Source organism: Ascaphus truei, chromosome 3 (assembly GCF_040206685.1).
Source record: "Ascaphus truei isolate aAscTru1 chromosome 3, aAscTru1.hap1, whole genome shotgun sequence".
In the NCBI taxonomy this organism is placed as follows: Eukaryota; Metazoa; Chordata; class Amphibia; order Anura; family Ascaphidae; genus Ascaphus; species Ascaphus truei.
In genome coordinates this window covers 400,277,482-400,349,570 of record NC_134485.1, presented here as the reverse complement: position 1 = coordinate 400,349,570, position 72,089 = coordinate 400,277,482, and positions in this window count along the sequence as shown.

Genomic DNA, 72,089 nt, shown 5'->3' with positions numbered 1-72,089 from the left:
GCATCGGCTGCCAGTGTCGCCTCCATTTTTAAAGCGTCCACGTCATGTGACATGCGACATTTAAATAATGGAGATAACAGCACCCCATTTTTGGGCTGTAACTCGGGGAGCATGGGGTCCCCAAGTCTGAAATCAATGTGTTCATCTCAGGAGACCCACTGCTCCCGCACAGGTCTGCCAACAGAAATCATGGGGCCCGGGACAAATGAAAGGAGCAGGGCCCCCCCTGAACCCATAGCGCCCCCCCCGAACCCGTAGCACCCCCCCCCAATCCATAGCACCCCCCCTGAACCCATAGTGCCCCCCCCAAACCCATAGTGCCCCCTACCTGAACCCATAGCGCACCTACCACGAAAAAATATTTTTTAGCGTGCAACTTTTACTAAACTGTTTTCTTATTGTGATACAGAATAAAAAATTACAATGCAACCTGTTTATTTTTATATTTTCAAAAAAAGACAGGTGACTGCCTGTCTGGGTGGGTGAGTGACTGGGTGAGTGAGTGACTGGGTGGGCGAGTGGGTGAGAGAGGGAGTGAGTGTGAGAGTGAGAGAGTGTGAGAGAGTGAGAGAGTGAGTGAGTGTGAGAGAGTGAGAGAGTGAGTGAGTGAGAGCGTGAGTGAGTGTGAGAGTGAGAGAGTGAGTGACTGGGTGGGTGAGAGAGTGAGTGACTGGGTCATTGAGAGAGGGAGTGACTGGGTGGGTGAGAGAGGGAGTGACTGGGTGGGTGAGAGAGTGACTGGGTTGGTGACTGAGTGACTGGGTGGGTGACTGAGTGACTGGGTGGGTGACTGAGTGACTGGGTAAGTGACTGAGTGACTGGGTGGGTGACTGAGTGACTGGGGGGTGACTGAGTGACTGGGTGGGTGAATGAGTGAATGGGTGGGTGACTGAGTGACTATGACTGGGAGGGTGACTGAGTGATTTTGACGGGTGGGTGACAGTGACAGGGTGGTGGGTGACAGTGACAGGGTGGTGGGTGTCAGGGTGGTGGGTGACAGTGTCTGGGTGGCGGGTGACAGTGTCTGGGTGATGGGTGACAATGACTGGTTGGTGGGTGACAGTAATGGACATCCAGGGTTTGAAGGGAGCGATGGTTCAGGAACACCCCAAAAAAAGAAATAGACAATAATAGTGCAGTAAATTCACACACTTGTGGAACAAATGGAATCTTGGCTCAATTGGATTGCCTACTTACAACAGGTAAGTGAAGAATCAGCATAAACGGGGAACATGATAGATGGAAACTCAGGAGGGCTCTCACTCAAGATGGTGTTCATAGATGACAGCAAGGAGAGACCATGGTGTGGACCAATAAACGGATTTATATTATTTAAAAATCATAAGAAATGTACTCACAATGTGTACATCGATAACAGGCACATAAGGTTTTAGTGAACAATATACTGTGCGCAACAACTCAACCTGTAATCTTATCGGTGATAAAGTGTAATACACTAAACCCTTCTAATTGGTAACCCAACTAGTGAAACCACAAAAACCACAGTGTGAGAAAAGTAAGTAAATTTTTACATAACCGTGCAATGGGTGTATATGGCGTCTGCTGCTATAATGCGGGGGGTGGCTCAACACCCCCCAACAACTACGGAAATGGAAACAAAAAAAACAGCACACAATGCAAATAGTGAAGTAGGCAAGTGACAAATATATATTAAAATAAGGGTAAATAATCTGCGTACATCAAAGTAGTGGGTTATAAGCATTGAGTGTGTAATATACACAAATTACCACTCGGCGACTGCTGGTACAGGAGTCAAATGTTGATTTCTCTCAGCGGGCATCTGAAACAGCAACTGTGATGCAAGCCTTTCTCAGAAGTACCACTTCAAACATTCACAGTCTCTATAAGGGACTCTTCTGCGGCCAGCTGCAACTGTCCAGGCCTGATGAACTGCAGCTCACAAGTGCACCCGATGACTTCACCCAGAGAATCCCCAGGTCAGTCGGCAAGGACCGGAACGGCTCGCAAATCCCCTCTGTGAACTTCGATCACACACGGAGGTGAGTCAGCTGACTATGTTTAAACCTCCCACATGCCACGCTGCCGCTCCGTAGCGGGACACTGCGTGATGACGTCACCGTGTCAGTAACATGAAATAGGGCCGCGAATGTGTCCAACAGTCTATGAGGTGCCCGACAATGCACTCGCATAAATATATATGGAATAAATCAATAGCAGTGCTGGTTATTATAGCAATAGGCACATAAACCAATAACATCCTACGCGTTTCGTAGTAATAACTACTTCTTCAGGGATTATTATTGACATTTCCCAGAGGCACTTTATAGCTCTAAAACACTGCCCATTGGTTAGCCAATTTAGTAACCGGCCAATCAATCATCCGGGCGGTGCTATAGTCAAAGTAACTGGGGAAATGCGGACACAGAATAAAACAACAACTTTATTAACAATGTAAATAGAATACATCCTAACAATAAAACCTATGGTAATAAATGAATAAAAAAGAGACATATATAAATATAAAATCTGCAATAAAAGAAACACAGAATTAACACAAATAAAATCGACATAACCTCATAAGAACAGACAAAGAATGAAGAGGATATACGTGCTGGTAATAAGGAGAGGGCCTTATGAAATTAATAAAGTGCCCAGATATCAACATCCTCATTTAACCCTTTTGGGGGCATAGTATCTAATTTATGTATCCAGTACGTTTCTTTTGAAGATAGTGTTTTTACTCTATCCCCACCTCTCCTGTTAATAGGAATATGTTGAATCCCCTTAAAGGTTAGACTAGAAGGATCTTTATTATGGTGAGTCAAGAAGTGTCTAGACACACTATGTTTGTCAAAGCCATTTCTAATATTTCTGACGTGTTCCTGTATTTGAACCTTAAGGCTACGTTTGGTCCTGCCTACATATTGATAACCACACGCACATTCCAATAGGTAAACAATATAGGTAGACGTACATAAAATAAAGTCATCAATGGAAAAAATCTCATTAGTACTTTTCGAATAAAAATTGATTTTATCTGGGTGTTGATATTTACAAATTGAGCATTTGCCACAGATATAATTACCTTTTGGTTTAGAACCCAACCAACGTCTCTGAGATATTGTATCAGAAACTTGATACACGTCACTGGGTGCTAATAGATTTTTTAGGTTTCTCGTTGTTCTATAGATAAATCGTGGTTTCGTGCTCAAATGAGACCCCAAAATGGGATCATTACACAAGATACCCCAGTGTTTAATAAAACCTTTTTCTATATCCCTATGCACAGAATTGAAATATGTAATAAAAGCCACATTTACACTGGCGACACACTTTATTCGAGCTCGGCTAGTCCCACGAATTCGGGTATTCCCGGGTGTATTGAGGTTTGTGACTGTTTTCTGCCCGAGTGCATTGAGGTATTTTCCAAGCAGGGATTGAAGCATTTTATTCCTGCTGGCTGCAATACTGCACAGTATATATATATATACTGCATTACAATTCATGAATTTATGCCATCTGGTAGACACGCGAAGCATTGCAGCCTATTAAATCCTAATCATTATCATTTAACAGATCAGCCGCCCGTCAGCCAGGCATGAACCCAGGCTGGGAAGGCAAACGCAACGGGGCTTGTCAGAGGTGCGGAGCGGCGCATTCCAGGTATCTGCCAGGTACATACTGGGTATTTGCTCGAATAAAGTGTGTCGGTGCAGTAAAGTGTTATTGTCTGCAGACTGCCTTTTATTTCTCCTGTTCCTGGATCCACTCTGGATTAGCATATCCCTACGATCCATATCGTGTACTCTCTTAATCTCCTTTTCAAGCAATTATTTGGGGTACCCTCTCTCCCTGAATCTAAGCAACAGTTTATTGGCCTGCTCATTAAATACCTCTATACTACTGCAGTTACGTCTGAGTCTAACAAATTGCCCTCCTGGTATGTTGTTTTTCCATGTATTTTTATGGTTACTATTGGCCATCAGCAGATTGTTGGTATCAACCTCCTTAAAGAAGGTCTCGGTCTCTATAGTACCATCCGCTTGAGCTATAAGTCTCAGATCTAAAAAGTCTATCTGAGCAGCATCAACCTTGTGAGTAAACACAAGGTTGTAGTCATTTACATTAAGATGGGCTATAAATGCATTAGTGACTCATGGTCGCCGTCCCACACACACAGGATGTCGTCTATATAACGTCTCCATATTACGACATTCCTGTGGAAGGGTTGGTCAGGTTTAATAACATGCGACTCCCACTCACCCACGTACAGGTTTGCGAAACTGGGGGCAAACCTAGTCCCCATAGCAGTTCCGCAAACCTGCAGGTAGAAAGTGGATAGAAACATAAAATAATTGTGTCTCAATATGAAACCAATAGATGTCAAGATAAATTCCCTATTTAATGGGTGCAACTGGAGATCTGATTCCAAAAATAAATTAACAGCATCCAACCCCTTCTGATGGGATATGTGTGTATACAGGGCTTTAATATCGCATGTGATCCATAAATAGGAACTTTTACATTTAAACCCATTAAATAAGTTCAAAACTGCAGTTGAATCTTTTAGATAAGAGGGTAATTTGCCAACATAGGGTTGGAGAAATAAATCCCCATATTGGCTCAGGTTAGCTGTCATGGATTGTATGCCCGATACTATTGGGCGCCCGGGCGGGTCGACCAGGGCCTTATGCATCTTAGGCAGATGATAGAATATTGGGATCCTAGGGAATTCAGTAAACAGGAACGCAAATTCTGATGCAATAATAATAGATAAAGAAACTGCATTATCTAACAATACCTTAAGTTTTTTTTAGTATTCCCCTGTGGGATCTTTAGACAATTTGGCATAGAAAGATATATCATTTAGGAGTCTTAAGGCTTCTTTTTCGTAGTCACATCTATTTTGTACTACTACGCCCCCACCTTTATCTGCCTGTCTAATAATAAGGCTTTTGTTTTCTTTCAAAAATTTTAGTGCTAGGGACTCGCTTGCACTCAAGTTATGTTTAATATCTCCTGTTTTAAAATTACGTGATAAAATATTAAAATCATTGATGACCATATTAAAAAAAGTGTCTATGTGATGACCCTTGGAATGTGCAGGATAGAACTTCGACTGTGGTTTAAATAGTGAGTGCTGAATATCCAGCTCTGTTCCAGAATTAGTATCAGGACCCATTAAGGCTGCCTCGTCAGAAGTACGATCCCTGTCTTGTTTGAGAAAATGTCTCTTCAGGGTAATATTACGGGTAAACTTAGGAAGATCTTTGAAAAGCTGGAAGGAGTTTGGTCCACAAGTTTTGGAGAAACTCAAAGCCCTTCCAAGAATGTTCAATTGATCCTTTGTTAAAATAGTAGAGGAGAGATTAAAAACCCCTTTATTTACTAGGGAGTTCATTCCCAAGAGTATTCTCTTCTTTTGTGCTCTGGCCCCTCCTCTTGTTCCTCGTCTGAGGTTACTCTTTTTTTCCTTTTCTCCTGGGGGGTGTTCTGTACATCTTTCACTGTTTTTCCTTTCTTCTCTAGTCTTGTTCTTATTAAATCTAAAAAAGAGGGTGAAGCTGGTCTAGACTCGGGCCTAACTGGACATTTGGGTGAGTAACTGGGAGAGTTTCTAGGAGAGTATCTAGGTGTTCGTGAATGGGATTCTTTATTCCCATACTCATACGTTTTATAAGGGACCTGTGGTCTTGAACCATACCTGAAACCTTCAATATAGTTTTTCCCTTTGTAATTAGGATTACGGTACCCATTCTCATGATAAGAGCGAGATTGATGCCTTCCAGACTGCTCATTTCTACGAGTTTTACTATCTCTCCTTTGTTCATATATATGATGATCTTGTTGCCTATTCTTTGAATGGGCAGATCCCCCTCTTCCTTTTTTGTGGGGACATACTCATTTCCTACTACTCTATCTCTATCTACTCTACTCTACTCTATCCTTTCTTGCCCAGTCCCTTTGTCTGCCATGCTGATAGTCTAATTTGTCCCTTAAAAACTTGCTGTGTTTCGTTTTTAAAAGTTCGTCTTCTTCATACTCTAATTTAACCTTAAGATCATGTTCAATCTCTGAACAATCAGTGTCAATTACTAATGGTTGAAGTGCCTTTATTGCTTTGAGAATCTCTTTCTCAAGTTCTTTAATTTCCTGATTTCTCTCATAGATGATCAACCTCATCAAATCCATGGAGCACTCATCTTGTATTCTATTCCACTCTTGCATAAATTTCAAGTTATCTTTACCGAAGGTAGGGCTTTTTGAGAATCTAAGTCCTCTTGGTATCCTTCCTACATCTATATAGCTCTGTAGGGTTTTGGTCTCAAGCCAGTGTTTACCTTCGGTAAGTAATAACTTTTCAAGTATTTTAAATTGATCTTTAACGGATAATTCCGTCACTTCATTAAGCTGACCATGTAACACCTCATCTGAGAACAGGAGTTTGAAATGTTCCTCCCTTTTCTCCCTACAGTTAACCAAGCTCCACACCATGGTGTAATTAAGGTTTTACTTGAGGCAGTAGATTAACGCCGGGAGAGGTGGTAGTCTGGCCGTTCACTCCAAAGTTCCCTCAGTCAGATCGCGGTGGACCGCGTCTGACGTCACTTCCGTCAGGGACCGACAGCTTCCGGTTGGACGGAGGGAAAGGCAGGTAACGAAACGGCACGGCAGGCTCTTCACCTTCAACTTCAAGTCTGGAGCAACTGCATGCGGTGTTGAAAGCTCTATGCATTTTGCTGAACTGGCGTCAGCTTCCTCAGGAGCATAATGACACCTTTAGTGGGTACACTACTTAAATAGTATGTTATTTAATTATTTAATTGTTTAATTAGGTAACAAATTACTCACAGGTTCTCTCATAAAGGAGAACATAACACTGTGATCCAAATAAATGACGGCGCAGTAAAAACGTTATAAAAAAAAATATAACTAAAAATAACTAGAACTAGACAATAAACTCAGGAGAGAGATGTGTAAACAGAGTACATCAGCAAGTGGAGACAAGAGGGAGAGAGAGAGAAGGTGTTAATTAATCATTCACAATATAATGAGAGGCTAATAAGAGTTTTAGACAAACTCAGTGAGGGAGACACATTGATTTAGCCATATTAAGTGATCCCATTAAGAATATATAGGAGGAGAATACAGATAGAGGTAAACTCGGAGAAATCCATAAACAATTGTGGATAAACAGCAAATGGATCTCAAGGCTAATTAAGGAATGGTGCTAATTCGAAATCCGTGTTGAGTCCATTTGGTATAAGAGTATTTAGTCTATGGATCCAATACATCTCGCGTTTACTTAAATCTATATCCCTACTTCGGCCTCTCCATTGTTGGATTACATTTTCAATGGTAGTAAATACTAAGCCTTTGGGGTTAGAATTATGAAAGAGTGCAAAATGTTTGGGGGCGCTATGCGTCATTACGCCTCGTCTAATATTACTCAAATGCTTAATATTACGTTTTTTATTGCTCATTTTGTTTTACCCACGTGTTGTAGCCCACAGGGGCATTCTAATACATAAATGACATATTCAGTGTAGCAATTCATATATTGTTTAATCTTAAAGTGTTCGTTTCGATTATTGGATCTAAAATTCTTTTTATCTGGTTGCTTATACTCACAAGCCTTGCAAGTTGAGCAACCAAAGAATCCTTCAAGTTTTTGAAAACACCCTTTCTCTTTAGTATCTATTTTTTAAGTGCACTTGGAGCGATAATATTTTTCAAATTTTTTGCTTTTTTGAAAATTATTTTAGGATTCTCTGGAATTTCATTTTTCAATATAGGGTCATTACGTAGGATGTGCCAATGTTTACGAATTATTTTGCCAATATTACTTGCTTCTTTATTAAAGGTTGTCAAAAACGCAGTGTCAAAGTTGTTATTAGAATTATTATGTCTAATATTAGATTTAATTAGATCTTTTCTGTCTAAAGCATTTGCTTTCTCAAATGCTATATCCAAGACTTCTTCTCTGTGTTTTTTCTGGATGAATCGTGATTTAAGTGTCTCACATTGTTGTCCAAAGACTTCGTCATCAGTACAATTTCTACGCATTCTTCTATACTGGTTGTACGGGACATTGTCCATCCATAAATGGTGATGACAGCTAGGACGTAGAATATAGTTATTACTATCTACGTCTTTAGAGAAAGATCTAGTTTTAAGGTTTCCGTCTTGGACATAAATATTGAGATCCAGGAAATTTAATGAAAACTTACTAGTTGTTAAAGTGAATTTCAAATTGTAAGTGTTAGTATTCATATTTTTTAGAAATAATTCAAGATTAAGTTGATTGCCCTGCCAAATTAAAATGATGTCATCAATGTAGCGCCGCCATAGGACAAGGTTCGCCCCCAGAACACCATTATGCCAGATGTTACTCTTCTCCCAAAAACCCATGAAGAGGTTGGCAACCTCTTTTGACCCTATATGGAAAAATAAAATTCCAGAGAATCCTAAAATAATTTTCAAAAAAGCAAAAAATTTGAAAAATATTATCGCTCCAAGTGCACTTAAAAAAATAGATACTAAAGAGAAAGGGTGATTTAAAAAACTTGAAGGATTCTTTGGTTGCTCAACTTGCAAGGCTTGTGAATATAAGCAACCAGATAAAAATAATTTTAGATCCAATAATCGAAATGAAAACTTTAAGATTAAACAATATATGAATTGCTACACTGAATATGTCATTTATGTATTAGAATGCCCCTGTGGGCTACAATACGTGGGTAAAACAAAAAGAGCAAGAAAAAAAACGTATTATTGAGCATTTGAGTAATATTAGACGAGGCGTAATGACGCATAGCGTCTCCAAACATTTTGCACTCTTTCATAATTCTAACCCCAAAGGTTGAGTATTTACTACCATTGAAAATGTAATCCAACACTGGAGAGGCCGAAGTAGGGATATAGATTTAAGTAAACGCGAGATGTATTGGATCCATAGACTAAATACTCATACCAAATGGACTCAACGTGGATTTCGAATTAGCACCATTCCTTAATTAGCCTTGAGATCCATTTGCTGTTTATCCACAATTGTTTATGGATTTTCTCCGAGTTTACCTCTATCTGTATTCTCCTCCTATATATTCTTAATGGGTTCACTTAATATGGCTAAATCAATGTGTCTCCATCACTGAGTTTGTCTAAAACTCTTATTAGCCTCTCATTATATTGTGAATGATTAATTAACACCTTCTCTCTCTCTCCCTTTTGTCCCCACTTGCTGATGTACTCTGTTTACACTTCTCTCTCCTGAGTTTATTGTCTAGTTCCAGTTATTTTTAGTTATATGTTTTTTAATAACGTTTTTACTGCGCCGTCATTTATTTGGATCACAGTGTTATGTTCTCCTTTATGAGAGAACCTGTGAGTAATTTGATACCTAATTAAACAATTAAATAATTAAATAACATACTATTTAAGTAGTGTACCCACTAAGGGTGTCATTATGCTCCTGAGGAAGCTGACGCCAGTTCAGCGAAACGCGTAGAGCTTTCAACACCGCATGCAGTTGCTCCAGACTTGAAGTTGAAGGTGAAGCGCCTGCCGTGCCGTTCCGTTATCTGCCTCTCCCTCCGTCCAACCGGAAGCTGTCGGTCCCTGACGGACGTGACGTCAGACTCTGTCCACCGCGATCTGACTGAGGGAACTTTGGAGTGAACGGCCAGACTACCATCTCTACTGCCTCAAGTAAAACCTTATGTGCCTGTTATCGATGTACACATTGTGAGTACATTTCTTATAATTTTTAAATAATATAAATCAGTTTATTGGTCCACACCATAGTCTCTCCTTGTTGTGTTCTATGAACACCATCTTGAGTGAGAGCCCTCCTGAGTTTCTATCTATCATGTTCCCCGTTTATGCGGATTCTTCACTTACCTGTTGTAAGTAGGCAATCCAATTGAGCCAAGATTCCATTTGTTCCACAAGTGTGTGAATTTGCTTCACCATTATTGTCTATTTCTTTTTTTGGGGTGTTCATGAACCAACGCTCCCTTCAAACCCTGATGTCCATTACTGTTTATAACGGAATTTGTACATATTCCCTGTGAAGTTTGAGAATATTTCTATTACACCTTAAAATTTACTATATATTTTTATCACCTATTTATCACTATCACTGTTGTTCAGCGCCGTTCTAAATCACTTGGGTTTACTAGACTGGTGGGTGACAATGACAGGGTGGTGGGTGACAGTGTCTGGGTGATGGGTGACAGTGTCTGGGTGGTGGGTGACAGTGACCGGGTGGTGGGTGACAGTGTCTGGGTGACAGTGTCTGGGTGGTGGGTGACAGTGACCGGGTGGTGGGTGACAGTGACAGGGTGGTGGTTGAGAGTGACAGGGTGGTCAGTGACAGGGTGGTGAGTGATAGTGACAGGGTGGTGAGTGACAGGGGGTGAGTGACAGTGTCTGGGTGGGTTACAGTGTCTGGGTGGTGGGTGCAAGTGACTGGGTTGTGGGGACAGTGACTTGTTGGTGGGTGACAGTGACAGGTGGTGGGTGACTGTGACAGGGTGGTGGGTGAAAGTTACAGGGTGGTGGGTGACAATATCTGGGTGGTGGGTGACAGTGTCTGGGTGGTGGGTGACAGTGTCTGGGTGGTGGGTGACAGTGACCGGATGTTGGGTGGCAGTGACAGGCTGGTGGATGAGATTGACAGTGACAGGGTGGTGAGTGCCAGTGACAGGGGTGTGAGTGACAGTGTCTGGGTGGTGGGTGACAGTGTCTGGGTGGTGGGTGACAGTGTCTGGGTGGTGGGTGACAGTGACTGGGTGGTGGGTGACAGTGACTGGGTGGTGGGTGACAGTGAGAGGGTGGTGGGTGACAGTGTCTGGGTGTGGGTGACATTGACAGAGTGGGTGACAGTGACGTGGGTGACAGTGACAGGGTGGTGGGTGAGTGACACGGTGGTGGGTGACAGTGTCTGGGTGGTGGGTGACAGTGTCTGGGTGGTGGGTGACAGTCACTGGGTGGTGGGTGACAGTGACTGGGTGGTAGGTGACACTGACAGTGACTGGGTTGAGTGACTGGGTGGGGTGGGTTGAGTGGGTGACTTACCCTGACTGGGGGGGTGCTGCTTCAATCTTCCTTGCTGCTTCCCCCCTGCCCCAGATGTCCCCTTGGCAGCTGACCTGGGTGGGAGGTGGGCATGGGGGGAGGGCGCGGGAGTTGGGCTCGGGGAATGCACAGGAGGGAGGCGCACAGGAGGTGGGGTGGGGGGCGCATGGGAGGTGGGCTCGGGGGGCGCACGGGAGGTGGGCAGCTGGGGGGGACGCGAGATGCCCGGCGGCAGCTGCAGCAGCTTATGTGACTGCTTTGGGTTGGTGCGCAGTAAGGAAGCTCTGGGGGCGGGGCGCTAGGCTGGCAGGCGGCTGCAGAATCCCCCGCGGCTGCTGCATGGGACAAGAGGCGCATGCGGAGGGTGAAGGGTTGGTGAGGGGGAGAGCGGGCTCGGCCAGGCCCACAGGCAGGGCCAGAAAGCAGCAGGCAGGACACCCTGCGGGACCTAGGCTCTGCGCATGCGCAATCGCCGCCACATTTTTTACTTTTTTTTTTTTTAAATATATCGACCAGGGCCACACAGGCGGCCAGGCCCCCCTGACTCATGGGGCCCGGGACGCCCATGCCTTTTGTCCCCCCTGTTGGCGGCCCTGCTCCCGCACACTAGTAATAAAAATTATATCAATGCAGCTTCATTGCAATAGCGGATATCCGCTACGGTAATTTTTTTTTTTATTGTTATTGTGTTTTGATATTAGTATAGATGAGCAGAGTGTCTCCTGAGCTGAACCATATTGGTTTCAGCCTCAGGGACACCCTTCTTCATGAGATACAGACCCTGTTATGAGGTGCCGGTATCCCCTTGCAGGATTTAAATCCCACAGTCACGTGACACGGGAGCGTTAAAAACACAGGGGATACCGCAGATACAGGAGAAACTGTACCCTGTATCTTATGAAGTAGGGGGTTCCAGAGTCTGAAACCAATAGGGTTCAGCTCAGGAGACCCCGTACAAATGTACACTATTATTAAAATGTATATGTATACTGTACAATTGGCTGTAAGAGCCATGCATGGAGACGCAGTGTCTCAATGCAGATCTTACAGGTGGCTTTTATCAATCAGGTATTGCGCTTTACATGTTCCCTGCCGGTTGTGTGGTGTTCCACTGAGACTGTATGTCGGCGCATGCGCAGACATCCACGTAGGCGTGCTCATGCTCCCTCATTACTGTGTTGGGCGCTGGGACTGTCAGTGGTGCAGTGTAGGTAAGGGAGGATGCTTCACATACTTTTTATTAACTTGGACACCAGTTAGTTGGACGTGCTGGACGTGTGACACCAGAGGGCACATACATGCGCATACGGTGTGCGCATGCACGCCATGATGTCACTTCGTGTTTGGCACGAAAATACAGCTGTGCTTCATAGTTTAAAAGTGCTTAGGGATGATGACACCTTAATAGTTGATAAAGTACTTACCATACGAAATGCGTAGTAGAGCTGCGTATCTAATATTTTTTAACCATGTTCTAATAAAGTAAGTTTTTTTCTGGAGCCTTTCTCCTGGTTGTGCACTGCTTTTTTCAACACTTTGCCCCAGTAACTGGGCAGAATTAAATGTTGCAAAGCCCTCATCCTGTCATGTGATCCCAGCATCTGCCAAACATGGACCTGAAAGCTGCAACATAATAGATACAAGAGGGGATGTGAACTCACATGCACAGCATTGTGACTGTTTATCCCTAGCACTGCCTGCTGTTACTGGGACTAACATGCCAGGTCTAGGGTAAAGAATATAGCAGGGTGCTACATAACTATAAGTAAAACTATATATTCTACAAAGGCAAATTATTCTATCTTTGTAGTACTGTAGCTTGTAAAGGGTTTATGTGGAGGATGATGTGAGCATCATCTTGAGCTTGTCTATAAAGTTCCAATTGTCACCATAATTCTGTTTTAATAGAAAGCTATTTGCAGTTTCAGCAAGTATGGTAGGAGTCAATGTGCAAAATGACAACACAAACCATAATATCCTCGTTTTGGGCACAGCATCACATCTTTGTTTACTGACATTATTTACGTGCCTGAGCCACTTTTATTCAACTTCTTGGACATAAAAAAGAAATAAAAGCATCACATTGGATAATAAATTGTATTTGTTATCCTCAGAAGTTAGACATACTATAAACACAACACTCCTTTTTTAGCAGGAAGATTAAACAGTAATGTTTACATAACTTGACTGATTGATTCCCTTCAATGTCCTAATGAAATAGCAATATACAGTAAATAGCTGCAAGTTGATGGAATTCATGGATCTGATGATACTATTTAAGACACACAATTTTGCATAAAAGGTGTCTAAAAAAACAGTTACTGTATATAGCCGAGTCCCCTATCCTGCTCCGGTGCAGGGAGCTGGCAAGTTGCGTTGCGGGACCCTGTGCGAACAGATGGAACAGCGGTCATCCCGAAGCTTGATGCATGACCAGTGGCAATCAGTGCGGTGGCCATCTTTAATTGCCTGTAAGTGTTTTGCAGGACTACAATCCCCAGCATGCTTTGAGGGTGGCATCTTGGAATGGCTACGCATAGTGTACTCAGGGACTACATGTCCCAGAATCCTCGGGGGAAGGGAAATCAGGTGGGCTGTCCCAGCCAATGGGATTGAAGCAGCCTGAAAGGACAGGATATCCTCTTGTACAAGGATCCAGTATGGTGATTTCTGATGGAGAAGCCAAGGGAGAAGGTATGGTCCAGGGTGCAGTGTCTCCTGGACTAGGCCTAGGCCTTTCCCTGAGGCCCCAGCTAGGCCCTGAGCCACCCCAGCGGAGTGTTGCAGGGAAGGCCACAGATAGGGACTTCCCCTTTAGTATAGGGGTAGTGCTGAGGCATCAGTGACCGGACAGCCACGCGTTACACTGCGGCCTAGGACCAGACCACAGAACCCTGAGACATTCAGGTGAGACCATCCTGCTGGAGCTCACCTCATGAGGAGGCTCAGGACCCTAAGGAGTGAGGGGATTGGTGTCGGAGGCCCTGCTGTGTGGGACCTGACTGTTTCTTGCTCCACCAGCTGCACCTGGGTACAGGAGTGCCCAGGAAGGTATACACGTGCACCAATGGTTCACACAGGGTTAGCGCTACCTCACATTTGGGTGGGACTTGCTGGGATAGGACACCAGGGGTAATGGTGCCACAGTACCCTCAGTACTTCGGTGACCACCATTGATGTTAATGCATTGTATTGATGTGATTATTGTTATTGTTTGTTATACTGTACTAGAGTAAAGTAGCTATATTATACCAGGTTGTATAGTAATTATTATGTCATATGAGGAGTCATCCCACTTACGCTGGGATCCTCATAGGTGGAGGCACTGTACCTCGAGCTATAGTACCACATGCTCCCCAGAAGATGAGGCTTTGGCCTCCTGTGAGCCTCACAGGTAACAGCAGCATGCGTAATTGCCCGCAGTTTCCCATAGCATAGGGAAAGGGGGTTACATTTATAAAATTGAAGCCTGTGATTTCTTTCAAAATCAAATTGAATAATAATCATTGCACACAGCTTTTGATTTTTATCTAAAACCCTGCAATTACTCTAAGTAGGGAACAACATTACAATTAGTAACAAAGGGCTACAATTCAGCACATATTATAAACCATGTATTATACATTACTTTGTAGAACCATTCAGATAATCAATCTACAGTATAGTATGTCGCTCACAAACAAAAACTGTGAACTAATATTTTTTGTAAAAGAAATAGTGTTTTTGTGCAAGCATGTAAACATCTAAGGTATTATCTTGAACATAGTACAGTAAATAGTACAGTGTGTTTGTCTTCAAGAAAACTGTCATAGGAACTGGGACATAGCATTTTTCTAAAATTGATAAGTAGGATAAATATAATGTTTTGGCACCTGTGACAAGAAGTTTAATAAAGATGTCAAGATGCTGCAGCAGCTGCAGATTTTGGCCAAGCGACAAATCAAGGCTTAAATATTGAGTTATATTGAGTTATGTGAAAAGTTCACTCTAACTACCTAAAGAGGGTAATACAGCATGCTCCATGCCAAGACATTGTGTCAATATTCATAAGGTGGGATTATCATTCAGTTTGTTATCATTAAATGACTGGGTGATTTTGTCCAATGTCAAGTGCTTACCTGCGGTGGGGTCCGGCGGGGTCCGGAGATCTGCGTCTTCTCCCCTGCAAATTGTACTCTTTTCCCTGCATTTTATGAACAAATGACCACACAGCGTCAAATAACGCTGCGTTGCCATGGCAATGGGATGCTAAATGACCACACTGCGCCACGTTGTGTGACTTTTTTGATGTTGTAACATCACTGCGTTATGTTGCCATGGCAATGACACTGCGCAGCCTTTTTGTTTCAGGACCTGCAGGGGAAAGAGTACAATTTGCAGGGGAGAAGACTGAGAACGCAGCACCACGCCGCCGGACCATGCCACCGGACCCCGAGTCAGGAGTGGGGGGGTATGAGGGGTGAATGGGTTTTCCCCTAGTTTGTCGAGCCCTTTATATATATATAGTCTTTATATATATATATAAAGAGAGTAGCACTAAACCAATATATGTAATGTGCAAAAGGGTGAAATAAAATTAAAATAGTAATATTTAAACACAAAGGATGCTAATTCATTTGTGGTATATGAATTATAATGTGTAGTGTAGAAAGTGATAACTAGTGAAAATAACCACTGTTTTGGTAGAAAGTACCAAACAGTGTTAATATTGGGTGAATTGTTCAAACCTGTCCCAAAGGAAAAACGTGAATGAAAGTTAATGTATACCCTGTTCATTTATGTAACTGTATTTGTAACCATATATTATTTGTCTTAACTCTGTGCCCAGGACATACTTGAAAACGAGAGGTAACTCTCAATGTATTACTTCCTGGTAATATATTTTATAAATAAATAATTGGTCCCAAAACAGATCCTGTTGATAATTGGAGTTGTGCTGCAGCTTCAAAAAGTTAAGCGAAATCACAGAAAGTAACCTAAAAAGTGAAAGAAAAGAGAAGTGCAAGCTGTGTAGTGTAACTTGGTTAGAAAACAAGTTTAATAAAATAGCCAGGTGCAAGGACCTGCACTCACAAAGGGAGCTAGAACACTAACATATCAGAGAAAATAAACCTATACTGCAACAGACGTACCGCCGTGAAACGGATAGAGATTGGCACCGGCACAACAAGTGGAAGGTCAGTGTCCACTGGAAACACACCAAAGGTAGTCCAGAAAGTGGTAGATGGTCTGTGTACACAGTCCACAAGAGATGCAAAGCTGCTGTTTCTCGACGTTTGGAGCCGGGAAATCCTGCCTCTCACAACAATCTCTACTCCACATCAGCTGGTGTACTGACACCTGTGCAAGTCCCTACGCATTTCATCATGTGCGTGACTTTATCAGGGAAATGACGGAATAATCCATGGTATGTGTTTAAATACCCAATGTTGCTAAGCAACATAATGCACAGACTAGGCAATCAACTGCTACAGATGGAAACATGCAAGTGCAAATCAATTAACATATTAGTAAAAAGTATACAATGTTATACTTGTCTGCATACTACCATTATAAGGACATACAGATGCAGCGGCCGTTATTGGAACAATTCACGCGTTGTATACGTCGGAATACCCATGTCATGGCGCGTGATTTCTTCCAACCGTACCGCCTTTAGACGCGAGTGCAGGCGAGTGCAGAAAACGGCATTTTAGTGTTCTGGTTTTTAAACACCTGACATTGACACAGTAGCACAGTACTGTACACATTACAATTCATTCATTTCATTGCATTTCATTGCACACAAAGAAACAGAATCCATGGAATTCAAACAAAGCAACTACGATAAACACGTGTGCCTAGGGCGATTGGCCACGTTAATGCCGTGTGGAATACAGCAGAGCACACGAAAACGGCTCTGTGATTTGTTCGAATAATGGCCACTGCATCTATATACAATGTAAATAGATGTATACTGTACTTGTTTCTGAAAAAAAAAAAAAAAATCAGAAACATTTTAAATACACAAAATATAAAATGTTTTAAATATTAAACAATAACATTAATTAGAATGAGAGACTTGGGAACATATATTTAATAATCCAATAATATAAACTAAAACATGTGCATAATGATTTACACATGTATATTGAAAAGCAAGTGAACTATTATGATATATTACAAGAAGGGTAAACACCTATAATTAATTGTGTAGTTAGAGAAATGAGCCTTGGGAGCAGAACTAACACAGAAGAAGGAAAAAGAAAATCTTTTTCAAAAACCTATACCAGAATGCTAGGGTCAATGTGATCATTTAGGCCAGATGGTGACACACTACCCATGTTATAAATCCAAAATGATTCACGGATACAGACGGATTTGAACCTACCCCCTCCTAGTTTGGAGGGGATAGATTATAGTCCTATGATGTTAAGACTGGAAGAGTCACCAGAATGAAGACTGGCAGTGTCACCAGATACAGATGCAGCAACGAGTATCCGAACACTTGCCTTTGAAAATCTGGGGCAATCTCCCAGTAATGCTGCAACATTTCTGTGACATTTCTGCAAACAGACTAATGGCCCATCGTATTAACAGCGGGGGTCCCTGGCAGTCTCATTCAGTTTGAATGGGACTGTCAGGGACCCTTGCTTTGTTAATCCGATGGGCCATTCGTCTGTCTGCAGAAATGTCACAGAAATGTTGCAGCATTACTAGGGTATTGCCCCAGATTTTCCCAGGCAAGTGTTCGGATACTCGTGGCTGCATCAGTAGTTATACATGTGCATGAACATATAACATAACCTTTATAGTAGCACTGATTTAAATACAGAAGCATTAAATACTTACACCATTATGGATGCAAATTTCCCCCGAGAGGACTGCTGTGATTAATAATGGGGGGCACCTAACGAATCGTAAGCCACCCTCATTGGAAGACGTCTTAATTTCTGACCCCAACGAACTTCTTGCTCAAGCGTATCAGATTCCTTAGCAACTTCTTCGTCGTTAGAGGGGCTTCCAGCAGCTTGACGCCCTGGCCCTCTCACAGAGCTTAATTCTCTTTCTAAACAGTCTTTTTAGGTGTAAAACTAATACTCCTAGGATTAAGAGGCCTGTTTACTGTACCGGAAATTGAAGTAGTAGGAGTGTTGGACCTAGGATTTGACTCCTCTTCCGGTGCTACCCACCAGTCCTCATTATCAAAAGGCATACTCCTCTTTCCTCGGAGGCTGGACTTTTATCAGATGAGCTGGCCTGATTTTCCTTGGGGTCTTCATTCCCACTAATGGCTTATTTTGGAGAAGATCATCCACTTGTGGGATAGGTAGTAAATGATTTCTATGCTAGACTTTATTCCGGCCTCCTGAATCCTTTATTCGGTAAACGAGAATCCCAGGTAGCTGGATATCCATCTCGAAAAGGCTATCTCTCCATCAGCCATTTTGTGTTTTCCTGGCACTCCCCGATTTCTCAGAAGGACCTTGTCTCCAGGGTGAAGCTCCCGATAGCGTACCTTGCGGTCGTATTGTCTTTTATTATTTTTATTCAGCTTAGCAGTGGTCCCTTCTGCTAACTGATATGCTCTTTGGAGATTGTTTTTTAGTCTTTTAATGTATTAGTAGTGTGCCACATTGGGCACTCCATCAGTAGAGATTCCCAGATGGATGTCCACCGGTAGGTAGCCTTGCTCCTCTGCCGAACATCATGAAATATGGGGAGAAACCAGTGGACTCATGCCGGGTGCAGTTGTAGGCATGCACCAGGTGTTCTACATTCTTGCTCCAACTGACCTTCTCTGTGTCTTGTAAGGTTCCCAACATATGTACTGACTGATCCGTGTGGTTGATTTGAAGTGCTGGTTGTTTAAAGTGTGTGCAGTTAGAATCAGAAGCAGTTGTTTAAAGTGCTGGTTGTTTTAAAAGTGTGCAGTTAGAACCAGAAGCAGTTGTTTAAAGTGCTGGTTGTTTAAAGTGTGTGCAGTTAAACCAGAAGCAGTTGTTTAAAGTGCTGGTTGTTTAAAGTGTGTGCAGTTAGAACCAGAAGCAGTTTGAACAAGGAAGCGGTTAAACAGGGTATAGTATATTGAAGTACAGTTTACTGTTAGTACTTCTAAACTTCATAGTTGCTAGAATGAGCAGGATTAAAATGCCACTCAATGCACATCTTGCCACATGTATGTGCACTTGGAGCAGCTGTTCCAAGGAGCATACCGCTGTGAGAGGTGTGAGCGGGTGGTCTCTTTAGAATCAGAGATTGCAGATCTGAAGAGGCAACTTGCAATATTGAGGGACATTGGCAATCTTGAAAGGGAATTAGAGCTCACTGAGCAGGCCCTTGCTTCGACTAGTGGTGCAGATGGTGGCACTGTTAGTGAGGAGCAGGTAGGTAGCTTGGTTGCCATTAGTGAGGAGCAGGTAGGTAGCTTGATTGCCATTAGTGAGGAGCAGGTAGGTAGCTGGGTGACAGTTAGAAGGGGAAGCAGGGGCAATAGGGAGAGGCAGGTCGTTTCTGAGCTGACACATCCCAATAGATTTTCCATGTTGAGTGAAGATATTGGGAATGTCGGGGCAGAAATGTCAAGGCTGGGGGAGACTAATTACTCTAGCAGCCAGGGGAATAGTTCCTCCACCACAATGGGGACTCAGGATGCTCATATACAAAGAAAGATTGTGGTGGTAGGGGACTCCATTATTAGGAAGCTAGATTGGGCAATCTGTTGCCGTGACCTCATGAACCGAACAGTTTGTTGTCTCCCGGGTGCTCGGGTTCGGCACATTGCGGATCGGGTAGACAGATTGTTGTGGGGGGGGGCTGGGATTGACCCGGCGGTCTTGGTACACGTTGGCACCAATGACAAAGTTAGAGAAAGATGGAGGGTCCTAAAAAATGATTACAGGGATCTAGGCCAAAAGCTTAAGGCAAGGACCTCCAAGGTAGTATTTTCTGAAATACTACCAGTGCCATGCGCTACCGCAGGGAGACAGTCAGAGATCAGGGAGGTTAATGCATGGCTAAGTAAGTGGTGCAGGAAGGAGGGATTTGGGTTTTTAGAGCACTGGGACTCCTTTTCTGAGAGGTACCATCTATATTCTAGGGGCGGATTGCACCTCAATGAAGAGGGATCTTCTGTGCTAGGGGGGAGAATGCTAAAAAGGTTGGAGGAGATTTTAAACTAGGATGGAGGGGGGAGGGGAATGAAACAGATAATAAACTAAATGGAATAGAGGAGGATACAAGGTGGTATGGATTAGAATGGGGGCAAGTGCGAGTTTGACAAGCAGTGAGACACCCATAGTAAATACAGATAATACTAGAAAACTTCTAAAGACTAAACCAAGTGGGCGCAGAAAGGAAGGAGCAGATAAGAAAATAGTACAGGCTGAAAAAAAACTTAAATGCATGCTTTCTAATGCAAGAAGCCTGACAGATAAAATGGGGGAGCTTGAATTAATAGCTGCAAGGGAGCAGTATGATATCATAGGCATTACTGAAACATGGTGGGATGAAACTCATGACTGGACCATTAATTTAGAGGGTTATTCCCTTTTTCGGAAGGATCAAACAAATAGAAAGGGAGGTAGAGTATGTTTATATGTTAAACCGGATCTAAAACCTATTATAAGGGATGATGTTTATGAAGGGAATTATGAAAATGTAGAGATTTTGTGGATAGAAATTAGCAGTGGAGGTAAAAGTATTAAGAAAATGTTTGTGGGAATATGCTATAAACCACCAAATATCTGTGAGATTGAGGAAGCTAAAATACTTTTGCAAATGGAAAAGGCATCAAAACTGGGTCATGTTTGCATAATGGGGGATTATAATTATCCAGACATAGACTGGGGCAATGAGATAAGCGTTACAACAAAAGGAAACAGTTTTTTGGGGGTGCTTAAAGACAATTATATGACCCAAATTATTGAGGAACCAACCAGGAGAGGGGCAATACTGGATTTGTTCATATCAAACAATGTAGAAGTAATAACAAATATTCAAGTCCTGGAACATTTGGGTAACAGTGATCATAACATGGTCTCATTTGAAATAAATTATCAAAAAATAGATTTCTTTGGTTCAACAAAGACCTTAAACTTTAGTAAGGCAGATTTTAATAAACTGAGGTCTAATCTAGTAGTAATACAATGGGATGATGTTTTTGCAGGTGAAAATGTAGAAGATAAATGGTCAGTCTTTAAAACATTGTTAGAAAAGCACACTTATCAGTGTATACCCTTGGGTAATAAGTATAAAAGAAATAAGTCTAAACCAATGTGGCTAAATAAACAGGTAGGGGAGGAAATGGACAAGAAGAGGAAGGCGTTTAGATTCTTTAAGTCAGAAGGGACGAGGCATCGTATCAGAATTATAAGGAATGTAACAAAAATTGCAAAAGAGCAATAAAATTAGCAAAAATGGATAATGAAAAAAGGATTGCAATAGAAAGTAAGGTCAACCCTAAAAAGTTCTTTAAGTACCTTAATAACAAAAAAATGAGAAAAGAAAATATAGGACCCTTTCAGTGTGAGATGGGTAGGCAGATTATTGGAGATAAGGAAAAAGCTGAGGTATTAAACAAATTATTTGCCTCTATGTTTACCAGGGAAGAATCAAGTTCAATAGTAGTGCCGCAGGAGGATGCCACAACCTCCATATTAATGAACAATTGGTTAACTGAGGAAGAAGTTCATAAGCGACTTGAAAAAATTAAATTAAATAAGGCACCTGACCGCGATGGCATACATCCAAGAGTTCTCAAGGGGTTAAGCTCAGTAATAGCCAAACCATTATATTTAATATTCAAGGACTCCATTTCCACAGGCTCAGTACCACAAGATTGGCGTGAAGCAGACGTGGTGCCTATATTTAAAAAGGGAGCTAGATCACAACCGGGAAATTACAGATCTGTAAGCATGACTTCAATAGTGGGGAAACTACTTGAAGGTTTAATACGGGATAACATTCAGGAATACTTAATGGAAATTTTTTTTATTAGTAATAGTCAGCATGGATGTATGAAGGATAGATCTTGCTAAACTAACCTTATTTGTTTCTTTGAGGAGGAAAGAAGGAATTTAGACCAGGGTAATGCAGTTGATGTGGTCTACTTAGATTTTGCAAAGGCTTTTGATACGGTTTCACACAAGAGGTTGGTGTACAAAGTAAAGAAAATTGGACTCAGTAATAATATATGCACCTGGATTGAAAACTGGTTGAAGGACAGACAACAGAGGGTTGTCATAAATGGAACTTTTTCAGGTTGGGCTAAAGTCGTGAGTGGAGTACCTCAGGGATCGGTACTGGGACCCCTGCTTTTTAACTTGTTTATTAATGACCTTGAGGTTGGGATCGAGAGCAAAGTCTCTATCTTTGCTGAAGATACTAAATTGTGTAAGGTAATAGAATCAGAGCAGGATGTAAATTCTCTTCAGAAAGACTTGGAGAGACTGGAAACTTGGGCAGGTAAATGGCATATGAGGTTTAATACAGATAAATGTAAGGTTATGCATTTGGGATGCAAGAATAAAAAGGCAACTTACAAATTAAATGGAGATATATTGGGGGAATCCTTGATGGAGAAGGATTTAAGAGTGCTTGTAGACTGCAGGCTTAGCAATAGTGCTCAATGTCATGCAGTAGCTGCAAGAGCAAACAAGATCTTATCTTGCATAAAACGAGAATGGGTGGAAGGGAAGTAAACATAATTATGCCCCTTTACAAAGCACTAGTAAGACCACACCTTGAATATGGAGTACAATTTTGGGCACCAATCCTAAGAAAAGACATTATGGAACTAGAGAGAGTGCAGAGAAGAGCCACCAAATTAATAAAGGGGATGGACAATCTAACTTATGAGGAGAGGCTAGCTAAATTAGATTTATTTACATAAGAAAAGAGGCGTCAAGAGGGGATATGATAACTATATACAAATATATTCGGGGAAAATACAAGGAGCTTTCAAAAGAACTATTCATCCCACGGGCAGTACTAAGGACTTGGGGCCATCCCTTAAGGTTTGAGGAAAGGAAATTTCACCAGCAACAAAGGAAAGGGTTCTTTACAGTAAGGGCAGTTAAAATGTGGAATTCATTACCCATGGAGACTGTGCTGGCAGATACAATAGATTTGTTCAAAAAAAGGTTGGACAACTTTTTAGATGTGAAAGGTATACAGGGATATAACAAATAAGTATACATGGGAAGGATGTTGATCCAGGGATTATTCCGATTGCCAATTCTTGGAGTCAGGAAGGAATAAATTTTTCCCCTTAATGGGTTTTTTGTTTGCCTTCCTATGGATCAATAAGTAAGTATATATATAGGATAAAGTATCTGTTGTCTAAATTTAGCATAGGTTGAACTTGATGGACCTATGTCTTTTTTCAACCTCATCTACTATGTAACTATGTAACTATATCGTGCAGAGTCCAATTGAACTGTTCGGGCAAGGCATCACCTTCAGAGTGGAAGGGGTCGTCTGAGATTTCTTGATCTGTAGCAACTTCAATGGCTCCTTGAGTCTGCTCTCAAAGTCGCGGCCCTGGTCAGAGCGCATCGGGTTAGGCAATCCATAGTGAAAAAAGTACTTTTCCCACAACACTTTAGCCACCATTCTAGCCATCTGATCTTCAGTGGGGAAAGCCTGCGCATACTGGGTATAGTCGTCAGTTACCACTGGCACGTACCTGAAACCTCTGGAATCTGGCTTTTTATACAGAAACTCCATACACACTAAGTCCACAGGACAATAACTTTTCAGATGGCCCATTGGGGCTGCTCGTGTAGGTAGTGTTTTTCTCTGAATCCACCTAAAGCATCTTTGGCAAAGTTGCTCCTCAGACTCTCTCATTTTCGGGCAATACAATCTGTCCCTTAGGAGCCCAAACAATTTGTCCATGCCCAAGTGTCCATGCTCATCATGCACTGACCACAACACCATATATTGCAGTTTTCTTGGGAGCACAAGCTGTCTCCTATCCAGATGGTTATGATAGGGGACCACACAGTATAGCAAACCATTGTCCAATTGGAATTTGTCCCATTCCTTCATGAGAAGGGCAACTGTATTCCTCAGAGCACACTTAATTAAGACGGTGTTCTTCTTTTGTACTGCCCAGCACAGAGGGTCAAACACTGGGTCAGCCATCGGAGCTTCAATGATAACCTTCCATCTTATTTTGGATCCTTCCACCATTGACAGGGCCTCAGGGTAGCAATATGCAGCAGGAGTATAATGGATTGGCATCCCAGAGAATTCACCACTCGGAGTTCAGAGAAGGCTACTTTCCCTTCCAGTATGGCCACTATAGAACACATGGCATGAATTCCAGGGCCCGGTATTTCTTCCCATTCTTCGTCTTCAGATACTGGGCTCAATCCGGGCCTTCTGGACAGAGCGTCGTCCCATTGTTCTTGGGACCAGGCTTGTTTCTTTAAGGTAAAACTGTAGTTGGACAAGGCGGCCAACCACCTGTGGCCGGTGGCATCCAATTTGGTGGAGGTCAGAATGTATGTAAGTGGATTATTGTCCTTCCTTACTTCAAAAGATACCCCGTAGAAGTAGTCATGTAGCTTATCCACAATGGCCCACTTCAGTGCCAGAAACTCTAATTTATGGACTGGGAAGTTCTTCTCACTCATAGTTACATAGTTACATAGTAGATGAGGTTGAAAAAAGACTTCTGTCCATCAAGTTCAACCTATGCTAAATTAAGACAACAGATACATTATCATATATCTATACTTATTGATCCAGAGGAAGTAGATGAGGTTGAAAAAAGACTTCCGTCCATCAAGTTCAACTTATGCTAAATTTAGACAACAGATACTTTATTATATATCTATACTTATTGATCTAGAGGAAGGCAAACAAAAAACCCACGAGTCACATCATCCAATGATATCTCATAAGAGGAAAAATAAATTCCTTCCTGACTCCAAGAATTGGCAATCGGATTAATCCCTGGATCAACATCCCATAATTATTTGGTTTATCCCTGTATACCTTTCCTATCTAAAAAGATGTCCAACCTGTTTTTGAACAAATTTATTGTATCTGCCATCACGGGGCATCATGCAGTAAGCAGCGGAAAAATGCATTACCCAGTTTAGCAATTAGCCAAGTTTTTGTCGTGTTAAACTGGCTGTATGCTGTAAGGTGCCAATCCCTGGCGAATGAATGCGCCACCACCATTTGATGAAATGGCGTGTAACCGGTGGCGGGATGGCTGCCTGGCAAGAAACTGCCGAGAAGCCGTCCCCTGCCGAGTTGTGTGTGCAGCAGAGAGAGATCCGCTGCTCTCTCGGCGCAAACATCAGAACATTCAAAATTATTTTTTAAACCATTGTTATTCATAGTGTACATGTGCAGGGGTTCTCCGGAGCTGAACCGCATTGGTTTCAGGTCCGGGGACCCCCTGCTTCCCGAGATACAGACCCCTTTATGAGGTGCCGGTATCCCTCTGCATTTAAAGGTCCCGATCATGTGACCGTGGAATGTAAACAAAGCAGAGGGATACCGGCACCCCATAAAGGGGCCTGTATCTCGGGAAGCAGGGGGTCCCCGGACCTAAAACCAAAGCGGCTCAGCTCCAGAGACCCTCTGCACATCTACACTATGAGTAAAACACACATATCAATAAAGACTCGTTCCTTACCTTAGAGGGTATATGCTATGGTAGCGAAGCAGCATGAATATTTATTTAATAATACTGTACAGTGAGCAGGGGTCCCTCGAGCTGAACCGCATCACTTTGTGGACCAGGGACCCCTGCTTCCCGAGTTGCAGGCCCCGGTATGTGTGATCAGATGGGCAGTGTCGCCGCCATGTTTATAGCGTCCCATACGCTACGTGCCCGCAATAAACATGGCGTCCACACTGTAACCGATGCCCCAAACCGGGGCCTGTAACTCGGGAAGCAGGGGGTCTCTCAGCCACAAATCAATGTGGTTCAGCTCGGGGACCCCCTGCTCACAAACAATATTATTAAAATACATTAATGCTGTTTCATTACCATAGCGGATAGCCGCTAAAGCAATGAAGGGGTTAACGCATACAAGCATGTTTATTGGGGACAAATGTCCCCAATAAACATAGCAGCAATACACAACATACAATACAGTAATGGGCAACATTTCTATTATCCACAAATGGATAATAGTGCAGTTGTCCATTTAAAATACATACAGAACAATAAAGACATTAAATACATATAGCACTCACCCATGTGCGGCTGCCACGATGAAGGTCATCCTCATCTTCATCCTGCCCATGCCCCATCCGCTTCTGCAAAACAGACACAAGAATAAAAACAACCAATGTAATGTCCCCTAACCCCTTAATCACCATAGCGGTTATTAACTGCTACAGTTATTAAGGGGTTAACCCACCATCACCCACATACCCTCCCCCACTAACCCCCCCCCCCCACCCCCTGAGGTCTAACCACCCTCACCCACTACCCACAGGGGAGTCCTACCACATACCCTTGGGGCCAAAACCCCCGTCCCCCCAGCAGATACAGTACAATAATGTGCCAAATAACTATTATCCACATAGGGATAATACATTATTTGGCCATTATTAAACACATTAAATACCGTAGTAAAATAAAGAAAATTCTACTAACCTCATCAATAAGAAGGCCCCGTCGCCAGCATCATCCTTGTGGTCCGTTGCCAAAATAATAAATTGCCAATACATTTCAATGACATTCACATACCAATGAACCCCTTAATCACCTTATCGGGTACTAACCTCAAAGGTAATTAAGGGGTGAAGCCATCCTGCAATGGCAACACCACTTATGCATAACATCCTCAATGAATTAAAAAGCAATTTCCTAAACAAATCTCATGTAATCATTCAATCTAAAGCCTCAAATGCCACTTAAAACATTGCATTTACAGTGTATACATGTAGCATAAAATGTAAGTTACATGTACACGCTGCAAATCAATGTTAACAATACAATAATACAACTAAAATAGCATGACATCACAAGAAGTATACTATGTAATCCAATAAAGTCACCATCAAAGAATTAACAGCCATGAATTACATCCCTAAACAATTAAAATACCATCCATACCAATTACACAATTAACTATAGCTATCGTTACAGAGAACAAGTTCACATCATACAAAATAGGACACCAACAATTACAATATACTAAAGCAACCCTTACCATAAACTACACTACAGCATAGAAGCCCAAAAATTATATCTCTCTAATTATAAAATACATTTAGCACACATCTATGCATAGCAGCATAGCCACAATCATACAAATACTGCAAACAAAGCTTTTACAACACTATCATTTCTTACCCTGTATGTATATATCTCTCTAGACATACATACATACATACATACATACATACATACATACATACATACATACAGTGGCAAGAAATAAAATGCATAAAAAAAAATAAAAACATGAAAAAGCAAAAAAAAACACAGTTACAGTAGAGGCAACGTTTATTCTAACATTTGCCGTAAACTAGCCGGGTTACATTCTGGGTATGTGCTGGGTAAGTGCTGGGTATGTTCTGGGCTAGTTTGAGGCACGTTTAAGGCATTTCTGCATTGACTAACGACCCATAGGATTAACACAGCAGGGATCCCTGGCAGTCCAATTCAGTTTGAATGGGACTGCCAGGGACCCCCGCTGTTAATCTGATAGGCCATTAATTAAAGCAGAAATGCTGGGGCTAGTTTAAGGAAAGTTTAAGGCATGTATTCAGAATGTACCTGGGTGTTTCCTGGGTTTTTTGGGGAATTGCCACTGGTTTTTGTTCGAATAAGAGTTGCCTCTACTGTACATTAAATACATTTCTTTATTAAACTTACCATTACTTGACCCCACAGACTCCCGTTGATCAGCTTACTCACGAACCAATCCACGAACAGGAACCCATAAAATAATAAACCATAAAATAATAAACATTAAAATAATAAAACACGGCAATCCAGGGGTCTTCTAGTTGTAATCCATCTTCATCTGTATTCTTCAACCTTCTTCCGGGTCTTCTCCCCGTCTGCTGCCACGCCCTGGTCTTCTTTCTTCTCCGGAGGTCCTTCCTCCTCGGCGTCTTGCTTCAAAATGAGACGACATAGGCTTTTAAAGGCCTATGACGTCACATTTTTGTCATATGGTTCCCACTGCCCTGATTGGGCCGTGAAAACCATGTGTTTTGGCCGATGCAAAAAAAAATGATGACGTCACTTAAAGGCAATGAAAGCACAGCCAATCAGAATGGCTTTGCTTCAATTGCCTTTAAGATGACGTCATGAAAAGAAACATGGCCGCCCTCACATGGTACGGCAGCCAATCAGAGCGTGGGAACTCCATCCCAACTCTGATTGGCTCTAGTAGACCATGTGACAGAGGCTTGGGGAAGAACGGATATGACATCATTGAAAGCCTGTCACATGGTACTAGAACCAATCAGAGTAGGGATAGACTTCCCACGCTCTGATTGGCTGCCGTACCATGTGAGGCCGGCCATGTTTCGTTTAATGACGTCATCTTAAAGGCAATAGAAGCAAAGTCATTGTGATTGGCTGTGCTTCCATTGCCTTTAAGTGACGTCATCATTTTTTTTTATCGGCCAAAACACATGGTTTTCACGGCCCAATCAGGGCCGTGGGAACCATATGACGAAAATGTGACGTCATAGGCCTTTAAAAGCCTATGTCGTCTCATTTTGAAGCCAGCCGCCGAGGAGGAAGGACCTCCGGAGAAGAAAGAAGACCAGGGCGTGGCAGCAGACGGGGAGAAGACCTCGGAAGAAGGTAGAAGAATACAGATGAAGATGGATTACAACTAGAAGACCCCTGGATTGCCGTGTTTTATTATTTTAATGTTTATTATTTTATGGTTTATTATTTTATGGGTTCCTGTTCGTGGATTGGTTCGTGAGTAAGCTGATCAACGGGAGTCGGTGTGGTCAAGTAATGGTAAGTTTAATAAAGAAATGTATTTAATGTAACTGTTTTTTTTTTGCTTTTTCATGTGTTTATTATTTTTTATGCATATCATTTCCTGCCACTGTATGTATGTATGTATGTCTAGAGAGATATATACATACAGGGTAAGAAATGATAGTGTTGTAAAAGCTTTGTTTGCAGTATTGTAAATGATTGTGGCTATGCTGCTATGCATAGATGTGTGCTAAATGTATTTTATAATTAGAGAGATGTAATTTTTGGGCTTCTACGCTGTACTGTAGTTTATGGTGTGGGTTGCTTTAGTATATTGTAATTGTTGGTGTCCTATTTTGTATGATGTGAACTTGTTCTCTGTAACGATAGCTATAGTTAATTGTGTAATTGGTATGGATGGTATTTTAATTGTTTAGGGATGTAATTCATGGCTGGTAATTCTGTGATGGTGACTTTATTGGATCATAGTACACTTCTTGTGATGTCATGCTATTTTAGTTGGATTATTGTTAACATTGATTTGCAGCGTGTACATGTAACTTACATTTTATGCTACATGTATACACTGTAAATGCAATGTTTTAAGTGGCAATTGAGGCTTTAGATTGAATGATTACATGAGATTTGTTTAGGAAATTGCTTGTTAATTCATTGAGGATGGCTTCACCCCTTAATTACCTGTGAGGTTAGTACCCGATAAGGTGATTAAGGGGTTCATTGGTATGTGAATGTCATTGATATGTATTGGCTATTTATTATTTTGGCAACGGACCACAAGGATGATGCTGATGACGGGGCCTTCTTATTGATGAGGTTAGTAGACTTTTCTTTATTTTACTACGGTATTTAATGTGTTTAATAATGGCCAAATAATGTATTATCCCTATGTGGATAATAGTTATTTGGCACATTATTGTACTGTATGTGCTGGGGGACGGGGGTTTTGGCCCCAAGGGTATGTGGTAGGACTCCCCTGTGGGTATTGGGTGAGGGTGTTTAGACCTCAGGGGGTGGGGGGGTTAGTGGGGAGGGTATGTGAGTGATGGTGGGTTAACCCCTTAATGACTGTAGCGTTAATAACCGCTATGGTGATTAAGGGGTAAGGGGACATTACATTGGATGTTTTTATTCTTGTGTCTGTTTTGCAGAAGCGGATGGGGCATTAGCAGGATGAAGATGAGGATGGCCTTCATCGTGGCAGCCGCACATGTGTGAGAGCTATATGTATTTAATGTCTTTATTGTTCTGTATGTATTTTAAATGGACACATGCACTATTATCCATTTGTAGATAATTGTCATTGTGCCCATTACTGTATTGTATGTTAGGGGGGTATAGGTGTTGTTGGGGTCATATATATATATATATATATATATATATATATATATATATATAAATATATATATATATATTATTTATATATATATATATATATATATATTTATTTAGTTACTGTGGGGCTGGTGTGTGTTTTCTTTTTTATTGTGGGTAGCGGGGGTGGGTGAAGGGGGTATTATCCCCAACGGTGGTTTGTTTAGGGCTTGCGGGTGGGTAGCGGGAGGCCTTAACCCCTTCATGACCGTAGCGGTATGAATCGCGACGGTCGTGAAGGGGTTAAGTGCACCCGCAACCCCCTCGCAAGCCCTAAACAAACAACAAGAGCCAAAGACCCCCTTAACCCACCACCGCTACCCACAATAAACCTGGCACGGCTCTTTAACCCCTTCATTACCTTAGCGGTTAACCGCTAATATAATGAAGTAGGCTTTAAATGCATTTTTCCTGCCTCGGATGCATGCCGGGGGGGTCCGGTGCTGGTATTAATGGTATCAGCTCCGGAGACCCCCGGCATCAATCCCAGCCAGGAAAAAGGCCAGAAATTTTTCTAAGTGCCGATCCGCCACTCATCCGCTGCCTCTGAGCAGCAACTTGCCATCTTTTTCTTGCGTGGCTGATCCGCCAGCAAAACACCATTCTAGAGTGGCGAATAGCTCCGCTTAGCTACTCACCTCTACTAGAATACAGCGTGGCGGAATTTTTTTCATTTATAGGCGGAAAGTGCCTTCTCGCCTCGCCACCGGGTGGAAAAAAAAACCCGACAGCTTTTTTTTTAATCTCGCCACTTTCTCGCCCCTTACTGAATACGGATAGGCTTTTTTGGCGGGAAAGTGGCGAGAATTGCCTTTCCGCCGCTTACTGCATAATGCCCACAGTCTCCATGGGTAATGAATTCCACATTTTAACTGCCCTTACTGTAAAGAACCCTTTCCTTTGTTGCTGGTGAAATCTCCTTTCCTCAAACCTTAAGGGATGCCCCCGAGTACTTTGTACTGCCCTTGGGATGAATAGTTCTTTTGAAAGCTCCTTGTATTTTTCACGGTAACTTGTGATAGGATATAATATACACCAAATAACTGGGTTGAACTGAACACGACTTAGATATAATAAAGAGAATTTATTCCTTAAAGAAGGTGAACACACAGGATAGTACAAATAACAGACAAGAAATACACTTACTTAGGGATTGGAATGATGAAGTAATCAGAAAAACAGGATAAGCAATTCAACAGCAATCAGGCATCAAGTAGTTGGTAAAATTAAGACAAAGAGTATAGGGCTGATACCAGATTATATGTAATTCCAGTCCTATACCTATCATTGAGTGCAGGCCATTGGAGAACAATCACCTGCACCCAATCTCTATCGTGGGAACATTGATAACCCATGCCCCCCAGCTAGTTGGCACATGCGTACTTCTGGCCCTGGGGGTCTCATTTCTTTAGCCCCACACAAGTCAGGGCGCAGGCCTGCCTACAGACCTGGATGTGGTGAGGAATCCTTTTGTCTGTAGGTGTGAATTACAGCACTTACAGACCACTGAAGCCCTGCATTTCTCCGCCCTAATGTATACAGCTAGGGTGGCTGAGCCTTTGATCAGGGGGTCTGTTGTAGACAATTGGTCACCCCCCTGAGCAGTTACATTAACCATATTCAGAAACCTTCACGGGCTTCGAAATCCAATACAGTTTTTAATATTAAGACATATTAAAATAATCCGTTCGGCTGGGCCGAGCGGGCCGCAACTTGCCAGTCCCTCATGCCGGAGGTGACTCTCCATGGTGGCCAAGTTTCAGCTAGCTGCGACCCTCCTAGCCAGAGATACACAAATACAATTTAAAACCCTTATTACTTTAATGCAGGATTCTCCGCTCTAAAAATGAATCTCTGCTTTTCACTCTTTCCCATTGAAATCAACGGGCCCCGCCGCTATAGGCTTCCAATGGAGCAACTCCGCCGTTGAAGTCAATGGGCTCCGCCGCTATAGTCTTTCAATGGGGCAACTCCGCCATTGAAGTCTATAGGGCTCCTCCGCCATAGTCTTTCAATGGAGTAACGCCGCCATTGAAGTCTATGGGGAAAATCACAATTCTTTACATTGGCCCATACTCCGTCTGGTTGGTCGGAGAAGGCTGGAAATGGCCACGCAGTCATGCCGGAACAGTGATTACATGTGACCCAAATCCCAGCCCTCTGGTCTTCTCAGAACCGGAGATATGGGCTTCCGCATTTTAAGCTTTCGGACTTAGCCGTTTTCTCGCGCTGCTCTTCCCTCCGCCATTGGAGTCAATGGCGTGACCTTCCTGGCGAGCGCACCCCTTTACGGGGGTCCTTAATCCTCGGACCCGGTGGTGGTCGAGTGTGGGGGTTCCTAGGATCTAGGGGCATAAAGAATTTTATTTCTGGGTGCCCTAGTACCTAAGTTTCCCACGCCAATTGTAGTTGATCTTGAACTAGTGTGATAAAAGCTCTTTTTCAGACATTGTATCCGCTTCTGCGGTTTGCGGTTTGGATGACTGCCAACCCGTTCCTGGAGGTCGGTGTCGAGGAATCCCCATTGAAATCAATGGCTCCATTGACTTACAATGGGGAACCGCTGCTCCTCCTCTCGGACGCCACCTGCTGGTCTTCGATGGAAACGGGCCCAAACCGCCGGATTCGCCATAGGTTTCAATGGAGCTGCAATGGCGACCTATGGGAAACTGCAAAATGGAGCCTGAAAAGGCGGGAACATGGAACAAAGGGCTATAATCACTTCCTAACTATTAACCCTTCTCCTCCCGAACGGATCCCAGTGTGTGTGTGGTGCAGACACTGAAATGGTGACAATACATTATAAAAGGGGAATACACATTTGGATGTTGCAGCAAGGTAAAAACCACATTCCTGGACCGCAGTCTAGTTAACCCCTTGCCTCCCTGGTGAGGTCAGGGGGTGGCCATATGGGGTGCAACCCCTTTAATACCGGGCCAATACCCCTCTCCCTCTACAGTATTGTACCCAAATATATTTGTATATAGTTATCATATCCCCTCTTAGATGCCTCTTTTCTAATGTAAATAAATCTAATTTAGCTAGCCTCTCCTCATAAGTTAGATTGTCCATCCCCTTTATTAATTTGGTGGCTCTTCTCTGCACTCTCTCTAGTTCCATAATGTCTTTTCTTAGGATTGGTGCCCAAAATTGTACTCCATATTCAAGGTGTGGTCTTACTAATGCTTTGTAAAGGGGCATCCATTGCCCGTTTGATGCAAGATAAAATCTTGTTTGCCTTTGTTGCTACTGCATGACTTTGGGCACTATTGCTAAGCCTGCTGTATTCAAGCACTCCTAAATCCTTCTCCATCAAGGATTCCCCCAATTTATCCCCATTTAATTTGTAATTCGCCTTTTTATTCTTGCATCCCAAATGCATAACCTTACATTTATCTGTATTAAACCTCACCTGCCATTTACCTGCCCACGTTTCCAGTCTCTCCAAGTCCATCTGAAGAGAAATTACATCCTGCTCTGATTCTATTACCTTACACAATTTAGTATCATCAGCAAAGATGGAGACTTTGCTCTCTATGCCAACCTCAAGGTCATAAATAAACATGTTAAAAAGCAGGGGTCTCAGTACTCAGGGTCAGGCTGCGACTCACATACTGTAGGCAACAGGCCGAAGCCCTGTAGGATATTTCTGGTGAAGTACCGCTCCCAGTCCATCTAAAAACAATGTATTTCCCTCCTTATGGTGTGATATAATTATTATTTTTACGCATTTAAACTATGATAAGACATATACAGAATTTGTTGTCATATACTGTACAGTATGTCGGCATTGCTTCGTTTTAGCTCCTACTGGCAGAAAATTCCAAACCAAAAAAATAATAACCCGATTTTTAAAATAAAGGAAAATTGGTAAACTGCAAACAATATAATATTACATAGAGAGAAAAGAAAACAAAGATAGGGGACATATATCTAAATAGAAGGAACAAAGTAATCAAATACAGTAACCCCTTTGCTTGCAATATTGTAACTGCTTGTGGATGAATTGGATTAGCTTTCTTTACAGAACATCTGCCTTTTTTTACAAGCATTCTAAGACTCATTTTATACATTTATAGTGCACGAGTTTGCTGCTGAATAAGCAGTATATGTGCCAATCAAACTAACAATATTAAACATTTTGCTGCATAAGTTATATTTTTGATTCCAGCAGGGTTATAGTTTACGGAAATAGTCACAAAGTATAGGAATAGATTGCCTTATCACAGTTTTTGTAAAGTCAAAAACCACTAATTTGCAAGCCTTTTCTTATCTCTATAACATCATACATGGTGACACAATTCAATTGAATATACTGAATAGAACTTGATGGGCAGGGTAATTAAAAATCTATGTTTTAAGTACCACTGCCTACAGTATGGCATATATAACATTTGGAGTTTAGGGAATGTAGTAACACAAGTAATTTCCAAGATTCTAATTGTGCTAAACATTGCGTGTACTCAAGTACTGTAAGTAACAACTCTATCATTTGTGCTTAGCACAAGTATATACAGTACACTAATTGTTGAGATAACCACAAAACAACTGAGAAGGAGTAACTCCTCTTCATCTAAATAAGTTGACTATTGCCTCCTATTTTTACAATTTAAACACACACAATAATTCTAAATGCTAGAGAGGAAGAGTAACAACTGTGACAATAAACCCAAGCCTCAGTTTATAATGGAAAAAAAAGAAATTAAAAAATATTATTGCAAACACTGAAAATGTCCTTGGTCAGATACATTTTAACAGCACTCTTGCCATTCAAAGGGCTAAAAATAAGTATCATAAGCAGTATTTAAATCCATTTGCACTTAGGTCTGGATACATCATACTCTGTTACGTTAAAGTGGAGTTAATATAACATTTGGTAAAAAAAATTACCGCAATATTTAGATGATTCATCAACATTGCAGTAATAATTTACTGGGTGCGATTGTCACACCGTTAAAAATGTTTTAATTGCCGCATCGCCTTGTGGCCTTTTAAAAGCATAATCAAATACATTAAATAAAATAGGCGTTAGAATAAATAATAACATAATCAAAACTAAGCCATTAAATCTATTGAATATCACTGTGGCTTGTTAGGCCTTCAATTGGGGCCTAAATAGCCACATTGGCAATCAATTAAAACCAAAATTAAATGTATTACTTACCCCTGCCAGAATGAAAGCCATCCTCCTCGTCCTCAGGAGCATCTGGAGATACATCCAATAAAGGGCTGATGACTCACCATAAAAAAAAAACAATCCCAGCCCCAAAGCCTGTAAAAAATAACAAAGAAGAAAAGAATGGCTGCAAATAGGGATATTATACCACAAAACGGAATGAAAAGAATTTTATTTAATCATCCATGCAGGAACAGAAAACACAACATTTTAGGGGGGGGACCCCACCTTTCATCAGGTGGTATAGTACCATAAAATAAAATATGGTTAATTCCTTTTTTTTTTAACTTAAATTTTATTGGAAATCAATACAGTATACATATATGACATGACATTACATTTTCTGGGGTAAAAATAAATTCAGGGGGGACACCTGAGAAGGGAGAGGGGAGGGGAGGGCCTGGTAACTTTCTTGTGTTCGTTCGATCCAACCTTTATTTCCTCGGCACAGTCATGGTCTCCCTTATTCCAAAAAGATCTTCAAATAGGGTAATTTATTAGCCAATCTTATCTTGCACATCAGAGGAGAACGCATCTAGATCTATCATAGCAGAATTGTGGTCATATTCACCCCCGGAATGTCTGATTCAGCTAACCATGGCTGCCAAACATTCTGAAATGTAGTTCCGGTATCATTAAACAGGCTTGTTAGTTACTCCATTTCACAAACAAATCAAATTCTATTTCAAATCTCGTTGCTATTGCAAAGTGGGCAACCATGTTACTTTCGGATCTGGAAAGACCCTGCACTGGTTTATTTAGAAGGCATAACCAAGGATCCATAGGTATATCGAGGCCCAATATCCTCTGTAGCCAATTCTTAAATTCCCCCCAAAGAGATGCAACTGGAGGACAAGACAACAGCATATGTAAAAAATCTCCCCTTTCTCTGCAATTTTTTGGACACATTGGAGAATATCCCAGGATACATTTGGAAAGCTTAACAAGGGTGAGATACCACCTCATCATAACTTTGTGTTCTCCTTTTAAGGTTGTACAATATATATATATATACAATATACAGTGGTGACCACCTTTAGTCTAAATCGGCTAGATCCGCGATTTTCAGATTATCCCGGTTATGTGCGGTTTTGTGTCGTTTTCGCCCGGAGTGAACTGCGTTATTTTCGCGCTCGTGATATTAGTGTTTTATTCTTGCTGTCTGCAATACTGCAATGCCGTGTAAAAACTCAGGGGGGCATTTGCGAGCTGTTGTCTTGGAAGTCTAATACCTTCGCGGTTCAACCTACGTCAGTACACAGTCTGTGTGTGCGCGCGCAGTAATTGTAAATTTGCATATTTAAAGTATACATGCATTTGCAGTGCTGTGCTGCTGTACGGTATGTCTCATTTGAAAATTGTTGAAATGCATAGGCGTGTGCAGTACTGTAACAGTGTCACATTTCGTCATACAGTATACAGTGCTCTCCACCCGCTCAGGATAATTAACTGCACTGCAGGGTATTTCAACTTCTTATCTTCTGTGCAATGCAGTACATCTCTCCCACACCATTCCTTTGAACGTGTGTCTGGTTTGAATCACATTCCTGCTTGACAGCAGGAATTTACTGCGCATGCGCCTGTAACTTCGCCCACCACTGCTTGCTTGCCTGAGTGAGTGACCAAATTTTTTTTTCAAAATTAAAAAAAAAAAATTATTGTAATTTTTTTTCTCCACAAGCCTGCAAAAACCATCTTACTGTATTACGATATTCAATCTGTGCTGTACAGTAGCTTTGACTGCGACCCTGTGCATTTGACTGCACATGGTTGATTTGTGTGCTCTTTACGTACTGTATTATTATTATGATGAACTGCCTTTTGAAATTAAATTATGTCTTTAGCTTTGAACTTCATGCGCCTGTCTTTAATTTTTGGAATCTTGCCATTGTGTTTTGAATCCGTCCATTGCCGAGCTTGAAAGCTTCACTGCGCCTGCGTGTACTCTAAGCCTCTTTGAGATGGGAGCTAGCTGCTTACTGCGCATGAGTCACCCAACACCCCCCCTCTCCACAGAGTCATTCGACAGACACCTCCACAGAGTCATTCATTTTCTGAAGTTAATCATTGTGTTTTTAATCCGTCCCTAGCCGAGCATCAATCGCCTCACTGCGCCTGCGAGTACTCTAAGCCTCTTTGAGATGGGAGCTAGCTGATCACTGCACATGACTCACCCAACCCCCTAAACCCTTTGAGGCTTTGTTTATGGTAACGCTTTGGAAAATCCCTTCTCGAATTTGAAATGTAAATCTGATGTGCACAGCATTGTGAGAATTGAGAGTAAAAAAAAACATTAACTGATTCATGTTGTTTTGTCATTCATTCTTATACTGTATGGGTTGGGGGGAGGGGGTGTGGTTGTTGTCAATGATTATGATTACCAGGAATGTGAATAAATATTTATTTTATTTCATCAGGAACAAAAAAATACAAATATAAAAATAATCATGAATAATACCTAATGTAGTCTTTATTAAGTTCTTCTGGCAGATTGAAATTGGATAAACATTTACAAAACATTTGTAAAACATGGAGAAACATGAATTATGCACATTTATAAGAATATTATTTTATAATATTTATACTGTAATGTATAATATATATATATATATATATATATATATATATACTGTATATATATACTGTATACATAGTAATATTATTTTTCCGCCTTTATCTTGTTCCTCATTCCGTGTACAGTACAGTAGTTCATTGAGAGAGGAGAGGTTTTGTGTACATCAATACAGCTGTTTATATACTGTACTTTTTACTGTACAAAACAGATTAGACTGGACACAAAACCCCACGTCCCCCAGGCCACCCTCTTTTCCTGAAACGACAAGAAAACAAAAAATTAGTGCAGTTACAGTATGTGCGTACTGTATTATGGCATTGTGTGATGTGTAAGAAAAAAATCGAGCAGTTAGTAGGCAGTTACTGTAGTACTGTCAAACTAGTCTATACTGGAACTACTGTATACTCTGACTACTGTTAAATACTGTGTACTGTAACCTGATGGCTGGTGCTGCTCTCTCTGTAAAGAAAAAACTGTACTACTGTATACTCTGACTATTGGGAAAGAAAAAATCTGTGCCATAATTACCTGTATCATACTGTACTTACAATACTACAGCACAGTACTACTTTCCTGATGCTTGCCCATTACGCTCGATGACAATGGGCAACACAGTGGCAATAAGGTCTATATATTTATTGCAGCGTTCCACGGTGAGTACATCGTTCCAAAAACTCCTTATGCCTTTCAACAACTCGTCCTTTTTGGAGGGTTTTGCCACTTTCCGGATATGGTCCTTCAGCTGATGCCGGACCATTTCGATCGGATTGAAGTCTGGCGATCTGTCATTGGAAAAAAAGGACAATTAGTTTAAGAGATACAGTACACAGTAAAAACATTGGGGAAAAAAATGAGACACGGTCTACTGCACTTATTCCGCTGGCATCTTCACCCAGTTGATACCGCGCTCAAGGATATGCGCTGTTGACGCGGTGTGCTTCGGATCGTTGTCCTGGTAGAAGCGGTGACCATTGAGGAACTCGCGTGTGATATATTGCACTATCTCAGGGACAATGTTGTCTTGGAAGAAAGCTTTATTCATTATTCCTATAGCAAGAAAAGAAAAGTGCTCAAAAAACTGCACAATAGTACAGTACAGTGCATACAGCTACATTATATTTGATATATTTTACTAGGTTACACTAGTAAAGTACAGTGCATAAGGCTACATTATATTTGATATATTTTACCTTCAAAGATGACAATGCATACTGGTCCACGCCTAGAGATGGCACCCCACACATGCAGCTTCACGGGGTGTTTTGGCCGTGGCTTCAAAGATATGCGGCCTTTTTTGTGGAATGCAAAGCTTGCAAATCTCTCCAGCAACACAGTAGACTCATCAGTGAAGATGCAATCCTGGAAAGTCTCCCCACTGTCTATCCATGCCTGGGCCTGGACCACTATTTTGATTTTGTTTGCGTCCCGTATCATGGGGTACGCTCTGTAATGACAAGGAATAAATAATTTTAGCGGTACAGTTCAGTTTCCTAAACAACACTTTTACCTCCTGTACTGTCCAGTACTAACCTCACACGTCCATATTTCCATCCAATGCTGCGTCTCATCTTCTTTATGCTGCTCTCGGATACAGTCAGATTGTGCTTTTCCTGCAGAGTGTTTTTGACCCTTAATGCACTCTTCTCATCATTCTCCTCACTTATTTTGTCCACCAGAAGAGTTGTGTCCCTACAATGTAAAGAAAATATATTGTTTTATTAATATGCAGCAATATAAAATTTATATATATATATAAATATACAAAATTTATATACTGTTGTACTATATACTGTATATACAAAATATATATACTATTGTAATATAAATATAAATATACAAAATATATATACTGTACTGATATAAATATAAATATACAAAATATATATCATGTTGTAATATAAATATAAATATACAAAATATATATACCGTTGTAATATAAATATAAATATACAAAATATATATACTGTTGTAATATAAATATAAATATACAAAATATATATATACTGTTGTAATATAAATATAAATATACAAAATATATATACTGTACTGATATAAATATAAATATACAATATATATAATATTGTAATATAAATATAAATATACAAAATATATATACTATTGTAATATAAATATAAATATACAAAATATATATACTGTACTGATATAAATATAAATATATAAAAATATAATGTTGTAATATAAATATAAATATACAAAATATATATACTGTACTGATATAAATATACAAAATATATATAATGTTGTAATATAAATATAAATATAAAATATATATACTGTTTTAATATAAATATAAATATACAAAATATATATAATGTTATAATATAAATATAAATATACAAAATATATATACTGTTGTAATATAAATATATTTATATACAAAATATATATACTGTTGTAATATAAATCAACAGAAATAACAAAATTATTAGATTTAAATTAAAATTAATTTTATTTTAAAGTTGTATAAATATACTTACGCGTTAGTTACCCTTGGTGCCTTTTTGCGGTCTCTGTTTATTCAGTGTGCATGATAGCTCACGGTGATTGCTGGCACAACGATGCCAGAAGTAGCTAACCAGCGTTGGATAGCAGCAATTCGGTGTCTGCTCGTGTACATGTCCTTAATTCGCATGCTGAGCTCCTTGGAAATCTTTTTAACAGGCATTGCTGCGAGTAGAAAGAAATTCAAACACAAGAATGTATATTCGATGTTTAGTCGATTTGTATTCAATGTGCAGTGAATCCACAAAATGGATGGTGTATTTATACGGTAATGACTCACATTAGAGTACGCCTAGTTTCAACACCTGTACCTGGTCGCCATGCATAAAAGGTTACACACTTTTTATAGCCTACCACTCGATGATCTGTATCTGAACTTGCCCTTGTCCAGATACCGCATTGTGCCACCTGCTTCCATGGAGCAACTCCGATTCTACGGACGCAGGAACCGACTCGCCTCTGCTTTGTCTGTCAAGCAGAAAAAGCGAAAGGCGGTTGCCGTTTCCACGCCAAGGCAAAAGCGACAGGCTAAGGCCAATAAAAAAAACCTTCTGCTGACCCCAAAGGCTAAGGGTTTTCATAGACGTCAGCCTTATTATGTCAAGAAGATATACGGTGATGTACTCTCGACGCAAAACGATTGGCAGCCAACCCATCGAAACCGCAGACAACTTCCTCCCATACGCTTCGACGCCTCTGCCGCCGCTGTACCGGAAATCTTCTGCCCATCTTCTCCACCCCTCGTCCTTGACGCTGCCGCCGCCCTCACGGAAACCCACAGGCCATCTTCTCCAGTTCTATCCGACGACGCTGCCTCTGAAATCCACGGGTCACTTTCTCCTTTGCTCTTAGATGACTCTGCTTCTCGCCCGGAAATCCAAAAGTCACTTTCTCCATCCCTCTTCGACGACGCTGCCGCTTCTCCTCTATCGGATATCCACAGGTCACCTCCTCCACTCTTCTTCGATGTCGCTGCCGCTTTTCTCCATGGAACCCCCATCTCATCCTCCGTTGCACCCATCCCCCCAGATGTTCACACGCCATGCACAAGAAGCAGCTCATTAGACCGGATGCTTAATGGGATAACTGTGGATCTCCCCGGGAATTCTATTGTGCTAGCAAAGATAGATCTGCTTCTGGAGACAATGCTAAATGTGGAGAAACGGATGCTACAAATGGATCAACGGATGATACATATGGATCAACGGATGGATCGACGGATGGAGAAGATAGAGGCTGACATAGTGGGCATACATTATTTGCTCGGTGTTAATGCCCCTGTTTCCCCAACGCTGGAGCAGGGGGGGTGACATGGATGTGATGAATGGGACCTTCAACCCCCTTCCATCACCAAGCGCACCCCCTCCACCAGAAGATGCAGTGTACATGTATGCCGTTGAGGAGGACATGACAACCCCGTCAAGACCACGCCAGGAGACAACACGGCGACCAAGACCGGAGGAAAGCTTCCTCCCAGACAACTTACCATCGCCCGTCGCCTCAAGCACACCCGCTCCCAAAAGACCTACAGTCGCTCGCATCGATACGGTGCCCGACATCACCCTGTGAGATCTGCCACCGGCGCTCAGGGAGAAGTATAGGGTGTAGAGTGCTGGTGCACCCCATAAGTATGCCTTGTTACTTTTTAAGCACCATGTTCCCTACTCGTTGTACTGCGACTGGGCCTTCAAAGTGAACTACGACGGAAATCGCGTTAAAAAGGCGCTTCCTGCCAATTTAAGACGGAACATTCGGGATGAAATACGGCGCTTTTATCCAATTACAGATCCTGTAATGAAAGGCGTTCGAGACTGCATTAATGGCGTTTTGTGCCATGCAAGGAATCGGCCATGGACGGACAATGCGGAGGACTTTCTGTAAGACCATACTGTTGTGCTGAACTGTATTGTACTGTACATGATTTGACCTGCTATACTTAAATAAAGGAGATGTTGTTGTGTGTTTTTTTACTTGTATTTATACAGAAATGTTTTAATTTGCTGTCCACACACACAGGACATGCATAATTCCAGTCCCTGGGGGCCGCAAACAGGCCCGTTTTTCAAGGTTGTCCTGAAAACCTGCCCTGTTTGCTGCCCTCGAGGACTGTAGTGGTGCAGGTCTGACTGACAGTTTTGCGCACCATCCAACTGTACTGTATATGTTTCTTTAATAAAGGAGATGTTTCGTTTGTATACTGCATTTTATGAATATTTTTTTTTTTGTAATCACAGGTAAGACCATACTGTTGTGCTGAACTGTATTGTACTGTACATGATTTGACCTGCTGTACTTAAATAAAGGAGATGTTGTTGTGTGTTTTTTTTACTTGTATTTATACAGAAATGTTTTAACTTGCTGTCCACACACACAGGACATGCACAATTCCAGTCCCTGGGGGCCGCAAACAGGCATGGTTTTCAAGGTTGTCCTGAAAACCTGCCCTGTTTGCTGCCCTCGAGGACTGTACTGGTGCAGAGTGTTTTGCACACCATCCCACTGTACAGTATACAGTATGTTTTGACTTGTCGTTCTTTAATAAAGGAGATGTTGCGTTTTGCTTATTTTATGAATTAAGAATTTGTTTTTAAAACATGTGACTGTAAACCATACTGACTGACATAAATGTTTTCACACATGTAGCAGTAAACCATACACCTGTTGATGTTTTGAATTGCTGTGCACTTAAAATGTTTCTACATTGTACAGTATTTGTAAATAAATGTTTTTGTACTTACTCCACCAATAAAAGAACATGTTGATTTGTCTTACAATGTTTCCATTTGCTCCTTTGCTACTGTAGGCATGCTCAGTATAAGAGTATTAAAAAAATAGAAGACACAAACTGTACTGTACTGTATGTACTGGCACTGTATACTGTAGAAGACACATAATGTATGTGATACATGTAGAATAAATGCATAGTTTTTATTTTTTCGGGTTTATTTACTTACTGTATATAAAAAAGTATTGTACAGTATACTGTACGGCCGGAAAACATCAGCATACTGTTTCAGGTACAGTATTCTATCCTAATCAATAACAACGGCAACTAAACTGTAGACTCCGGTACGTGGATTTTTAAAACCGAATCAGCAATGTGCAGGCATTGTTTGACAAAGCGATATTATCCATCGAAATTCCTCCATTAGCCGTTTTCTTTTCTGAGGAAAAACAAAAAGAAAAGTTTTACTGTAATGGTCAGCCCCCTAAAGAAGTACCCAGCCAGTCCCACCAATAATTTTCTCGGGGGGGCGTCTCCTGTTCACATGCGCATGCGCCTACCGTCGATGCGATGACACACATATGCATTTCAAGAAGGCTCCAATGCACATGCGCCTAGCGTTCCACCAATTGTTCAGCATCTGCAGTACTGTAGAAGCCGCTCAGCCAATAATATTGCTTTCAGGAGAATCGCTTGATTTTTGAATCGCACCGATATTGATACTGTATTGTCAAAATAAAAAAAACACAGAAAATAATACGGCAACAATACTCACCATAGTATTTCCCATTCAGCTGGCGCCGGCGCCGGTCCACTGCCATTCCAGCGTTTTTTGATCATCCACGTCGATAGTTTGCAGCGGGACTAGTCCACCTCTAGTCAGCTAATGAGGCTGGAAATTGCTTAGGTACATGCAAGCTGGATCGAAACTGCACGCGAAATCCGGCTCAGGCTCAGGGTTGTCACTGACGACGGGACCGTCTTTGGAAGCCGGTGATGGTGCATTGCTTGGCAGCGACTGTCGTTTCTTAGTTGGTTTTAACACGACCCTGCGCCTTTTGCCGTCATCATTATCATAGATACAGGAAAACGCCGGTGATTCACACCAATACCCTCCAACAAATTGTGGCTCAATACGATAAAAACAGGGATCGCTACATAACCTTTTCCTTATTGCACGCTTCCACGTATGAGGAGTTGGCGAAAATTTGTAAAAGTCATAGTTTTCGATAAAATACTGATACATTTGAACAACTGTTGCCATCTTATCCTTTGTTGCATTAATCGCGGCCCATATCAAATACGCGTAACTTCTGTCGGGTTTTGGAAAGCGGGCTGCACTTGAACACTCATGGCGGCGGCTCTCTGGAGAATACTGTAACCGAAACTGGTCTTTGTCTTTCTTTAATATGAAAAGCCTAAATTGATACATTTTTGCAACCTCTTCCTTCAGTCTCAAGGCCAAGTTACATAAGCACACTGTGGTATTTTTTTAAAATGAAACACCTGCAAGTCGACACATTACTGAAGCGCATGCACATTCAATTCATGAATATCTGCCATCTGGCGGACACACGAAGAATTGCAACCTATTAAATCCGAACCATTCTCAATAAACGCATCAACCACGCGTCAGCCGCGCATGACCCGTGGCTGGGAACGCAAAATGAACGTGGCATGCGCCAGGTGAAGAGCGTAGCATTCCAGGAAAAAGCCAGGGAAAACCTGGCGATTTGTTAGAATAAAAGCTGCCGCAGCAGAATATATATATATATACACACACACACACACACACACACACACACACACACACACACACACACACACACACACACACACACACACACACACACACACACACACATGTAAAACAAAAAAACAACACAAAAATTAAGTAGCACTAAGGAGGATAAAAAGTGACACTTATAAAATATATTAACACATAAATTGAAATAATAATAAAATTAAATTACCACAATTTAAACTAATAAAATCTACAAACCATAACGTGATAGTATTAGGAAAAAGTCCAAACTAAATGTTCCACTCAAAAAATAGAAGAAATCCAGAGAGATGTATAGTCCCAGTAGTAGATCCAGGGAGCGTCTTGGCAGCTTAAAAAAAGTGGTATAGCCAACCAGTTTGGATCTATGGAAAACCGACAAACAAAAGCGCCAACTCCATAGCACGTAACTGCTTAAAAATAAAGATGCATTTATTTAAAAATCAGCAACCTATAAGAAATGCACTTACAGGATTTTAAACAGAACCATTCGTGGGAGAGAAATCTCTACTGATGTCATCTGCGATGGTAGGGGGAGTCCCAGGTAGGCAGAGTGGAAGTACACAGCTTCTAGCCCCAATAAACTCCTACACGACTTAGCAGCAAGTTGTAGAGGCATTCAGTGCCTTCACGTCCCTCTATCCTGCATGCAGTGATTGCCAGCACTTGAAAATACCGCCAGCTAGAGCGCAAGGATGCCGGGAACTCCAGATACACAGAAACAAACGCGATGACGTCACAAGCCTACGCGTTTCGTCACTCTAAGGCGACTTTGTCCCCTGACTAAACCGGTAGGGCTGGTGACGTCATCGCGTTTGTGTCTGTATATATATATTTGGGGTGGTAATAAGCCTAGCTAAAGCTGGAGTAAAGGTTTAGTTATTTCTCCAAAGTGGAGTAGTCCTTTATTTTGTTTCTTTTTGTATATTTTGCCTTGTTAAAGGCACAGGTGCAATAAAGTCAGGATTTACTTTCACCCTAATCGGTCTCCATTAAATACCTCTGCACACATATTTTACATATCCCCATTCATTTTGAGCAAGCTGAAATGATTTTCAGCTCTAGGGGAAATTCTTTTTCGTGTTTTAGGTTTTTGATGTGGATTGTTTTTGTCTTCTTTTTAATCAGTTTTCTTCTTTCCATCTTTGCATTTAAATGTAATTTTCAGGGAACCAATCATGGTCACTTCTTGTGTCAAAATAGACTGTGTAGTGTTCAATCACATGTTTCTTGTTAGCTAGGATATTGTAAATTTCATTCTTTATTCCTGTGGTACCCCTCCGTGTCCATTTTCTATTTGGATTACTCTTGAAGAATGAATTCATGATGTGGATGTTTTCACATTCTACAAATTCAACCAATCTGTCTCCATGTCCTTTCCTGTTCCAGTAACCATACTTACCAGCAGATGCTTTGTCAATCTTTGCATTGAAATCTACAATAAGGATCTAGAGGTGAGAATGTCTTTTACGTTTGTTGATTTTATGGCAGTCTGAATGGATAATTTGTTAGGTCCCTTTTTTTGACTCGTCACCTAGTATCTCCAATTAAGTGACTAATATTACATGTCTGAGCCTAAAGGATTTCTGGACCCTGGTGTGGGTGGTGCCCATGTAGTATTTCATTGCCTGTTGTCATGGTTTGTAAAAGTGACCCTTTACTGGTGCTTTTTTTGTAGCACATGCCATGAGCTCTTATAGTCTTTATGTTTATCTAGTCGACTGACTTCCCCGGGTGGCATATACTGAGATGGGTTAGTGTCAGTTATTTTACTTAACTCTACTTTGTACTGTTTCACTCCAGTGGCACCTAATCTGAGTCTTCATCCACATACCCCTTCAGGAACCATAGACTGATTCGTAGCAGGGTTATAATACTTGTTTATTTTTGTTGTCTTACCCCAGTAGCATATACTGTGGGCCAGTCTCTTCTGTCATTCTGTGGAATTGTGAAATAAGGATTTCAGTTGATTTAAGTATTACTGTATATACAAAATCAACCCCTTTCCGCCAATCCACATAATGGAATTTACATTTGCTACCCAAAGTACTGTGAGTACTCTCACCTTTCTACTGCATTGCAATGCTTGCTGCACTGATTGCCATGTGCTACTCTTTATGCTGGACGCACTCGGTTTCGCCGTATGAAATTGAGGTTAATTTATCCCATTTTACCCATCCACCACTAGTGTAGTTTTCTAAATCCTACTTTTTTTCTCCACTTTGTATTCCCTATGTCATGCTACGTGAGATACCATTGCTACATGTCCCTGTCTGTGGATAGTCCACAGGTACAGTCAGGTACATAGACTTGTGTATATATTTAAACTACAACAGATTGCACGAGTAGCAATCTGTAGTATGCATCATTATGTCTCTCTACCAGCAGCATCCATTATATTATGGTAAGTTTGTTGTTACATGGTGTATGTACTGTACAGTAGACTATGTATTGTATCTTTTGACTCTCTCTCCCACCATATTCTGCAGCTCTATTGTAATGTTTCATATATACATTCAACTATAAAATGCTTATTTTATCTGCAATGTATGCATTTTCAATATTCAAGTGATTGCATTGTACCTAAGTCAATATGCAAATCATATACGTTACTTTGCTAATCACCTATATCCCTATTGGTGACTGTTTTTTGTGCAGTTTTCTGACACTGGGAGCTTACACAAACAATTTTTTTCACCTTAAGAGATTTTGAGGTTGGTCCTACTTTAACTTGGCCTTTTTTCCTCTCCCCCCTGCCTGAAGAGTGAAGTTAGGGGCCTAACAGCAGGGGGTGGAGTGCGTGCCAGGCAAGAGCCTTAATGGCCTTGGGGGGGGGGGGAGATTATGCTGGGGAGGGGACTTAATATCCTCGTGGGCATAGCCATGGCAGGATGGGGGCTTAACGGCCATGGGGATGCCCATGCTGCAGAAAGTGCTTAAGGCCAGTTGAAGGTGGAGGATGATGCCCCTCCTGTATGGTGGAGGGGCCTGCAAGGGAGCCCATATCTTTGCCTTTAGTTAAAATATTCTCTTTGAGACCTAAAACTTAAAACTAGTCCATTGAATTCCCTTCATTCATTCTACTGTTTACATAGGTGGGAAGCAAGGGTCCTACTTTTTATCTTGGGTACCAGAGGGTCCCTAGAGTTGACATTAATGCTGTTCAGCTCAGAAGACCCCCTGCTTGTGGGGATTATGAAGGGGGAGAAAACTCCTGTGTTCACACAAATATTCATAGTTTTAAACACCTGTATATAAGGACAATGTATTGCTCATCTTAACTTTGTAAAGATGGCAGATATATAATTTAGCAAATATATTACACATTTTAATTGTCTCTACACTGAGAACTTTTCTTACACAAATTAAACTGCAAGACAACAGGCACCTTGATTAGTTGTTGTTGGGAGCAGGAATACTTTCTAGATCAATGATTTCTCAGTGGAGAACTTCAATGTACCTTATTATATACTCAGTGTCTGTCATTTCCGTAAAGAAAAGATGCAATTAGATATTCAATGGATACAGTAAATCTGTTCTGTAGATTTAGACAAAAGCAAAGTACAGTATATACTGTATAATTAAGCACCTACTGCTGCAATTATTTTGAGCATTACCTCTTCATGCATAGTATCAGAAGATGTGGCAATGAATGTAAATTTTCTTCAAAAATTACAAACATCAAAATCTCATCCCCTCTCACAAAACACTGTAATTATCAAATACAGTAATTTGGATCTTCTTGTATTTTGTAAATGGGAAGCTAATTAAGTGGTGAGATTAAATAGCATCCAATTATGGCTGTAATTGTTAAATAGCCCAGACTTTTACAAAGAATATTAGACTTGATAAAATATGTAACTAAACCGATGATTACTGAAGTTAATTCATTATTAAAGTAATGAGTTATCAGTTAGTTTAGGAACTGTGATCCCTTGAACAATTTATATTCCAATTATTATTATTATTATTATTTTTAAAGGAAAATAAATATTGCTTTAATGGCCCATTATATGGCTCCTTTGAACAAAACAAACAAAAAAATACATAATTTTTTCAGTATAATTTGTGTTCTTAGGAAAATGAAATCAGTAAATGTTTTACTTGTTTTTTTATGGTAAAAATAAATATATTTGTTTATTCCATCTGGTCCAGTGCAATTCTAATCTAATATATAAATGTAGCTAGAGATAAGCATTTTTTTTTTGCAGATTTGGATTTTCCTCGGCTTGGTTCCTTTGGTCCGTGGATTTCTGTGGATCAGTCTCAAAAATGTCGATTTGCCTTTTGCAGATTTTTTTTTTTTACACCAACAATCCATCTGCAGAATCTGCAACCTGACGACGGATTCTAATAATCCAATCTCTGGATTCAGCAAACCACACGCGTATTGTTGAATCCCCGGATTGGATTCTTCGAATCTGTCAGAAGATTGCAGAATTCGCACAGGGATTGTTAAAAATCCACTAGTGGATTGTATCCAATGACCGTTTCGGATTCATCCATGTGGATTAAAACTGTAACAATCCTTACGCGGATTTTGAATGGAAAACTTGGGAAAATCCGGGAAATGGATTTTGGTTCACCCAACTCTAGATGTAGCAAGACTTACTATCTTCAGTACATTGACATGGAGCAAGATCCCACCGGCGTGAAACCCTTCCTGCACCACAGTCCAGTTGCGGGCAGCCAACGGAATCCCATCCCTTGGTTTGGTGGGCTTTATTTATTTAAATGGCAATCCAGTATGTGTCAGGGCAGATGGCACCTTATTTATTTTACAGAGACATCCAGAGAAGGGTAAAGAAGTAAAAAGCTTTGTATCAGACACTATTTATTTAAGGTCCTTCAACACCTGCCTCGCTTTGTTTATAGTATGCTAACTAAGAGCACAATTTAACGCACTTCTGCTAGAAATTTCTACTAATTTCTAAGATGACAGGCACAACTAAAGGGCACCCCACAGAGCCTGCCGAGACCCCATTAAGTATCCCATGTTCCTGCACCAGCAGTTCCTCAGGGAATACTGGGACAACATGGACAAAGGGGGTTATGCACAAAGCAGTGATAAGTTTTTTAAGTGAGATAAATGCCTTTATGCGCAATATTGCGTGCAGAGTGATTCACAAAGCAGTGATAACACTGCAGTATCGCACTTAAAAGGCCTTTTATCATCAAAACACAGTTATTGCTAAAAAAATTGCACCATAAACTGCGCCATAAAGCATTTATCTCGCTTAAAAACACTTATCACAGCTTTGTGCATAACCCCTCTGTGTGGATGGTCGTATTCCCTACCAGAGTAAGGGGGCTATGCACTAAGCTGTGATAAGTCGTTTTAAGAACGCAAAGTGCTCTTAGAACGTGATGTTCCGCTGAGCGCTATTCACAGAGCAGCGCTAACAGGCACTTTGCACTATAAACGGGCTTTTTTCAAGAAATTTTTCAAAGTCCAACTTTGCTCGTACGATAGCTGTTTGCGCTGAATCCTGCCCTTCTGCAGGATTCACTAAGCTACGCAAACTTATCGTACTTGAAAGATGCGCTGAACAAAGCTCACCAGCTAAAGGCAGGTGATAAAAAAGCAGAACTTAGAAAAATTTATTTGTTTACATTTTTGCAGGCGCAACACCCATACAACAGGCCGGCGGGTGTCCCTGGCTGAGCCCGGGGGTCCCACAGGTGTCCGGGGGTCCCCGGCTAACCAAGTGGGGGTCTGGGGGTGCCTGCGGGAGTCCGGGGGTCCCCGCGGTCGTCCCGGGGTCAACGCGGGTCCCCGCGGGAGTCCTGGGGTTCCCGCAGGCCTGCGGTACCAATGTTGTGCCTCCAAAAAAATAAACAATATTTCTAACTAAATACACCCCCTCCCCCTGCTCCCTAACACATATAATACAGTAATGGGCAAAATTACTATTATCCACTATGGGAAATAATGCATTTGTCCATTGTAAATACATTAATCACAATAAATACAGTAAATACATATTACACTTACCTTTTCTAGGCACACACAATAAAGGCCGTCTTCATCCTCATCTTCATCCTGCCCATGTCCCCTCCTAAGCTGCAAAACATACACAAGAATCAAAACAGCCAATGCAATGTTTCCTAACCCCTTAATCACCTTAGCGGTCATAAACCGCTATAGTCGTTAAGGGGTTAACCCACCCTCACCCACCACTCAGGAGGCATATACACTCTCCCCCACTACCCACCCCATGAGGCCTAACCACCCACTACCCACAGGGAGGCCTACCCACCCTGGCTTGTGGACAATACCCTCTTCCCCCACCCCTGTTATCCACAATAAACATCACTATATTTAATAAACAATACATAACCCACCTCCTGTGCCCCCTCATAAATACCTGATTTATTCTTTTACATACAGGGTTAATACCCCAGGCCCACGGGAGTCCCCGGTGGTCCTGGCAGGTGTCCGTAGGCCTCACAGTAGCCCAGCAAAAGGTTTCAAACAGGGTCTGGATGGCTACGGGTGGTCCCCGCCAGGCGCCGTGGTCCACCAGGTGGTCTCCGCGGGTCCCCGTGGGCCCCAAATGGGGTCTCCACAGGTAGGCCTGCAGGTGTCTAGGGGGTACCGGGTCAGCCCCACAGGTATCTGAGGGTCCTTGGGTGGTTCACACAGGGGTCTGGGGGCCATCGCGTGGTCCCTACAGGTCCGTGATGCCCCCACAGATGTGGGGCCCCCTGTTATTCCCCACAGGTATCCCCTGTGGACCCGGCAGCTTTGTACCCATGGGAAGTCCGAGGAGACCTCAGGTGGTCTCCAGAGGTCCCAGCAGACCTAAGGACCCAACCCTTTATGTAAAAAAAAATTAACCTGTCCTACACATTGAAATAAATAAACCCCCCCCCCTCCCAAACACATACAGCACAGTAATGTGCAAAATATCTTTTATCCAGATATGGATAATAGATTATTTGCCCATGAAACACATAAAACAGCATACATAAAGTAAATAAATAGAGTTCTACTTACCCCCTGGCAATGAGATGGGCAGTCCGATCATCAAACGGGCTCCGTTGGCAAAAAAAACATTGCAAATATTTTCAAAGGCCAGTTAACCCCTTAATCACCATAGCAGTTAATCCCCCCCGCCCCTCCCTGCCCTTTGGCCCCCCCACCCCTCCCTGCCCTTTGACCCCCCGCCCCTCCTTGCCTTTTGGCCCCCCTGCCCTTCCCTGCCCTTTGGCCCCCCTGCCCCTCCCTGCCCTTTGGCCCCCATGCCCCTCCCTGCCCTTTGGCCCCCCACCCCTCCCTGCCCTTTGGCCCCCACGCCCCTCCCTGCCCTTTGGCCCCCCCACCCCTCCCTGCCGTTTGGCCCCTCCGCCCCTCCCTGCCGTTTGGCCCCCCGCCCCTCCCTGTCCTTTTGCCCCCCGCCCCTCCCTGCCTTTTGCCCCCCCCCGCCCCTCCCTGCCCTTTGGCACCCCCGCCCCTCCCTGCCCTTTGCCACCCCCGCCCCTCCCTGCCCTTCCATGCCCCTTGGCCCCCCCCGCCCTTCCACTCCATGCCCCCAGCCCTTCCATGCCCGGGCAACGCCGGGTATATAAGCTAGTGTTTACTAAATATAGCTAAACATTACATACAGGGGCAATAAATGAGCATAAAAAACAATGACATTACATCACAAAATACAATACAATACAGCCAGTCAGTGTCCCTGTATGTATGTGTATCCATAGGAACATACATAAATTCAGGGGCATTAAATGGACATAGAGTAGAATAGTGATATGCGCTCCAACATTTAAATCCAATTTTAATAAATGATATAAGTCCTTTAAGAAGATGCAGAGGATAGGTACTGGGGCTAGTGAGGTATGTGATCGTAATCATAGCATTTCATATACCAAGTGAAAGGATATCTCTGTCCCTGAAGGTTAAAGGCTGAGATTAAAGAAAATCAAACCTAAAGCCTCATTGAGAGAGTCCTCAGGTAAATAAGGAATAACGTACTCACAATTAGTCTTGCCCCAGTCCTGTGAATCTTGATACTGCTGCGACACACTTTATTCGAGCAAATACCCAGTATGTACCTGGCAGATACCTGGAATGCGCCGCTCCTCACCTCTGACAAGCCCCGTTGCGTTTGCCTTCCCAGCCATGGTTCATGCCTGGCTGACGGGCGGCTGATCTGTTAAATGATAATGATCAGGATTTAATAGACTGCAATGCTTCGCGTGTCTACCAGATGGCATAAATTCATGAATTGTAATGCAGTATATATATATATATATATATATATATATACTGTGCAGTATTGCAACCAGCGGGAATAAAATGCTTCAATCCCTGCCTGGAAAATAACGCAATGCACTCGGGCAGAAAACAGTCACAAACCTGAATACACCCGAGTATACCCGAATTCGTGGGACTAGCCGAGCTCGAATAAAGTGTGTCGCCAGTGTAGGCGTGCAACCAGGAGAATGCAGGGAAATCCAGAGGAAAAAACACTCCAACGCACAGCCAGAAATAGAGTGGGTCCCACACCAAAAAAAACTGATAAAAAATATATTCTTTTATTGATCCATATTTAGAAAAACAGAGGTAAGTACCCTGGAGTGTTTTTTCCTCTGCATTAAATGGACATACAGTAAAAAAAAAAACACATGAATAATAAAATAAAAAAAAACTGTAAAAGTAAAATAATATATACTTTTCTTTTGTTTACTTACCATTAGATGGCCAACACAGTGAAATTCAGGGGAACTGGAAGCACTCGAACCAATCCACAGGTAACCATAAAATAATAAACCCTTACAATCCACAACTGTGTCTTCTTTCTTCTATTTGTAATCCATTTCGTCAAAGGGGGTCTTCATCTGTATTCTTCTTTCTTCTTCCGCTCTCTTCCAGGGTCTTCTGCTCTTGTACCGCCATGCCCTGGTCCTCTTCTTCCTCAAGGAGGTCCGTCCTTCTCGGCAACTGGCTTAAAAATGAGACGGCATAGGCTTTTATAGGCCTATGACGTCACATTTTCGTCAAATGGTTCCCACGGCCTAATTGGCCATGTTGTATATTGCTATGTTTATTGGGGGCAATTGTACCCAAAAAATATGCTATTGTGCCCTAACCCCTTCATTGCCTTAGCAGATAGCCGCTAAGGTAATGAAGCTGCTTTAATGCATTTTTATTAATAGTGTGCGCAGGGGGTCCCTTGAGCTGAACCGCATTGATTTCTGGCTCAGAGACCCCCTGCTTCATGAGTTGCAGGCCCCACCAGCAGCCCCACGATGCCCCAGCAGCTGACACCAAAGGTAGGGGGGTAGGAGGGGGGGGCTGTGGTGTGTTGTGTGTGCTGTGAGAGTGTGCTGTGTGTGCTGGTGCTGTGTGTGCTGTGTGTGCTGGTGCTGTGTGTGTTGTGAGTGTGTGCAGTGTGCTGTGAGTGTGTGCAGTGTGCTGTAACTGTGTGCAGTGTGTGCAGTGTGCTATGAGTGTGTGCTGTAAGTGTGTGCAGTGTGCTGTGAGTGCGTGCAGTGTGCTGTGAGTGTGTGCAGTGTGTTGTGAGTGTGTGCAGTGTGCTGTGAGTGTGTGCAGTGTGCTGTGAATGTGTGCAGTGTGTGCAGTGTGCTGTGAGTGTGTGCTGTGAGTGTGTGCAGTGTGCTATGAGTGTGTGCAGTGTGCTGAGAGAGCGTGCAGTGTGCTGAGTGTGTGCAGTGTGCTGAGAGAGTGTGCAGTGTGCTGTGTGTGCAGTGTGCTGTGAGTGTGTGAAGTGTGCAGTGTGTGTGCAGTGTGTGTGCAGTGTGTGTGCAGAGTGCTTAGAGTGTGTGCAGTGTGCTGAGAGTGTGTGCAGTGTGCTGAAAGTGTGTGCAGTGTGCTGAGTGTGTGAAGTGTGCAGTGTGTGTGCAGTGTGTGTGCAGTGTGTGTGCAGTGTGTGTGTACAAAAAAAATGTTTTTTTTTTCAATATTTGGGGTCCACGCTCAAATTGAGTTATAGCCGATCCGCATTATAGCAGATCGCACTATAACGGGGTTGAGATGTATTCACTAAGAATGAACACCATTTTTTTATGACCAGTTTTTTTATCAGTGCTGTCGCGCTAAAAATTCAGCCTGGAAGAAGTGCATTGAGATGCTGTGTCTCAATGCATGGCTTTTACAGGCGATCGTACAGTTCAAAAATTAATTTTAATCATAGTTTACATGAGATGGGGCTCTCCTGACCTGAACTGCATTGATTTCAGCCTTGGGGACCCCCTACTTCCTGAGATACAGGCCCCGGTATGGGGTGCCGGTATCCCCTGTGCTTTTAAATCTCTTGCATCACGTGACAGGGGGATTTAAATCTTGCAATGCGATACCGGCACCCCATAACGGGGTATGTATCTCAGAAAGTAGGGGGTCCCTGAGGCTGAAGTCAACACGGTTCAGCTCAGAAGACCCTTGCTCCCGCACAAGTGATTTCGCCATTTTTTGGCTTGTCTGTGACTTTTTTGGCTTTGGATGTTAATGGTCATTAAAAACCCATTATAGCACGATACTGCACTGGATTATTATTATTATTAATAAATAACAATCTCACTATTATTTTGCAGGTGAAACTGTACAAGAAGGAGGTTCTGTTACCTCCCACCACTTAAGCAAAACATACATAAGGATAGCGCTTCTCTACACAAGTACCTCCCACCTTGAGAAAGCGCAGGTCCACGCACGCGCGAAACGTACGTCGGCATGACGTCACCACGTTGACGTCGTGGAGGAGAAGGTTAACTGGTGAGATCAGTCCATGTTATTTCGGCAGCTGCGGGATAGTTACGCTCAGGACACTGATTAAAGTGCTATTATCTATGTGTATCCTATGTGAATGCGGGCTAATATGGCAATGAGTGATTGTATATAATATATAGCCTCCGCAACATACAGCGTTTATCCCATGATATAACAGTGTGCAGTATTAAGCCTGATTGGGTATTTTGTATCAGTCCTATGTCCTAGATACTGTGCAGTAACATATGTAACTGAGGGACATCCGACGACGTGCACACCACTGGATGTATATGTATCTTGTATGCATGCATTTACCCATTATCCACATATGCACACTGGAGTTACCTATGAGAGTGGAAATTGCTTTATAGCACTTATTTATGTATTAACTATTTATGTGCTGTACCTCTCACATTCAGTTCTATTGGTAACCCACTTTGACTGCTAGCCGTGTGACGACACCAGTTACCATCAGATTTTAATTGGTTTTATCTAGTTTAGAGTAAGCGTCATATGTTGTTTGTTTTGAATAATAATAAAAGATTTGTTATTTTGCCATTTTGGCGTTTTAGTGGTAATTGTCCGCCCACAGTGATGGGCGCAGTTACTTACCTGTACTGTATGGTTGATTGAACCTTTTGCATCTTTTGGTATTTAAGCCCCTTTAATCACCGAGCCTTGTGTGCAGTAACTGAGGATCTTTGGGGAGGACTCTAAACCTCCTCTATTTGTGTTTGTGAAACTGTACAAGAGACAGGAGAAGATGTCAGTTGAAGAAGATTGTTTTATTGTATTGAAAATTGTGTTAGTCTAAGAAGATTGAAGAAGAGAAAAGTCTTTGTTATTGTATCCTGTAATTTACACTAATAAAAAAAAATGTCAAACTTTAACAATACTTTCTAGTCATCAGAAGTTTTTGTATGGGAAAAAGTGGTGGGTTCCATTGAAATGAATGGGATATCATATCATATATGAAATCTCCTTTTTACCTGAAGAAAATCAGGAAAATGTATCATTGTAAAAAGTCCATGCATTTTCTATATCGTTTTGATAAAAAATGTAAAGGTAATAGAAATATGAGATGTGGGAATGATGTACTTACTGTATATTTTACTAGAACAGATATACTGTGGAGTAGTACTAGTAATTAGGAGAGTGGAATCAAAAGCTACAATTTACTCTCTATGGGATACAGAGTAACAGTTTCTTGTTACAATGTTGTGATAAGCATCACTTCCCAAAGCAAAGGAGTTTTAATTATCCCTTTTGAATGTTTAAGTTGTTTGTACCCCAGAGTTTAGAATACATGTTGGAGTTTTTGGTGCTACAGTAGCAATGTTTAAACCATAACAATATTAATATTCTTAATATAAACCTAGACAAATCACATATACTTTTTTTAAAGAAACTGTACATTATACATTTAACCATAGTTTAATGTTATTTTCTCACAAAATTACCAAAATGTCAGTCCAAATGCTAAAAAACGCATTATTAAAATAAATTGAATACAATCAAGTCAATATGAATTCAATTTTACACGTAACACAATCTGTTTATTATTGTAATCCCAGCCCTTAAAACTACCATAACATTTAAGCATATTAGTATTTGTAAAGAACTGCTTCAGCCATATAGAAGCACTGGAATAGAGACAAACATATTACATCGTAAAAGTAAAAAATACTTTCCATTATCTGGACTCTTATTTCAAATGTGTTCACCTATCTCAAAAGTTATAAAACTCTGTAGGACTTTCTCATAGGCCCAGTCATATTAAGAATGGTATAGTGATGTTTGCATATACTGTCATGGAACAAGAATCACATCCCTGTTTCACCCCCCTCTTTCCTTTGCAGCTTCTGCCTGTCAGTTCTTATTTTCATCTGCATGGAGTTTGCACACACACACTGTGCCCGTGTGATATGTAACAATGTTGCATTTCTTGCCTCTGGGCATGTAATCAGTGAGTTGCTACTGCAGCCTCTGAGATCCTTCTCACAATGGGCTACTCTGCCCTCCCCCCTGTTTTGTTCACAGATAGTCTGTCCTAAGACTATTCCTTTTACCCACATTGCTCCTCACTTCCTTTTCCACCCTGCAAACAGTGAGTACAGCACGCATCTCTGTTATTCTCCTATGGCAAACCATCTCTTTCTACCTGCTTCTAACTACAAATCACTACAACACACCATTCACAAGTGCCTGTATTTACTGCTGCTTTTCCAATAAAATGAAGGAAATATTATAGGACTTGAAGTGAGTTGGAAAGGGGGCTGAGTTAATGCTATCGGGGGCTATTCACACATCAAAACGTGGCCCTAGCTTCAGAATATATACAGTATATTTTTTAGTACAGTAAATACAAATATCAATCTTCACGGACTACTAATTAGAGATGGGCACATTTTTTTTGCGAATTTGAATCTGCAGTGGATCGGTGGTTCTTTTGGTCCGTGGATTTCAGCTGCTCAATCTCAAAGAGGTCGATTCGCGTTCTGTTGATTTTTTAATTATTATTACCAATACACTCCTTGGATTCCGCAACCCATGGATGGATTTGTAAAATCCTATCCATGGATTGACCAATCCATTGGCGGATTCTTAAGATTGCTGAATTCATGGATTGGATTGTTCAAATCCGTCCATGGGTTGGGGCGGATCTTGATGAATCTGCGCGGATTGAAACAAACCAAATCCATTTGAGGATTTTACACCAAGAAACTAATTTTGAGCGGATTCGTCCCATCTCTACTACTGATGTCAATAGTCACCAACCAGTTTTTGTCTGTAGTAGAGATAGGTGAAACCAGTCCAAAAATGTTCTCGAATTTTTCCGAATTTGCCATTCAAAATCCATTGCACGATGTTAAATTTCTGACGGATTGTAACAGTTTCAATCCATGCATATTAATCCAAAACCGTCCTTCGATACAATCCGCTCATGAATTGTAACAATATAATATGAGGATTCCGCAGTACATTGACAGATTTTAAGAATCCAATCCGCAGATTGGAATGTTAAAATTAGTTAGCGGATTGCAGAAACCGCGGATGGACTGTCGGTGTTAAAAGATAAAAATAAAAAAATCCGCAAAAGGTGAATCCCCATTTTAGAGACCGATCCACTGAAATCCATAGACCAAAGGAACCAGCCGATCCAGATTCATCATAAAAATGTGTCCATCTCTAGTCGTAGTACCAATTGCATTTATACAGTTACTCACACGTCCCTGCGCTGGTATGGAGCAATAAAGGCGGTCTACCCATAAACACCTGAAGGAAGCGTTTATGAATGTGCCCTTTTTCCATTTGTGTTTATGAAAGCCATCCGCAGACCAAAGGAACCAGCTGATCCAGATTCATCATAAAAATGTGTACATCTCTAGTCCGTACAGTATATGAAGAGTTATGTTATCTATGTTCAACTGCACTGAGCCTCCGATCACATGACAGGAGGTGATGGGATACAATAGGCTAATTTATATACGCAGGATTTACAGTATGAGCAACTGAATGGAGCAAAATGTGCTGATGGCACTGAAGAAAATCAGTCAATATCTTTACCCATCTTTAATGCTTCTGGATATATAGACTCATTGTAGAAAGAATGAATAACTACTTAATAACTGCACTCTTGATGTTCGGAGGGTGTAGGAAGATGTTATGGCGGTTTGGTTTGTACGATAAAATAAAAAGCTTTTCTCTTGTGATAGAGTGCCAGTTAGTAATAATAACATTTAGGTTATGTGCGTTGTCATGATAATTGGTTGCAGATTAACAAACATTAACTTTTCTGATGCAGTACATATGGGCTCGCTACCTACAGTATGCTCAACACATTGGAGCAAAGCATAGAGTTGGATGTTGATCATATTCTAGTTCCAGCAGTAGTTTTATTAAATCATCCTTACAGGGATCGTGACAGCCCAAGAGCAGGATAACATGGATCATGAAAAACATATAGCCGTGGACAGTTGTCAATTGTAATAGTAATTGTGTAGAATGAGAATGGTTGTTGTACAGTATTTAAATGTGGCGCTGTTTTTTTTTTTTTTCACAAATACCCACAGGCAAAGAATGTTACTAAAGTTTCAAATCTAGCATCCATTCAAGAGTAGGGGGCTGTAGGGTTATACTGTACATGATGACCTATCTGTATATTAAAAAGAGCAGTATATTCTAAATTGCATACAAAGATCTTAATAATGATGACAATTGTCTTCTTGAGCATTGAGTATGCATCCTTTTTTGTATAAATTGCACAATACAAATTACAAACATGATAGAAAAAAGCACACAACCTTACACCATATTGTATCTTTAATTTATTGCATGAACACACAGTTGTACTCACATGTATAAACCAAATAATAAGTGCAGCACAAAACCATTGGTACAATACATATAACTACACTATGGGGGATCCATGACACTCCAATAAGGGGTATCAGAGCATAATTGGTGTTAAATGCTGTTGATTTGAATGTTAGTTAATGCCAATCAAGCTCTGTTTCCCTTATCAGAGATTCAAACCCTCCCCCCCCCGACCAAATGTTCCAGTACAGTCAACTTCTATTTTGATTATCAAAAGCATATCCAGACAGCCAAACAAGTAGTTTACATTGACAATTGTTTTGCTTATGTAACCCATGTCCCCCTCCCGGTCGCAGATTGGACCTCTAGGGTGTAGTGAGGGCTGGCTACATGCATATTGGTGGTTCATACCTGTGAGGAACAGGAGGACCTGAGTCTCCTGCATTGGTATTGGGGATAACAGGGACAGGCTTCTGGGGTATATGCCTTCATCTTTAGTGGTGGTGGTGAAGCGCCTCCATCTCTGGCGAAAACCTAGGGAATAGGCTGGAATCCTCCCAAAGAAGCCCTGGTCCCAGGGCGAGAGATTCCAATCTCACACACAGTCTCTTTATATAAAACAGCAATCTCTCTTTATTGTCCTTACAACAGCACACAGCAGCAGTTCATGCACAGCAGCAGTTCATATGCAGTGTACAGGATGTTGACCTCCTCTCCTTTTCCTCCAAGCTGTATCCCTGGAGGATGGGCAGTATGGGGTTCCAGTATCCCCCCAACACTCACCCCTAGGGTATACCCTCTGGGTGAGGCAAGATTCCCCCCCTCACCCCTTGAGCAGGGTGATGGGCATTGGTCCACAGTGCTATCAGCTCTACTCAATGTGCTGAGCGTCTCCTCTACTGTCTCCTTCAAACTCCCAGACCATATTCTCTCTCTGCTCCAGCACTCTCTGTTCCCAGGACAGAACTACTTGTCCCTTACAGGAACAGACAGAACTAACTTTAGACAGCACCACCCCTCATGATGTCAGCAGGACCTCACCTCTGTCTCAGGCCTGCATACAGAGCCAGGGGCCTGCCTCTATCACTCAAGGCAGGGCTTGAAGCGGGGAAACACCCATGATAACTACTGGCGGCCTGCCCTTAACAGGACTTACACCAGTAGGAGAAAGATATATAGCCCCCATTTCTTACCGGGGCTACACTCTCCTCAGGTGGAATCCAATGGTCCCCACTTGGACCTAACTTTAGCAGCACCACCCTGCGGTGAATAAACCTGGGAAACAAACACATTGCAGGTTATGATATTCATTGAACCATTCACCAGATGGTATTATAACAACAGTACGGTTACTCCCAACGGGGAGAACCACTAATAATAATGTTTTGGGTCAGGCTTCCGTACCTTCCTCCCATTGTGGTCATAACTTAGTAGGGCTTAGTAATTTAGTAGGGCTGTACCGACCCAGACTCCGGTCGGTATATCACACTGTGCATGTATATGCACCGCCCCACACTCCAGGCCAGGACCACCTCACTGATTCGGTCCTCATTGTGGTAACCCGCCTTACCAAACTTCGTTCTCAAGTATTCTTGTACGGCCTCTCTGAGCCAACTATCTCTGTTCTCCTCTATTTCCCTCATTATGGGTTCAGGTACATAAGGGTACTCGTACCCGTGGGACTGCCTATACCTGAATACTATGGCTCTGTCTGCTCTGCTCAATTTGGGCAGCTTCTTATGACCCGCCCTGCTTGGCAGTACCCAAAACTCTGGTTCTGCAGGAGCAATGTCATCGTATAATATACTAGGCCCCTTAGGCATGAGGAGTTTCTGCTCTATCTCCTGGTATCTGTGCTCTCACTCATCCGCCACCTCCTGGGGAGTATAGGCACCTACCGCCCACCAATGATCAACTATGTTGTTCCTGATCAACAGGAACCTGGTGCGGTCCATCCCTTTGTGGTAACCAGTGAACAGGGGTGCCCACCACTTGTCACGGTGCTCGTACTCTGACATGGGGCTAGAAGTACCTGTCTCGGACTCGGCTTGTGATGAGACACCGGACGTGATCGCCTCTGTAGAGTGTGAGCAGCTGCGTCTACCCTTAGCGTTAATGTAGATGGTAGGATTCATTTTGTGGACCACTTTACTTACAGGCCCTGCCTCCGCAGTAGTGTGGGACCCTCGGGCCCTCCCTCTAAACACAGGAGAAAATGACATTGGATTAGGCACACGTATCACTGTATCATACAGTACTTCCCCATCAGATCCCACGTCACTTAGTTCCCAATCCCTCAACTCCTTGGAGTACTTGGGGTTCTTACTTAACTTATCCCCGCTAGGTCCCAGTGTCATGACTCGTGACTGGGCAGGGGCTGGGGTGATGGCGCTAGGGGCTGGGGCTGGGGATATGTCCGTTTCAATGTCCAGCAAGCGGATGATACCGCGACCACTGGGCACTTTCTTGCTTGCCCTCTCCGGCGTGCTTTGTGCTCCTCTGTGAACGCTGTGGCGGTCAAGTTTGGCAAGTGCAGCCACCATGGCGGCTCCTCGGGCTGCAAAGATGGCCGCCGGTCCTTTGTGCAAGCCGGAACCGGAAGTGTCGTCATCGTTGCCGCCCGCGGAATCTCCATCCGCTCCGTGGTCACGCACCGGAAGTGTGTCGAAGACCGGGAGGGGCGGTGGTGGATCATCCGGTCCGCGGACGGGTAAGCAGGCTGCAAGCCTCTCTTTCTCGCCCTCTCCAGGATCCTTCTTTGCCTGGTGGGAGTAAGGGGGTGGTGGAGTCTCCTTACTGCTCCGCTGCTGGCGGATGACATCTGGTTCCTCCGGAGCCGTCTCGGATCCCTTCTCCGCCGCACTGGGAGTCACCACGGCCGTGGGACTTCTACGGGCCTCAGGCCACACTAGCGCTCGCCGTCGAGAAGTGTCCAGACTTGTCTGCTCCCTCTCACCGGTAAGTGCACCGCCAACTTTCTTACAGCTGGGGTGGTTCGCGGGTAGGTGCATCGCCACCGATGAGACGCCATCTTCTTCCTCCGAAGACGACTTGGTCGGATCCTCCACTAGGGAGTCACCTGGGTCTTTTGCGGCCCCGCCAGTGGTTAGTGGTACAAAACGGGCCCGCTCCGGTACCTCCACTGCGGTCAAGCTCTTCTCCGCCGGATCTCCGCTCGGCTCTGTAGTTGGTTGGGCCTTGGTTCCCACCTCGGCAGGGGTGCAGGAAACTAGAGCAGCCTCGTCTGTTATCTCTGCCACCTCCATTAGTGTTCCTGGAGAGGCACCCCGAGGTGTCTTTAGCATGGGCCATGGCTCGTTAGGCCATAGGTAGTACGTGCCACATTGAGGGCATCGTGCTTTGGTGCTTGCGGCCGGTCCGGGTGTCCTGCAGTGTACACACAGGCACCGGAGGTATTTGCGGCCATCGATCTCCACCACCAGGTAGCCTCCTGGGAGTTGGAAAATCGTAGTGCTTAGTTCTGACATAGTTAGCTCAGGGGTGGGACAGTTCAATGTTTCAGCTCCTTGCTCTTCGAATGCCAGATGGAAGTGAAGTTCCTCGCTCTCACTTCCTGTCCCTCCCTTCGCTGGGGAGGACGCTCCTGATTGGCTCTCCTTGTGCCCCCACCCTCTGGTGGAAACAAGAGGAGGGGCACTCCTTCTCTCCGTGTGACGTGGCCTTGTCTGTTGTCTGCTCCTTTTGCAGGGGATTTGGGTTTGGCGCCAAACCCCTGCACATCTCCCTCCACATTTCTCTGACAGTCTCTTTGCACGCTTCACGTGCGCGATCCAGGATTGGCGGGAGTCGCCATTTTAGTTCGGCTGCTAACTGCTGGGCCGTGGATAGCGCTGCGATCGCCATTTTTAACTCTTTCATGCTCCGCGGAGCACATGTTGTGACAGCCGCCATCTTTAATGAGCCCACCAAATGTATAATTGCACTGTTCTCAGTGTCTAGTGCATAGCTCGTTCCTAGACACTGACTGCTCTCACACTGCTCACTAAATGCTCTCTGCATGCGCTCTCTTATTTCTTTACCCACTGATATGATGTGGCATACCCTAGGCTAGGCAGAACTCCTTCTCTGTGCACCGCACTCGCTGACGGTTCCTACAAGTACTCTGTGGTGTGTTTTATGTGGGTGCTGGCTAGTGTACCCGGGCATCTCCTACTTTTGGCCACTCATAGTGCGGGCCCTGGGCCATGGTCTCTGGACAAGTTAACAGGCTAACCCCCCCAGTTGCCTCACACTACCTGCCTCAAGGGACTAGGACAGCTATAGCCTCACACCCATCTTACATCACCCTCTTAGGGCACCCAGGGCGTACTATGCGGGAATCCATGCTCCCCTGACTACCCCTGGTATTACATGCCCTACTCTGTCCAGTACTTGCACGGAAGGTGCACTTCACTCTTCCCGCTCTGCCTTGCTGAAAGCCTGTCCTGTTCTGGATCTCAGCAGCTCGCCTCCAAATGTAACCCATGTCCCCCCCCCCCCCCCGGTCGCAGATTGGACCTCTAGGGTGTAGTGAGGGCTGGCTACATGCATATTGGTGGTGCATACCTGTGAGGAACAGGAGGGCCTGAGTCTCCCGCGTTGGTATTGGGATAACAGGGACAGGCTTCTGGGGTAAATGCCTTCATCTTTAGTGGTGGTGGTGAAGCGCCTCCATCTCTGGTGAAAACCTAGGGAATAGGCTGGAATCCTCCCAGAGAAGCCCTGGTCCCAGGGCGAGAGATTCCAATCTCACACACAGTCTCTTTATATAAAACATCAATGTCTCTTTATTGTCCTTACAACAGCACACAGCAGCAGTTCATGCATAGCAGCAGTTCATATGCAGTGTACAGTATGTTGACCTCCTCTCCTTTTCCTCCAAGCTGTATCAATGCAGGATGGGCTGTATGGGGTTCCAATATCCTCCCAACACTCACCCCTAGGGTATACCCTCTGGGTGAGGCAAGATTCCCCCCCTGACCCCTTGAGCAGGGTGAGGGGCATTGGTCCACAGCACTACAGTGCTATCAGCTCTACTCAATGTGCTGAGCATCTCCTCTCCTGTCTCCTTCAAACTCCCAGACCATATTCTTTCTCTGCTCCAGCACTCTCTGTTCCCAGGACAGAACTACTTGTCCCTTACAGGAACAGACAGAACTAACTTTAGACAGCCCTACCCTCATGATGTCAGCAGGATCTCCCCTCTGTCTCAGGCCTGCATACAGAGTCAGGGGCCTGCCTCTATCACTCAAGGCAGGGCTTGAAGCGGGGAAAAACCCATGATAACTACTGGCGGCCTGCCCTTAACAGGACTTACACCAGTAGGAGAAAGATATATAGCCCCCATTTCTTACCGGGGCTACACTTAATACAAACTTACCCAGACAGGCTAAAAGATCTAAATAAGAACTTTAATAAGATGGAAATGTTAATACTTTCTGCTGATACTTTGATTTTAGAATATGATTAACCAGTGGAATGAACTTACCAAAATGAAAGTCATTAACACATTTCCAAATGTATATTACAATTTACTATTTTGCATGCAATACCTGAATTCATCGTCTTTGCTACAGTAAAGCACCAAAGTTCTGTTGGGATTTAATCTGAGAGTCATGGAATACCACAAGTGCTTAATTGCCTTTTGTAACCATCAGATTAATCATATTTTTCCCAATTGGGCAGGAAGTGTGTTTTATGCAGGGCTGGATATGCTGCCACAAGATTAGTTATAAGATATATTGGCATCTTAGTTTTTAGTTTAATCCCTCAGAAACAGAATTCATGTATGTGTAATATTTAGTTGAGCTGAGAATGTGAGGTTTTATTTAACTGCTACTGAGTTTATTTTCCTAAAAAGAAAATGTTAAATGCAAAGATAAATATTTTTTATATTTGTTTCTAGAAATAAAACTCACAGTGACAATCAGCAACATAACTTACTATACTTATATTCGTTTTAAAACAGTTATGACTAAATTCATTAAATAGTGTCTTGATGGACGAAGGTATTTTTTCAACCTTATCTACTATGTAACTATGTAAGTGTCCGGATCTGTCGCATACAGTAAATCTTACCGTGAATCAAACAAAAATTTATAAGCAAACACATGTACGAATAAGCTGCGCTTATAATGATGGCGGATGGCGACGCGATGTCGCGGCAAAAGAAATGTATTGCTGCTGTTGCGTGCGCTTATTGTAGAAGCAACGTGATGGCGCGACATCTTGGTCGCGATCGCTGGAAGTCAAGTCAATTGGATTTTTCCAGCGACCGCAGAGTGACGTCGCCATTGTGTCGCGGTCGCTGGTGACGGCACTATAAGGGAAGCCTTATTACAGTATGTCTGTTTTATTTTCTTCCTGCTAATAATTGTTTTCAAAATACAAGCTTCCGGATGTCTTTTTTAGCTGTGCGCCACAGAAGCCCTTGATTCAGTCATGTACAGTACAATGTTAATGTTTTAGGCTAAATCATACAGCCGCGGCCCCTTTTATTCTCCAACATCTCAGAATTTTTGTCGGGGATATTTTCCGAATGCCACGCACTTCACCGCACTTCACCGCACTTCATGCCGCATTCACGTTCATGCATTCAATATTACGAGCGCTACAATACCGGAGCATATTCCGGAAAAAAAAATACTGCATCTAATCAGAGTTGCGCCAATATGGCCGCATTAGGATAAAGGCGGCTGCCACTGTATGTTAAAACTTCAAATAGCCTAAAACTATACAATTTTGCCAAATGTTGATTATTCACTAGCTTTAAGTCTTAATGAAATGAATAGTAATGCTTGGAGAGTATCACAAGCTATCATGACATAATGGCCAGAGTTAAACTGTGTAGCTCACAAGTGTAAGCAGACAGTTTGATGTATATACTGTATTAAGCCTATTATAGCCCTCGTTGATAGCTAGTTATGCATAGTCATGTTATTTGAATGAACTTTTATACTGTTGTGTAGGGACAGTTGTAACATCAACTTACTTTATTATAACATGGTGTAAAGAAATAACATGATATTACCCTAAGACTAATGAGCCTAGTAACATTACATTGTTGGCTTTGTGTATAGTGTGTTAACTCAGGGAACATAACTTCAGTTCCTGTTTTAGGTAACGTCACATTCGTTATGTTCCCAGATTTGACAGAGCTTAGTGCATCAACTCTAAAAGGCTTCATAGACAATTCACTGGTATAATGAAAAAAATATACAATATATATACAGTAGCTTAGATTTGTATTCCCTAAATTGTGCATACAGATTTTGTGCCTTCAAAGCCCCCTGCTTCCCATCCGTCAAAATAATGGGGATTTGGTAGGGAAATTCCTGATTTACAACTGTTATGTAATGTATCTAATGGACCCATTCCTCTAAAATCCTTAATGCACGCCTTTTTTGGGATTATTTATTATTGGGATGCATGCCTTCTTGTCTGCTAGGGCTTCTAATAGGTTAATACATTATTTTAAAGGTAATGCCAGGTATATATACAGTATATAAATATAAATATATATATACAGACAAGAAACAAACAGCGCAAATTTCAACAATATGTTGTAGCGGAGGGATTAAATATACACCAACCTACTAGCCAATTCAATCAATATAAAAGAGGTACATACCCTGGTAATCAACTAACCCTACAGACTGCAGCCAAACTAGGTCTGAGGCTCCACAATCGCCGCCTGGAGTGTATATGGAAGAGTGACCTAGGCGCACATATGTAGGGGAAGAGAAAAGACAAAAAGAGAAATCATAGGGCAGTATATCTATTATAGCAGTTCTATAAAGATATCCCTTATATATGGTCTGAATTTGTTTAGATGCTGTATGATTAACCAATTATGTAATAGCCAATCAATCAAGAGAGGTGCATTTAAATACCCAGGTAGGGATTAGGTAATGAGAGCAGCCCCTGACGAAGCCCAAGTGGAGAAACGCGTAGGGCCAGCGTTACTGGAGCAGAGAGAGACACGCCGAGATACCGAGCAGAGAGACACTCTCACAGAGCCACGGCAGTGAATTTCTGAACTGACAGAGACCAAATCCCGCGAGAGCCAAGCCGCGTCAGACCACGTGATGCGGAAGTAGCCGCTGACGCGAGGAGGACTGGTAATCGGCGCTTCCAAACACGAGTGTGAGAGACTCGCTAAACACTCTCTACTGCCCTTATTCTACTCACAGAATGTGAGTTGATTACCTGTTTTTTATTTTTCATATATGTTTTATTAAAAGGTTTTACACATATTGTTCTTCCTTGTATTCCCTTCCTACCCTCTATTACGAGATCCATCTACAGTATAAGGGAAAGTGGGTTTTCACAAACCACCCGTGATTGCTGCTGCTGTTGCTGATTCCTGAGGACAAGCATCCAGACGATCCAGAGGCCAAGGAGAAAAGCTGCAGGAGCTGAGTTTGTGAGTCCCATAGAGGATTAAAGGCTTTTATTCATTTTATTAGTGTAAGCGCATATCTTACCACAATATAGTCTGATTATAACCAGATATACTGCCCTATGATTTCTCTTTTTGTCTTTTCTCTTCCCCTACATATGTGCGCCTAGGTCACTCTTCTATATATCTAGAAATAGATATATAGAAGAGTGACCTAGGCGCACATATGTAGGGGAAGAGAAAAGACAAAAAGAGATATATATATATAGTATATTGTATTGCAATATATACCTAGCATCTTCCTTAGAATAAGGCTGCTAATGCTAGACAGTGGTACTGGCAGCAAGCACCAGGGTGTCTTATTCAAGTGTTCACTGGCTACTGCCATATTGGCCATATTCTAATGAATCATTGTTGTGGCATTTACTGTACAGTAATTAGCTTTCTGAATTTCCGTTAAGCTCTGGGCAACTGATATCTATTAATAATGTTGATAACAGATGTTTGGAGCCCTGGGGTAACAACGTCTGTGGACCTAGGCCTTAGTAAATGAACATTTAAGATCCACTCAAATTTTGGTTGACCGAGGCCCCATAATATAGATTTTTAGTGTAGCCATGCCACGTTTTGGCTACTAACCTGCCCTACTCCTGGCAGTAAGTCCTGCTAGAATCAGGCTGCCAGCAGTCAACATGGGGGTTTCCCTCTCCTTGGTGCTGCACTTAATTGACAGTGGGAGGTGGTGACATCAGGCCTGAGCATGTCCAATCATGGGACAGACCTGGTGCCCTCCTCTTAGCTGTACTGAAGGGCAGTGCTGCCCCAAATTTAGTAGTGCTTCTCCCCTCTTGAGGGAGGCAGAGATCACACAGGCTTGCCAGGAGCTTGGCCTACCCTGTTTCTCTTCCCCTTGGGGTGAGTGAGTTATACCCTATACCGCTGGTCCTGTTAGAGGGCCAGGGAAGAGCTGGGACTGCTAAGGGTGCCCTTGGCCTGAAGTGAAGTTCCAGAGACCATCCTCAAGTTGACCCTCCCAGAGACTGCAGTGGGCAGAGATCTGCCTTGTTCCTGTACTGTCAGACCAAGAGAATAAACCATTCCTGTTGTTATACTCCAGCCTAGTGTGTGATCTTACTGGGGGGAGAGGTGATAGTTCTACTGTAGGAAATTGCCTCCATTCATCTTGGACCTATAGCAGATGGAGGCGCTGCACTTCTAGAGAACCATGTGGGTAATGTACCCCAAAAACCTGATCCTGTGTCACCACAACCATCGGCGGATAGTTCAGCCCTCCTGTTACCAGCAGGTATCATGCACCACATGACCAGTAATGGCAGAATCTCCCAGATGGTGGGGGAAACACTGTTACATTATCAAATAAGGTAGGAGGAAGTTCCCTTAGAAAAACCTACAGTAGGCTGCACAAAACAAACACTTAAAAAGATTTGATTTGAATACAACTATTACTCTTTTATGAAGTAGTTCAGGGTAATGAAGAAGCATTTAACCAATTTTTTACTTATTTTACATCAGGTTTGGAAACATTATGAATTTCTTCCAGCGATAACATTAAGTGAAACAAAACAATCTGTGGCTCCAACTAATCAACAAAAGTTGTAGATTTGAACGAATCAAGAGCATATGCTAAATTAAGAGAACATTAAAAAGAAACATTTGTCAACACCATATTTACAGATTTAGAACCTGTTATAAAATCTCTATACTTATATCATTATGACATTATAACTGATTGGAAAAATCCTAAATGGATTTGTAACAAGGTCTGTTGAGAATTATTATGCCTTCTGGAATCTTAGTGAAAAAGACAAATAGAATTCCAAATTTTATGAATCAATTGTACAAGGTTAGTGGGTGCCAAGTATTATACCCTGTTTCCTGCAGTTTATCCTAATTAAATGCTATAAATTAGAATAGATTGTTGGTTATGTATCAAGTGTGGCAGATACTTAAGCTGCAGCTGCATCTTTGATTTATGGATCGTTAAAATAGTTTACAAAAAGAAATGCAAAATGTATCATCACAGCTTTATATATTGTGTACACTCCAACTCATCATTGTTGCTTAAACGTGAACCTCTTTCTCACTGGAGTGCATTATCATGACAATAGTCATTGTCGTAGTTCTGCTCATACTGTACCTAGTGAACCTATAAAGATTTGGCAATGTGCTTTCATGATTGTGTGTACTGTGCTTTGTCAATTCGTTCTACACAAATATAAAACATTCCCCAGTCATTAACAAACCTCAGACTCAAATCTACAGGTTAAACGGATATTAAATAGAAGGAAAAAAGCACTAGTGTAGTAAATAGTAGATTCAGAGACATTTAAATTTTCAAGTATGTTGTCCAATTGACAAATTAATAGTCAAAAACATTTAACTGAGGTCAATGCTAAAAATATATTGAAACATGTTTAAATTAGATTCTGTTTACAGAAAGAATGAGAGACCTTATATTCAAATGAACCCTCCCCCCCCCCCACACACACACACAAAACTGTCTATTTGTATAACCAACCATACTATTCAGTATTTTCCACAGTTCTTATTCAATCAAAGAACTTACAAATATTAAGTTAGTAATTATCATAATTGTCTCATTTGCGTTCAATTTTCCCCCCCCAACTGTGTATTTTGTAGAATACAGAAGAAAAAATAGGGTGAAATGGGGAACATATTACATCACATAACATAAGCTAAAGCATCAAATCACGTAACCTGAGTGAAGGAAGAAGGGGGCAGAAAACCAAGGGGGGAAAGGAATGGGAGGTCCCCTCCCCTGCGTCTTGACCAACACATACCAAAGGGGAGCCAACATAACCGTGGTCGATTCAAAACCCCCACAGTGAGAAATGTCAGGGCAAAGTGAAGATTTAGCTTTGCACTTCCCACCAATCCTGTAAAAAGGCCCCAGACTTGGGGAAATGTATGGGACTTCTCTCACAAAAAAGTGCTAATTCTCTCCATAGTTAGAACATATCACACTCTACGCTTTTCTCTACCATCTGGAATCAATTGTTTGTTCCAGCAATCTGCTATACAGTATCTAGTAACCTGGTGAACGTGATATTAATTTGTGAGAATGATTAGGTTCGTCAGGTCAGTGGGGGATACCAATTTAGGCAAACCAGGGGTCTTGGTCTACACCACATCCAACCTGGAAATTGATAAGAGTGAAAACCTGTCCCATTGAGGAGCCAAAATCAGGCATGACAACCAAGTACAGTATGAGTGAGATAAATATTTTGACCAAACCCACAAAAGCAGAGAGGAGGAATCCTTTCCCCCCCCTATAAGTTAGCAAAATTTTTAATATGATCTCCTGAGATAAATTCCTAACTCTGATGATACCTGCTTTATTCCAGGCTACACAACTTGAGTCCTCCAACCCCAGAGTAAATTTGGGATTACAGAAGAGTGGAGTCATACCGGAATTGCTGGATGAAAGATTACATTTAGGAGATCCCATAGTGAG